The sequence below is a fragment of the Sorex fumeus genome, unplaced genomic scaffold (genome assembly GCF_029834395.1).
Source record: "Sorex fumeus unplaced genomic scaffold, SorFum_2.1 ptg000028l, whole genome shotgun sequence".
NCBI lineage: Eukaryota > Metazoa > Chordata > Mammalia > Eulipotyphla > Soricidae > Sorex > Sorex fumeus.
In genome coordinates, this window is record NW_026606085.1 from 3006285 (window position 1) to 3074371 (window position 68087).

At 42.6% G+C, this 68087-nt stretch overlaps 1 protein-coding gene and 1 pseudogene across 2 annotated transcripts; one reads left to right on the forward strand and one right to left on the reverse strand.

The window, feature by feature from the left end:
• Positions 1-23883: 23883 nt before the first annotated feature.
• ZFP3 (ZFP3 zinc finger protein) lies at positions 23884-47714 on the reverse strand. Of its 2 annotated transcripts, none has more exons than XM_056115005.1 (2): positions 47502-47714; positions 23884-25807 (listed from the first exon to the last, which is right to left on the reverse strand). In XM_056115005.1, the coding sequence occupies exon 2, from the start codon at positions 25797-25799 to the stop codon at positions 24288-24290; it is 1512 nt and encodes a 503-aa protein (XP_055970980.1). In that variant the 5' UTR covers positions 25800-25807; positions 47502-47714; the 3' UTR covers positions 23884-24287. The 2 variants fall into 2 exon arrangements, with proteins under 2 accessions (XP_055970980.1, XP_055970979.1); XM_056115004.1 differs by lacking the exon at positions 47502-47714 and adding an exon at positions 33295-33314.
• On the forward strand, positions 34889-36564 carry LOC130024147 (probable global transcription activator SNF2L2; annotated as a pseudogene).
• Positions 47715-68087: the final 20373 nt, after the last annotated feature.

A 68087-nucleotide genomic window follows, 5' to 3' on the forward strand; every position in this document is an offset into this window, starting at 1 on the left:
CATCAGCAGCCTGATGGTGCCTTCAGACTTCCAGATACCCCAAAATTGCTGTTGTGCCTTTGGCCAGAACTCAAAAACTTGGGGCAAAGTTTACCAAGAAAGTAAACGGCCAAAAGTTAGGTATGTGGGAGACACACCCACAACCACCTCCGGCTCAGCTATATAATTGGAGGCATGACCTCTCTGGTTCCAGATTGAACTGCTTAATAGTCATGATCCCAGAGACTCAGAAACAAATCTCAAAACTCAATGGCTTTTGGCAGAAATGCGTCCAGTTCCTGCAGTAAGTTACAGGTGCTGGACCACTCCAGGTGGGAATAGGTTTCATGCCTCTTCCCCCTGGCAGCCGAGAGACTGCCATCCTCCAGAGGCCACTGGACAGTCAGGTTTGGGCTCACAGTGATGAGACACATGCGGCCTCATGGGCTGGGGGTGGAGCCAGCCCTTTCCTCTCTGTCCCAACGAGACCCTGAGTCACTGCCCACGAACTGGCTCCTGATCAAGTTGCTTAACGGCCATGATCCCAGAGACTCAGAAACAAATCTTGAAACCCAGCGACTTTTGGCAGAAATGCATCCGAACCGCACAGTAGGTTACTGTCTCAGGGCCACCCCAGAGGGGAAAGGGTGCTGTCCCTCTGCCTGCTCCCCCTTGGCAGCTCGGTGGCCACCATCCTCCAGAGGCCAGTGACAGTCAGGTTTGGGCCCGCAGTGACGACATGCGGGGCCTCACCAGATGGGGGTGGAGTCGGCCCTTTCCTCCCCGTCCCAACAAGACCCCGAGTCGCAGCCCATGAAGAGCCTCGCTGGCTCCTGATCAAGCTACTTAATGACTATGATCCCAGAGACAGCTTGGTAAAACCGCAGACAAGGACTTAATGTCCGCATGGTGAGATACAACAATTTTTATAAAAAACTTTTTCTGCAGAAATAATTGTTTCATCATTCCATTAGCCATTTCATGGTAACAAGCAATATAAAATAAATAATTATGGGCCTGCTACAGGGGCAAGCTTGAAGGGTAGTTGAGAAGACGTAGACAGTGGTAGATGCGAGGTAAGAGCGGTGGTATAATTGGTGTTAGAGTACTGAATGCCTGTAACGAATCATCACAAACAACACTGTAAACCACAGTATTTAAATAAAGTTGGTGGGGTGGAGAAAGCTCTCAGAAAAAGAAACCCTTTTGCTTTGTGAGGTTTACAGTGCTCCTCCAGGACTCTCATACTGCAGAGTATCTAACAAAGTAGAAATAAAGTTCAAAGTTCAAAAGATCCAGCTCTAATATGATAAATAGGGCAAAGACAAAAAGGTTGTATATAATAATCCCATTTTTGTATCAGTAAAGAATTACAACCAAATATTAGTAGTGATGTTTATCTTTCAGTAGCAGAATCACAGGATTATGGGTGCTTATTATTTCCTTCTCTGTGATTATATTTTTATTTTTCCTATAATAAAGACATGTATTCTGTGATAAATAAGACATGATAAATAAAAGGTATTTCTCTGTAATTTTTAAAATAATACTCCTTTAAAATCATGAAAATGATTATGAAGCATTAAGGGTTTGGAGTTATCATTTTTAATTATATATTTTTACTTTAGATGGTATCTATTGATTCTCATGAAGGTAAGCTATCACAGTTCATGCTCTTATACCGGCTGGGGACTGGCCCTGGGTGACGGGTCTAAAGCAGGAGCAAAAGGAGGATTAAGAAAACAAAACAGACATAAGAAAGAAGATCACGGACCAGGAGCCTAGCACCTCAAACACTGAAGCCCTGATCCTCCATCAACAATCACCAGAAGAACAAGGGTAAACATTTACAGACATCTGCCTATCTATGACAATCTAACCAGGACAGACTTTTACATATCAAAGGGGACTAGTGGCTGTAATGCAGAAGTCTCTAAAATGAATTCATTTCAAAGGAATCTTCACTGGGAGAGGTAGAAAAAGTGGTTATATGATTCTCGCCAAAGGAGCTTTCCCCCATGCTATCTTTCCAGGCGATAAAACCCTTATCCAGCACCTCTCCTCCGGCTAACTTTTTTATCTATTTCAGGAAGTATATGCATATCTAACACATCTCCCTTTCTTTTATGTTGCTTTTCCCACTAGTAGCTTCATATGGCTGACATGGTGTTGTTGGTGACACAGGTTCTGCAGTGGATCCTCCAGATTGCACATCATGGTGAAAATATGAATGATTAAAGTTAAAAGAAAACTGCTAGTATTGCCATGAGGGATGAGAAATGTTTTAGTGGATTGAGACTGGCTTGACTATACACATGAGCCATGCTTTCAAGCAGATCACTGCCAGAAGAAATATTCAGTGTATGAGAGAAGGAATCAAAGATTTCTTGTTGCAAATGTACATCATGAGAAATATTTTCTTAAGTAAATGCTTTCTAATTAACTCCCAAGAATATTGTGTTTTAGTATATACTTGTGAATCACACAAAACAGTAAAATTCCAATCACATTTTAAATGAGCTCTAGTTTGTGGGTTTTTTATTTCATCCCCTAGCAAAAATATGGCTTGTTGTAAATCTCTTATTAGAGCAAATGGCTGCGGGGGCTCTGCTTGGGCTGCCGAGGCGGACCCGCCCCCTCTGATTTACCCTGGTCTGTTCAGCCTTCCTCAGATCCAAGATTAACTGTGACTTTTGATCTCTTTTAAGATTTATTTATAGGTCTCTGAAGCAAGGACAATAAATGAGCTTGACTAGCTGAGCCAGAGGTGGTTTGTGGGTGTAGCTCCGACATACCTAAAACATATCTAACTTGATTATTTAATTTCTCAGGAAACTTGTCCCTAGTTTTCGGGATTTGGCCAGAGGTACAATGGCAATTTTGGGAATAGGAAGCCTTGAAGGCACCTCAGGCTGCTGATGCACTTGCCCCATGGGTACAGACTGACCTGCTGGTGGCACCGCATCCCCACCATTTACTCTTTTATAACACTCTCTCAAATCTTAAATGTGCAAAATTTTAATTCATTCCCTCATTGACTGTGTCTCATTGCCCTTTGGTTCTTTTCAGAAAGGACTCAAGGTATAATTCTCCCTAAGTTTTTATATACCTGAGAATGCTTGCCTTTTACTTTTAATACGAGGGAACAATCATAATTGTCGAGTAAGCGATTATCCAATTGCACTTTGTTTCACTTCAGAACTTAAAAACAGACACTCATTATTGAATCTTGCCAAGAAGTCTAACTGTGGAGCAGTGAAATATCACCTAAAATTCTTCCTAGTACATTACTAGTTTTTCCTCCTACATATCCATTTATTTAATCATTCCTGAAATTCAGTGGTTTCATTAAGATATAAAGTGTTGGCTGGTTTGTATCAACTTTTTAAGGACTTCAGTGTACTCTTGCAATGTTTCAAGTCTTTATTTCAATATTTTCTTCTATTGATTTTTTTCTTCAGGGCTGGAGCGATAGCACAGCGGTAGGGCGTTTGCCTTGCACGCAGCCAACATGGCCGACCTGAGTTCGATTCCTCCGCCCCTCTCGGAGAGCCCGGCAAGCTACCGAGAGTATCTCGCCCCCACGGCAGAGCCTGGCAAGCTCCCCGTGACGTATTCGATATGCCAGACACAGTAACAACAAAGTCTCCAATGGGGACGTTACTGGGCCCGCTCGAGCAAATCGATGATCAACGGGAGGGCCTTTACCTTTACCTTTTTTATTTTTTCTTCATTCTTAATTATCTGCCTTTAATATCAAGTGTTCTCTATAACTGAATCATATTCAATCAATCTCTAATAATAGTCCAGCTCTATGATTCACCTGAAAGTAAATCTATGCTCTAGTAGACCACCCTGATTGTCCCACATTTATGCTGTGCTTCTCCCCATTCTATCCTTTGCGATGACTCTGCTATTTGTGTTGCCTTTGCTCTTCTCCATCTACATGTATAATCAAGAACTCAAAGAACTGGAAGAGGTCAGTTTATCAGAATTACTAACAGGAAATAAATTATGATTAGTACTTTGGTTCAGTGCCAGAGAAATAATAGATTATTGGGGAATGGAAATAAACTAATACTTTTTAGGCCACCCCCAACAGTACTCAAGAGTTGCTCTTGGCTCTGTGCTGAGGGGCTCACTCCTGGATATCGCTCCTGGGAGCCACTCCACACACGTAAAACAAATAGCTTAGCCCTGTACCATCTCTCTGGCCCCATGGTTTGGTCAGTTATGCTGAGTCCAAAGAATGGAGCTGAGGGCTGGGGGTGAAGCTCAGCATCGGAGCATTAGCTCACTTGTGTGAAGCCCTGAGCTCAATACTACCACAGACGGGAAGGAAGGAAGGAGGGAGGGAAGGAGGGAGGGAGGGAGGGAGGGAGGGAGGGAGGGAGGGAAAGAAGGGAGAAAAAATGAAGGAAAGGATAAAAAAAGGTAGAAAGGGGAGGAGAGAGATCATGCTTCAAACACCCTTCACACATGTGAACAAATCTGATTTTTCAAGAGATAGTAAAAATCTGGATTTTGTGAGTGAAAGTAAAATCAATTACCTGTTTTATAAGCAATTTTCCTGTTGTCTACAAATTCAAATTAAAACAAATAACATAAAGGTCCAGAAAATAGCTCAAGTGGTAGATCACAAAGTAGATGAAGGCCCTGAGTTCCATCCCTGTTCCACATGACTCACTCTCTCACACAATAGTAATTAGCATGGCCCTACTGGCCCCCAACATCGTAAGTATGAGCATCTCTGGCATGACTTCCAGGAGTATCCCCTATTTAAAAAAAAAAAGTCATGAGGCAAGTAAATGTTTCTCTAGTCGAATCTGATCAAGGGACCAACACTTACAACCTGACTTATATCCATTTAATTTTGCACGATTTCTACAGCCCTAATTATGATCTCTTAGTGGATTATTTTTTTATTTTCTAGGGTGAATTTTATCTTCATAGTGTTTTTTTTGTTTTCCCTCCCGTATCTTTCCAGTTCTGCCATATTACTTCTCAACTTCATATATTGTAAACTTTTTAAATATTTTGTTGTTGTTGTTATTGTTGTTGTTGTTGTTGTTGTTGTTGTTGTTTTCAGCCGTACTTGGCAGTGTTCAGGCTTACTTCCGGACTTATGGCTGAAGAATCACTCCTGGTGGTGCTGGTACATAATACCAAGGGCTGGGATCTGGAAGCTGCAAGACAAGTCCTTATGTTATCTCTATGCCTCTCTGACCCACTGTTTTATAATCTTATTATTGTTTTATAGTCTATTATCCATTTTGAAGACTTATATCTCTGAATTTCTGTATTTTTCTTTAACTTTTTGGAACACAAAGCAGTACTCAGGAGTTATTCCTGATTCTGTGCTTGGAATCACTCTCAGTAATGCTCAGAAAACCATGATCAGTGACGGTGGTGAACCTGCGTCTTCATTATGCAAAGCATGCACTAGGCCAGTTGAACTATCTCTCTCGCCCTTAAACTTGTTTTGGGGCCATACCCAGCACTATTGAGGGGACCATGCCATGCTGGGTATGGAATCCAGGGCTCCTGCATGTAATGCTTGTGTTCAAGCCCTTTGAACTATCTCCCTGGCCTCAAGTTTGTTTTTATTATTTTAATTTTAGTGAGGTAAGTAGTTTAATTTAATTTAAAGAAATTTACTTAGGGGACAGAGAGACAGTCTGTAGGTTTCATCCCTGGCATCCCTTATGGTTCACCAAGCACAGCTAGGAGTAAATGCTGAGTGCAGTCAGGAATAATCCCTGATCATCACCAAGTGTGGCCCAAACCTCTCCACTGCAAATGAAAGAAATTTATTTAGAGAAAAGTGAAAGGCAAGAAAAAAATACATGCTCAAGAGAGAACGCAGGCTTCTCCAAAGCCCCAAGTTTGTATATAGTGGTTTTGATCTATAATTTCTTTTCTTTGAAATAATGGAGAACTTGGGGGTATGGTGCCACCAGCAGGTCAATTTGTACCTGTAAGGCGAGTGCATCAGCAACCTGATGGTGCCTTCAGACTCTCAGATACCCCAAAATTGCTGCTGTGCCTTTGGCCAGAACCCAAAAACTTGGGGAAAAGTTTACCAAGAAAGTAAACGGCCAAAAGTTAGGTATGTGGGAGACACACCCACAAACCACCTCTGGCTCAGCGATATAACTGAAGGCAGGCCTCTCTGGTTCCTGATCGAACTGCTTAACAGCCATGACCCCAGAGACTCAGAAACAAATCTCAGAACCCAACAGCTTTTGGCAGAAATGGGTCCAGTTCCTGCAGTAAGTTACAGGCGCTGGACCACTCCAGGTGGGAATAGGTTTCATGCCTGCTCCCCCTGTCAGCCCAGAGACCGCAATCCTCCAGAGGCCACTGGACAGTCAGATTTGGGCCCACAGTGACGAGACACACGGGGCCTCACCAGATGAGGGTGGAGCCGGCCCTTTCCTCCTCATCCCAACGAGACCCCGAGTCGCCACCCACGAATGACCTCTCTGGCTCCTGATCAAGCTACTTAATGGCCATGATCCCAGAGACTCAGAAACGAATCTCGGAACCCAGTGGCTTTTGGCAGAAATGCGTTCGGACTGCGCAGTAGGTTACTGTTGCTGGGCAACCCCAGGGGGGAAAGGGTGTTGTCCCTCTGCCTGCTCCCCCTAGATGGCTCGGTGACGGCCATCCTCCAGAGGCCACTGGACAGTCAGGTTTGGGCTCTGAGTGATGACACATGCAAGGCCTCACCAGATGGGGGTGGAGCCAGCCCTTTCTTCCCCGTCCCAACAAGACCCCAAGTTGCCACCCATGAATGGCTTTCTGGTTCCTGATCAAGCTGCTTAACGGCCATGATCCCAGAGACAAATCTCGGGAACCCAGCAGGTTTTGGCAGAAATCCCTCCAGACTTAAGTGTTAAAATTTCAGAATTTCAAAATTGTGCAGCCACTACTGCAGCCACGCGACATCGTATGTTATTCATAACCAGCAATAGAAAATAAATTGCTTACTGTTTCCTTTTCAGCAGATCTGAGTTTTGGGGTAAAATCCTAAATAATAATGGTGGATCTGATGTCAAAATATTGAATGTAATCAAAGTAGAGAGAGAGTAATATGGAAATCATCTACCCCACAGGTAGGGGGCGGGTGTGTGATGGGGGTATACTGGGGTTTTTGGTGGTGGAAAATGGGCACTGGTGAAGATACGGGTGTTTCATTGTATGACCGAGACTTAAACCCAAAAGCTTTGTAACTGCTCTCACGGTGATTCAATAAATAAAATTATTTTTTAAAAAAATTTTTAAAAAGCAAGGTGGAGTTCATGCCCAATTCAATCAGCTAATCAGTGGCTGAATAAATAGCAGTACTCCTACATAAAAAATAAATAAATAAATTTTTAAAAATAAAATTGATGAAATCTTTATAAAAAAAAGAAAGAATGGAGAACTCTGGTGAATGCTTGCTTTTTGTGGGGGATTTGGTGGTTGATGGTAGTCAGGGTTTATTCCTGTATTCCTTGCTCTATGCCCTGGGGACCATGTGTCGGTAGGGATTGAACCCAGACCTCCTGCATAAAAAGCATGCACTCAGCCCACTGAGGTATTTCTCTGGACCTGAATGCTTCCTACTAATTATATAGCTATTACTCTTGAAAATATGCCTCTAATTCTTCTGTTGTTCATGTTCCTGTCTTTACTAAAACAACTACATCACCTATTTTCAAACACACATTCCACAAAATTATCTTACTAATTACTATTCAGTGACAAATTGAAGCAGATTTTCTATTAAAAGAGTATTCTAAGGAAAGTCAGAAGTAATTGACCTAAAGTACGTCAATGCCATCAAATGAATTTCTGCCACAAATACCCTCAGATGAAGTCTAAAGTCTTATCTCTCTTTACTCTTTAGTTACCAGAGTTCTATATGGCACAAGAAAAGGCTCTTCAGGGGCTAGAGCAATAGCACAGCAGGTAGGGCGTTTACCTTGCACGCGGCCAACCCAGGTTCGATTCCCAGCATCCCATATGGTCCCCTGAGCACCGCCAGGGGTGATTCCTGAGTGCAGAGCCAGGAGTAACCCCTGTGCGTCGCCAGGTGTGACCCAAAAAGAGAAAAAAAGGCTCTTTAGCGATGGCAGACTCTGAGAGTCTGCATATAGAACTGATAACTGAATTTGCAAAACTGGGGGTAGAGGAATGAGAGGTGAGGATGAGAGTAGACCTATGGAGGAGGGAAGTTGGTACTCAGTGACAGGTGAGGTGTAGCAACAGTCTATTTCTGAAACAACATTGGCACTCATAAATCCCAGAACATAATTTTTAACAAAAAATGTCCTTTAGGTCAAAGGCTTTTTACTAATACAATTAGTCAGTTACACTGTCTACTCCCTTCTTGACCTTGCTTAACTTATATTAGTGTTCCTTAGCTAGGAAATAACGAGACACAATAGAAATAACCTATCAGCTGGGTTTTTTTTTCTTAGAACATTTTGCCTGTCACTCTTATATGTTTAACTAGTTCACTACAGGAACAACCCCTAGTGTCTCTGAGACACTCTTCCCTGCCATACTTCCAGATCTCATCAGTCTATAGTTTAGTTGACAATTTTTGTCAGGAACATGATACTTTGGGAAATATCTGTATATGGCCCTCTTTAAAGATCTGTTCACCTAGTTATTCTTTGTTTTTAGTGGGTTCTTAGAAGTTCCTTTAAATAATCTTTTGATAATATTGAATTTTCAACAATATCACACACGCACACCAACAAAAAATCAATTTAAAAGGAAATTATGACAAATTATAACATTTAAATGAAATATAACCTGACTGTAAAGCTTTTTTCTAATGAAACATTACTTGGAGATAATTCTTAGACTTTAAAGTTATAATAAAATTATTATATAATACTAATAACATCAGCTGACATTGGTAGCATAGTGTTTTCATAGGATAGTAATTACTCTAAAAGCTCTACATATTTGATTGTTGCAACAATTCAATAAGGTGGTTATTTCCGGGGAATTAGGGGCAGAGAGAAGTCTTTGGAGCACATTCAGTGGTGCTCAGGGGCTACTCCTTGCTCTGTGCCTCTAGTAGCAACTCCTGGACTCTCTCCCCAACCTCTGAGGTAACTGTTAACTTTACTTTATAGATGAGAAAATGGAAGCACAAAGAGCTTGAATAGTGTGAGTAAAACCACAGTCAATGAGTAACTGAGTCAGGATTCAAACTCAGGTAATCTGTTCCCTAATTCTTAATCACTACGCTGTGTTGCCTTATTCATGACAAGATTAATGGTTAGAGTTCAGATCACCAGGGTAATGGTTCTCTCAGGAAACCATTCACCAAAAGTGAAATGGTTCTCTCAGGGAACTCATAAATACTTCTATCTTTTCTGTGCTTTGGCCACAAATCACATTTGAGGGACATTTATCTTGCAGAAACTATTTTTCCTTTTTAGTGCATATATGACCTCTCCTTCAGTAGCTTTCTTGGTGATTCACTTGCAGGACACCTCTCTCTTGCACAGGGGAATGCATCATGTAAGGGTCTTACCTAATATCTCAATAATCTATCCCTAATATCACACATTTTAACAAACTCACATTCCTGAGATATCTGTTTTTGGAGTCTCTGATACAGCCCTTGCTCAAAAATTTTCTTCAGAAATTTCCATTTTCTATTTCCATTTGTTCATTTTATTCCTGGTCTCAGAAACTGAAATTATAAAAAAAAAAAAAGGTTGTGCTGTAATTCCTAAAATGCAAATATTACCTTTTCCTGTACTGGCAAGTCTAATAGGGAGGAACAAAAAGCTCAGAACTCTTTTTTTTTCTGTGATGAGATTCAGACCCTTTAAAAGATATCCTGAGTGCTACAAGAACACATACCTAGGTAGAGATGAAGCCTTTCAGGTGTGGGCTAGAGCTGGTGTATGTGAGAGACCCAAAGCTGAAAAAGTTCACGTGTGGTGGAAGCCTGGAGGTATCCACAGGACACCTCCTGCGTTATGTGGGAGGAACTTGCCATATCAGAATGAGTTCATAACCATTATTGGGCTAATCTTGGTTCTGTGCCTCTGGTAGTGCAAGCAACTCCTGTACTCTCTACCCAGCCCCTAAGGCCACCTAAGGCAACTCTTAACTTTATTTTACAGATGAGAAAATGGAAGCACAAAGGGCTGGAAGAATGTGACTAAAATCAGTCAGTGGGTAGAGGGCTTGCCTTGCACAGACTGACCCAATTTCAATTCCCGGCATCACATAAGGTTCCCTGAGCCTCGCCAGGAGCACTGTTGGATGTGTCTTTCCCCCCAAAACCCCCCAAATTTAAAATTAAAAATAATTGGGGCAGAGAGATAGTATAGCAGGAAAGGCACATGCAGCTTATCTGGGTTTGATTTCCCAGTATCCCATACGGTCCCTCAAGCCCACTAGCAGTGAACCCTAAGCTAACAGAGTCGGGGTTGCTGAGTACTGCTGGGCGTAGCCCCCCCAATAAACAAACAAAAAAAACCCTTAAAATATTGAAATTTAGGAATTGAATGAAATAATGAAAATAATAAGGCAAGCCAATTAAATTAATAGCACTCAGTATCAGGAAGAAAAGTTCCATCCTTTCCCTCTGGTTTTATATTGTCTCTTTAGCATCTTCTATTGAACTGGGCCAGAAAGATAATGCAGCAAGTAAGGTGCTGGCTGTAAGCACAGCAACTTCACAGATGTGTGTGCAACACAGCCAGGAAGTGTGGCCTCTGGCAAATACTTGTGTGAGCACTGCAGTAACTACAACCATAATTTGTGTGCTTCAAATAGGAGTAAAATCCCCAGTAAAAACATGGGCAAACACTGAAGCTAAGGAGTGCAAACCCCAGTGAGCGCCACAGCCAGTGTGCAAGCATTGCAGCCTGGTAGCCAATGCCCAGCAAGTACCACAATCAAGAATGTGCTAGATCCCAGCCAGGTGTGTCTGTGACCCCCCTTGTTAGCACAACAATAACAATGAAAGGAAGCAGAGGGCAGTAAGATACCAAAAAAATTTTAAAGAATCAAACTTATTTTCCAAATAACTTACTTGCATCCTAATACACACACACACATACACACACACACACACACACACACACACGGGGGGGGGGGGGAGAGAGAGAGAGAGAGAGAGAAACATACACACACACTGGAATAAAACAAAATCACAGTGGTTCAGGGATAGCTCTGTCTTGCAGAGACAAGAATATGAATCTGATCACCAGTACTGCCTCACAGCCAAGTGTGGGCAATATCTGAAAGCAAGTCTATTGGAAGACTCTCACCCCAAACAGTATGTATTTCCAACACAACACAACCAAGTATATGCCAGTACTACAACCAAGTGTGCAACCCCTGGCAAACACTGCAACTAAAAAGAGTGTAAGAAGGGCAGGGAAGATGGTTAAAGTGTTAACCATCTAGTATGTGCAAGGTCCTGAGTTCTAGCCTTAACACAAAATGGCCCCCTTAGCACCGCTGGGTATGGTCCTCGTGACCACTATGCACTACCACACCCAGCACTTAGCAATCACGTCCAGATCTCTGGGTCAGCATTGCCATGTGTGATCTCAGCCCACCCACCAAGTAATGCTATTTTTTAAAAGTGTTTGCGCAACCTATCCCTGGCCCCAGAAGAGTCCTGATTGTCAACTGGCCTGCTTATAACTTCCCAGAGGCATCTTCAACCTTGCCAAACAGCAGGTGAGAACTTCAACAATATGGGCACCCAGCAAATGCAGCCTGGAGTCTGGGAGGATTGCCAGAATCCCAACCTGGATCTCCAGTTAACAGAGGCCCACAGGGGACCACTTAGAGCCCTAACTTCACTCTCCATTTAATACTAAACTACACGACCACATCTTCTACTCCTTTAACTTCACACTGAAGATACCAATATCCTAGCATAATCTTTACTACCTCTACGGCCTGAATCACTAACAGCACTCTTATGGGAGTGAACCATGAAAATTCACCCCAGAGAACACAATGGGGAAGCTGCTTAAAATCCCAATAAGCTCAAGGAGTAAAGATAATGTCCCAGAAGATTCTACCAGTACCAACTCTACAACCTCTCAGATAAAGAGTTTAGGACACAATGAGCATGTGTTTAACAATATCAAATAATGACACAGGTACAAGAATGTATGAGAGCAAAAAGGAGGAAACTACCATCAGAAGTGAAAGAACTGGGGGCTGGAGCAATAGTATAAAGGGTAGGCACTTGCCTTTCATGCAGCTGACCCAGGTTTGATCCCACGAACTCCTATTGGTCCCCTAAGTCCCACCAAGAATAATCCCAGAGCACAGAGCTAGGAGTAAACCCCAAATCTAGCCATAAGTGACCAAAAACAAAACAGCAAGAGACAACGAAGTGAAATAGCTGAGGGGTATGGTCACGATCACGATCACGATCATCCTGTTATTCGTTGACTGCCTCGAGCAGGCCCCAGTAACGTCTCCTTCGTCCTAGCCCTGAGATTTTAAAAACTGCCATATTCAAGGCTCTTTCAGGGTTAGAAGAATGAGACCCATCATTGTTACTGGTATTTGGCATATTGGGTATGCCACGGGGAGTTTGCCAGACTCTGTCGCGTGGGCGTGTGGGCAGGCAACATTCAGTAACCTGCCAGGTTGTCCAAAGTAACAATGAGATAATAAGATGTCGCGCATCCATGACAAGAACACTTAAATGATCAAATGTTAATGTTACCTTAAAATTTATGTAACATTAACATAAAAAAAGAAAAAAAACTTATGTGAGGAAATCACAAAAAGCATCAAAAATCAAAAATCTAAGCTTTGCTTTCTGAGACTTATGCTCTGAGACCAAAAAAAAAAAAAGGATGACTGGAGTGATATTACACTGGGTAGGCCATTCGCCTGGCATGCGGCCAACTCAGGCTTTTCCTGGGCCGAAGGAGTAGTAGTATTTTAAGCATTCCTGGATTAAGGACACCCCTCAATGCCTGCACAAGAAACTTCTTCCATAAAACTATCATTCCATTCTACCTCATGATGTCTCTCTAGCCTCATATCAAACACTTCCTCAGATCTTTCTGAGTGGATCAGATTTTACTTTTCTATTAGTGCTATAATAACACCAGGCTTCTTTCTTTCATAATATTGGTCTCTTTTTAGAATTATATAACCATAAAAGGTAAAGGCCCTCCCGTTGATCATCGATTTGCTCGAGCGGGCCCAGTAACGTCTCCATTGGAGACTTTGTTGTTACTGTGTCTGGCATATCGAATACTCTCGGTAGCTTGCCGGGCTCTCCGAGAGGGGCGGAGGAATCGAACTCGGGTCAGTCATGTTGGCTGCATGCAAGGCAAACGCCCTACCGCTGTGCTATCGCTCCAGCCCTTAAAAGTAAAGGCCCTCCCGTTGATCATCGATTTGCTCGAGCGGGCCCAGTAACGTCTCCATTGGAGACTTTGCTGTTACTGTTTTTGGCATATCGGTGTTAGTAATGTTTGATGAGATATTCAGAGAAAAAGCAAATGCAACTTTCTGCCTGAGAAAACGAGAGTACGGCCCTTCAATGTAAGATAAGAGTGTAACAAAGTGGTTAACATATAAACTACAGGAATATTTCTTAAAATTGCATTTTCCCTTCCCGCTAACATCTCACAAATTATCTTTCTTTTTCTTATCCAAGGGAGTGTTTCTATCATTAATTTTTTAGCTTTAGGTAACATGGTTACAATAGTATTATTGTTTATGGTCTTAATGTACAAGATTATGACACACCACAATCACAAGAAAAGTGCTCAGGAAAGTGTTCGCTGCTGTCCCTGCCTTAAGGAAATTGAAAGGAAGAAACTTCAACTCTATTTTTCTCACTTCAACTTCATTTTAAGTCAAAGAGGGGTGTGGTAGGTAAAATAAAATATCCAGTGTCAGACCTCAACAGCGGAGTGCAAACAGCTGAGGAAAATAATAGTGATCTCCAAGATAGGATGAAAGATAGGAACCCTCTAGAAACCCAACAGAAGATGGATGAAAGACTTAAAAGAAATGAAGAGCACACCAGAAAACTAGGGCATGAGCTCAAGATGAATAAGAATGACTGGAGTCACTTAAGAACGAGGAATAATCTGATGAATAAAATCATGGAAAAGATTTTCCCAGAGTTGAGAAGTATATGCACCCAGATTCAAGAGGTCCAAAGGTCCCAGCCAAGAGATATCCAAATACTAAAAACATCCAAGACACATTGTAATCAAAATAACAAAAGATAAAAACATATAGAATGTTACAAATAATAAGACCAAAGAAGAAACTTGCATACAAAAGAGATCCTATAAGATTCATAGCTGATTTATCAAATAAGACTCTATGGGTCAGAAAGAAACTGGGGTGGGGGGAGGGGTCCAGGTGAAGTGAAAAAAAAGCTGAATGAAATGGGAACCTCACCAAGAATAATTTGTCCAGCTAGATCATCATTCAGATATGAAGGAATGATACAAAATTTCACAGACATCCAACAGCTTAGGAATTTCAGTATTCAAAAAGGTGAGACAAACCTCACAATCACACATACCTTGTACAAAATGATGGCAATAAATCCCTTCATATCAATAATCTCACTCAGTGCCAATGAACTGAACTCACCACTCAAGAGATACAGTGGCAAAATGGGTCAGAAAACTGAACCCCACATTCTGCCTGAACATTCAGAGTAAACACAGGCTCAAAGTTAAAGGTTAGAAAACAATCTTACAAGTAAATTTTAATTTTAAAAGGTCAAAGTAGCCACACTTATCTCAGACAACTGTGGCACTGTCCTCCCGTTGTTCATCAATTTGCTCGAGTGGGCACCAATAACATCTCCATTGTGAGACTTGTTGTAACTGTTTTTGGCATATTCACGGTCATGGTCCTCCCGTTGTTCATCGATTTGCTCGAGCGGGCCCAGTACCGTCTCCATTGGAGACTTTGTTGTTACTGTTTGGCATATCGAATACGTCACGGGGAGCTTGCCAGGCTCTGCCGTGTGGGCAAGATACTCTCGGTAGCTTGCCGGGCTCTCCGAGAGGGGCAGAGGAATCGAACTCAGGTCGGCCATGTTGGCTGCATGCAAGGCAAACGCCCTACCCGCTGTGCTATCGCTCCAACCCTTTGGCATATTATATACTTAAAATTAAAAATGATCATGAGGCAACCTTGTAAGGACAGGCCAAGTTCCTGTCCTAGCAAAGCCCCAGCAGCTACAATCACAACCAAACCACTACCGCCATGCCCCTGGCCAGACTGACTGCCCAATTAAATATCCTGGATTTTCTGGAGATATCTCACAAACAATACTAACATCCCAGTAAGAGTACATAGATTCGATGGGAATGTAACATAAAGGCCAACCAATCTCAACTAATAACACCAACATCAAAGGCTTAACTAGCAACAACAGCTTAGTAATAGCTCAGGCAAGAGCTTAACGTCCCCATGGCAAGATACAATTTTTACACACTTTCTTTTACTAAACTATTTTTTTAATCATTCCATTTGCCATTTAGTGGTAACAAGCAATGTAAAATTCATTATTATTCTGAGCCTGTTATGGGAGCAGGCTTGAGGGCTGGTTGGGAAAATGGAGACAATGGTAGAGGGAAGGTGATAGTGGTGGTGGGACTGGGGCTAGAATATTGAATGCCTGTGACAAATCATCATGAACAATTTTGGTGTTTAAATAAATAAAACATGGTGTTTAAAGTGGGGGGGGGAAATTAATTAAAAAATGAATTCTAAAAAGTGACTATAAGGGACAGGGATCGATAATTAAGGGATCGGGAGCTTGAGAGATAGCACAGCGGGTAGGGCGTTTGCCTTGCACACGGCCAACCCGGGTTCAATTCCCAGCATCCCATATGGTCCCCTGAGCACCGCCAGGAGTAACTCCTGAGTGCAGAGCCAGAAGTAACCCCTGTGCATCGCCAGGTGTGACCCAAAAAGAAAAAAAAATAATAATAATAATAATAATAATTAAGGGATCAATACATCAAGAAGGACTCACACTCCCAAATATATATGCTTCCAATAATGGTCCATCAAAGTATTTAAAACAGCTGCTAATAGACATGGAAAAGAATGACAGTAGCACAATAATTTCCGGGGATTTTAACACTTTTACCTCTGGAGAGATCATTTAGGCAAAGAGTCAACAAAGAAACAATGGTCCTGAAGAAAGAAATTGAATACATGGGCCTAGTAGAAATATATAAGGCTAATCATTATAGAAAAAAGGACTCCTATAACTTCCCATAATTGAATCAAGAGGAAACAAAAAACCTGAATAGACCAATTACTATCAAGGAAATCGAAATGATAATCAAAAGTCCCCCAAACAAAAGCCGAGCACAGATTAGTCCACTAGTGAGTTTTTCTAAACTTTTAAAAACCTACTTGCAATCCTTTCAGGTTCTTTCAGAAAGCTGAAGGAACAGGAATACTCCCAAACAGTTTTTTATGAGGCAAACATTACCCAAATACTAAGGCAAAACTGCAGACGTAAAGATAATACATCATGACCAAGAAGGATTCATCCCAGGGATGCAAGAATGGTTTAATATACAAAGTCAATTAACATTAAAACATTATCAATACAAAGAAAACTTTAAATCACATAATCATATCAATGACACAGAGAAAGCATTTTACAAGATCCAACACCCATTCATCATAGAAATTCTCACGAAAATGAGGGTTGAAGAAAATTTATCCAGTATCTTTAGAGCCACTTACCAGAAGCACACAGTAAAAATAAATCAATGTTGAAAAACTGGTGGCTGGGTAGATAGTACAGCAGTTAGGGCCATTGCCTTGCAGTCAACTGGGTTCAATCCCCAGCACCCCATATGACCCCCCAAGCACTGCCAGAAGTAATTGCTAACTGCAGAGTTAGAAGTAACCCCTGAGCATGGGTCAAGTGTGACCCAAAACAAAAGCAAACAAAAAAATAAATGGTGCAAACTAAAAGCCTTCCCTCTATGATCAGGCACTAGATAAGGTTACTCACTTTCACCAATATTCATTATTTAATGTCCTTGTCATACCAATTAAAAAAGGAGATGTTAAGGCATCCAGGTTGAATAAGAAGTCACTCTTACTATCTGTAGATAATCTGATACTGCACCTGGAAACCCTAAAATCTACCCAAAAGCATCTAGAAACAACAGACTTGTAAAGTGGCAGCCTACAAAGTCAATGTACAGAACCCCACAGTTTGTACAAATTCAATGCGATCCCTATAATGATACCCATGACATTCTTCAAAGAAATGGAGCAAACACTCCAGAAATTCATATAGAATAATAAGCCCCCATGAATAGCTGAAACAATTATTAGGAAAAAGAAAATGGGAGGAATCAACCTCCCTAACTTCAAACTCTGCTACCAAGCAGTAATAATTAAAACAGCATGGCACTGGAACAAAGGCAGAGCTGCACACCAATAGAACAGGGTTGAATATACTGACATCTCGCCCCAAACATATGATCATCTAATCTTTGACAAGGGAGCAAGAAATGTGAAGTGGAGCAAAGAAAGCCTCTTTTACAAATTGTGCTGGCAAAACTGGATGGCTACATGCCAAAAAATGGGCTCAGATCTCTGCCTAACACCATGTACAAAAGCAAGATCAGGGGTTGGAGCAATAGTACAGTGGGTAGGGCGTTTGCCTTGCACGCGGCCAACCCGGGTTTGATTCCCAGCATCCCATATGATACCCCAAGCACCGCCAGGAGTAATTCCTGAGTGCAGAGCCAGAAATAATCCCTGAGCATCGCAGGGTGTGACTCAAAAAGCAAAAAAAAAAAAAAAAAAAAAAAGTAAGATCAAAATGAATTAAAGACCTCTACATCAGACCGGAATCCATAAGGTACATTGAAGAAAAAGTTGGCAAAACCCTCCATGACATTGAAGCTAATGGTATCTTCAAAGATATCACGCCACTGGCCAGGCAAATGAAAACAGAGATAGACAAATGGGACTATCTTAAACTAAGAAGCTTCTGCACCTCCAAAGAAACAGTGACCAAAATACAAAGACAGTCTACAGAATGGGAAAGGATATTCACCCAAAACCCATCCGACAAGGGATTGATATTAAGGATATACAAAGTAGGGGTTAAACTCCGTAAGAAGAAAACATACAACCCCATCAAAAAATGGAGCAATGAAATGAACAGAAACTTTGTCAAAGAAGAAATTCGAATGGCTAAAAGGCACATGAGAAAATGCTCTACATCATTAATCATCAGGGAGATGCAGATCAAAACCACAATGAGATATCATCTCACACCACAGAGACTGGCCCACATCCAAAAGAACAAAAGCAAATGCCCTACCAGCTGTGCTATCGATCCGGCCCTATGGTGTTTCACTAATAAAAATTTTAAATAAATAAATAAAGCCCTATAGCTTTTCTATATGGAAATAATGAAATAGAAGAGAGGTCTTTTAAAAATCTCACTCACAATTGTGCCCCAGAAATATCAAGTACCTGGGGGTCAACTTAACAAAAGAGTGAATGATTTATACAAATAATACTATTAAATGTGAGGAACAAGAAATTAAGATAGAGCAAGCCAGAAGAACAATAAAACTGGCAGAATCACAAGAACCTGGTGGCCAGAACCTGGATGCCTCTTGGTGTGGAAAACCTCTGAGGCAAGGATCTTGTGACTACTTGATCTTTACCTGACCTCCCCAGCATTAAAAGAAAAAAAGTCATATATCATCAATTTTTTTTAGAGAATCTATTGTGAAGGAATTTCACTTAGCCTGATAAAAAGTTTTGCCTAAGTTACACTTCAGCCTGAAGAATTTTGTTTTGGGGCTGGAGAGACAGTACAGTACCGGGTAAAGTGCTTATCTTGCATGCACCTGACCCAGGGTTCGATCCCCAGAATCCCATGTGGTTCCCCCAAGCTCCACTAAGAATAATTTCTGAGTGCAAAGCCAGGAGTAGCCCCTAAACAACACCAGGTGTAATCCAGAAACTTGAAAAAAAAAAAGTTCCTGATTTTGCTTCCTGCTTTAGACAATAAAAATCATGTTTCATTGACTCACCCACCAGCCCTGCTCAGCCAATTCATGACTAAATCTCTGAGATGCAAGCCAAGCAGCTAAAATCCATGGACACACTAGTCTCCCTAGCTGAAAGCCTACAGCACCCTCTGAAGGGGGGCAGCCTATGCACCCATCCTGCCAGAGTCTCAATAGCCAAACCCACAACCACCACTGCAGCCGCACCAAGGGCTCAACTCCACCACTCCACTAATATTTTCTGCAGAAACTAGCTGTGAAAAAAATGCAGGTATCTGCGCTAAGAATTCTGGAGTTTTCTCGAAGTGTGGTCAAGCAGCCTCCTCCCAGTCCCCATATTTCTGTAAACCAGGAAAACCACGCCCACCTTCACAGCTGTTAACTCATTGACCCAGACCATAGATCCTCAAGTCTCTGGACCCTAGGACACCTCCCAATTCCTCAATACCGGAATTTCAGTAGAAGTATACCAGATTAGATGGGAGAGTAACTAAACTCAACAAACAAAACAATAACAAAGAAGGCTCAACTAGAAACAAAAAGCTTAGTAAATCTTTAGACAAGGGCTTAACTCCACAATGAGATATAGCAATTTTCACATTTAAAAAATGATATTTTTAAACATCAATTTTAATGTTTAAGCTTTGTTTTTAATCAATTTTAGCTCTAGAATTGTACTAACAATTGTGGCTGTGTCTACATTTAAAAATAATATTTTAATTTTTAAAGGAACAATCAGGGGGCTGAAGCAATAGTACAGCGGGTAGGGCGTTTGCCTTGCACGCGGCCAACGCGGATTTGATTCCCAGCATCTTGTATGGTCCCCTGAACACTGCCAGGGGTGATTCCTGAGTGCAGAGTCAGGAGTAACCTCTATGCATCGCTGGGTGTAACCCAAAAAGCAAAAAAATAAAAAATAAAATAAAATAAAGGAACAATCAGGGCTTTAGTCCTGAAGATTACAAGACCCTTGGCCCCATGCTGTTCTCCTATTCATTCTTAAAGGTAAAGGTAAAGGTAAAGGCCCTCCCGTTGATCGTCGATTTGCTCGAGCGGGCCCAGTAACGTCTCCATTGGAGACTTTGTTGTTACTGTGTCTGGCATATCGAATACTCTCGGTAGCTTGCCGGGCTCTCCGAGAGGGGTGGAGGAATCGAACTCGGGTCGGCCATGTAGAAATAAAGAACAGGGAAAAACGGAAACATCCCATGTTCATGGATTGGAAGGATTAATATTGTCAAAATGACAATCCTGCCCAAAGCACTACACAGATTCAAAGCAGTGCTTACAAAAATACCAATGACATTTTTAAGGACATAGATTAAGTGCTGTTGAAATTTGTGTGGCATAATTTTAAAAAATAAAAAACAGATTATACAAAAAATTCCTATGGGAAGCACTTCTCCCGATTTTAAATTATACTATGAATCTATAGTAACCAAAGCAGTATGGTACTGAAATAAGGACAGATGCTTGTATGAACGGTATAGAATTTAGAGTCCAGAGGCAGATTCTCAAGTAAATGGAAATTCAACAAAAAAGGTAAGGAAAAAGCCTATTAAAGAACTTTGGGGGAAATGGTCAAATGAAAAATAAAGAAGAAAGAAAGAAAGAAAGAAAGAAAGAAAGGAAGGAAGGAAGGAAGGAAGGAAGGAAGAAAGAAAGAAAGAAAGAAAGAAAGAAAGAAAGAAAGAACACCACACATAAAAATCAATTCAAAATAGATTAAGGTTTGGAGGAAGGAGGTGGATATACTGGTGATGGATGTAGTGTGGGAATTATGTACATGAAAAATCATCATTAGCAGTATTGTAAATCACAAAATCACAATCTGTCACTGTCACTGTCCTCCCATTGTTCATCGATTTTGCTCGAGCGGGCCCAGTAACGTCTCCGTTATGACAATTGTTACTGTGTTTGGCATATCGACTACATCTCGGGTTAGCTTGCCAGGCTTTGCCGTGCGGGCGAGATACTCTTGGTAGCTTGCCAGGCTCTCCAAGAGGGGCGGAGGAATCTAACTCAGATCAGCCATGTTGGCCACTTGCAAGGCAAATGCCCTACCCGCTGTGCTATCTCTCCAGCCCAAAACTCCAGTGGGAGAAAAGTAAAAATAAAGCCCTTGATAACAGACCTGAATCCATAAATTATACTGAGGAAAACAAAGGTATAACATTTCATAAGACTGAATCTAGATGTATATTTACTAATTCAATGGCCAAGAAAACAGAAGCAAAGATAAACAAATGGGACTATTTGAAACTACGAAGCTTCCACGTGCAAAAAACTAATGATCAGAATAAAAAGACAACCTACCGACTTAAAGAGAATATCTGTCCACCACTAATCTGATACAGGGTAAATTTCTAAGATATATAAATCACAAACAGAACTTAACAAGAAAAAAAACAATCCCATCATCAAAAAATGGGTGGGAGGAATGAACAGAAAACTCCCTCAAAGAAGACATACAGATGCCCAAAAGGTACATGAAAAATGTTCTGCATCACTTATCATCAGCGAAAAGCATATCAAACCTCCAAGGATATAGTATCTCACGCCAGTAAGAGCGACATACATCACAAAGAACAAAAACAACCAGATTTGGCATGGGTGGGGTTGAGGGGCGGGGAGGAACCCTCATTCACTATTGCTGGGGATGTTGACTAGTCCAACCTTTTTTGAAAACAGTATAGACACTTCTCAAAACACTAGGAATTGAGCGTCCACATGACCCAATAATTTTACTTCTTAGCATCTACTTTAAGAGTCCAAAACTCTAATCAGAAAAGACATCTGCAACATATTAATTGCAGCAATTTTCATATTAGCCAAAATCTGGAAACAACTCGAGTCCAAGAACAGAGGATTGGATAAAGAAACTAGGGTACATATACACAATGGAATATTACTTGGCTCTGAGAAAAAGATGAAATCATGCAACTTGCTGCCACATGAATGGATGCAGAGATCATCATGCTGAAGATAGTGAGAAAGAGAGGAACAATTCAACAGAATGATATCCCTCATATGTGGAGCAAAGGAAACATAGTAAGGAATATAAAACGCTTACCATGGCAAGAGGGCTGGTGAGGAAAATCAGATAGGGTATGAAAGATGGGAGAACACACTGGGACAATGATGGAAGCAGACACTCTAGTAGAATGTTTTATGCCCAAAACTCTATCATTAATATTATTGTAAGTCGTGATGACTAGAATATTATTTTTATTTTAAAAGAAACCTGATCTAATAACCCTAGGAACCTGCCTAGTCACTTAGAAGAACAAGTAAAAATAAAATCAGAAATCAATAAGAAATATCAGTACAGTAATCTGAGATTTTAAAAAACTGTATCATCTGGATGATCCATACATCTTACAATAAGAAAAACATGTAATGTGTATTTAATTTAAATATATATAAAGCAAGCAACACTTTTCATTACAAAAGATAAAGAATCTCACGAAGAAAAGCAGGCAGTAAGGACAAAGTAAACAGATCATGCAAAATCAGAAATAGCACAGCACAGTATGTTGGGTACTTGGTTAAAAGTAAAACTTGCAGGGGGCCGGAGCCATAACACAGCAGGTAGGGCATTTGCCTTGCACATGGCCAACCCAGATTAGATTCCCAGCATCCCATATGGTCCCCAGAGCACCGCCAGGAGTAATTCCTGAGTGCAAAGCCAGGAATAACCTCTGTGCATCACCAGGTGTGACACAAAAAGAAAAAAAAAGTAAAACTTGCAGTATGATGATGAAATGAGCACAAAAGTCATAGTAAGGTCATAATAAATTCATGTACTTTAGAACAATAAACATTAGAGAGTCACCAAATTAGTAAAACTTTAAAGAAATCCTGTGAGGGTCAGAGAAAGACGTAGTCCAAGCCATCAGGAAGGATGGCTGAGCACAGAGCCAAGAGCAGCCCCTCGGTATTACTGGATGTGACCCAAAATCCCCAAATTTTAAAGGGCTAATTAACTTGAGAGCAAAAGAACAGAGATGGGATTCTTAGCAAGAAAAAAAGGAGCCATGGTGCCTAAACATTGAAAGGGAGAAGAAAAATCGAAGTCTGTCCAAGAAGAAACTGATAATAAAATTAATAGGATATGGATCCTCCACTTCTAATCTTCTAATCTTCAGTAAAGTTCAAGTTCTAATGAATGTTTGACTTCTCTTGGGGGAAATGAACCTGCTGAGTTCTGTAACAAGGTTAGCAAGAAGTCACTGTCACTGTCCTCCCGTTGTTCATCGATTTGCTCGAGTGGGCCCAGTAACGTCTCCATTGTGAGACTTGTTACTGTGTTTGGCATATTGAACACACCACAGGTAGCTTGCCAGGCCTTGCTGTGTGGGCAAGATACTCTCGGTAGCTTGCCGGGCTCTCCAAGAGGGACGGAGGAATCGAAACTGGCTCGCCCGGGCTGGCTGCGTGCAAGGTAAATGCCCTACTGCTTTGCTATCGCTCCAGCCCAAGGCAAGAAGTAAATGAGGAAATAAAATATTGGAACACAGAAATCAAAAGTTGAGGGGCCAGGTGATAGTCAGGTTTAAGATGAAAAAGATAACATGGGGACTAGGGAGAGAGCTCAAATAGCATTTGCTTTTCATGCAGGAGCCTAAGATTTCATCTCTAACACTATATATCTCCCAAAGCACCATAGACCCAAAAGGCAAAATAAGATATAAATAGTGAAAGTATTAATCAATTTGAACTTGAGCGAAAAAAAAATAAAAGCACTGAGAGCACACTGCAATTGTAATTAACACTAAGGAAAGAAGTCAAAGAACTAATGTTTGATTTCAAGAAACAGAGTTATCGGGAAGGATATATACAAATATAGTCAATGGTTTATTTGCACAGCCTTTTTCTTAAGCCAAGGGTATAAGCCTGGGGGAAATACATATTGTGGTACAGAATAAACCAAATTTGTGGGTTTGGGTTGTCACCAATTTAAGCCAGGTAGCTAGTACAAACCTTGAATATGTGATCCACAATAGAAGGTACATAGGTAAAGGAAAAAGGGACAGGAAAAGAAAGGACTGAGACAACTTTTATGATTTAACTCAGCATGTTGAAGCATCTCAATGAATAGTTCATAACAGTACCTAACCCCTTTTTACTGTTTGAAAATCAGTAGAACAGAGGTCTGTTCATTCATTTGATCTGAAAACTTGAGGCACAAATTATGAACAATTGGTAAGTATGACCATCTCTGTCATAGAAATCTTCCTATTTGGCTGATTATTCTATACAATGAACACTCTGATGTCTGAGGAGGTGAGAGCTCCGACTAAAAGTCTTCTGACATTCTTGGCATTCATAAGGTTTCTCTCCAGTGTGAATTCTTTGATGTATGATAAGTTGGGAATGCTGGCTGAATGTTTTCTCACATTCATTACATTCATAAGGTTTCTCTCCAACATGAATTTTCTGGTGGAGAAGCAGCTCAGAATTATCCCAAAATGTTCTTGCGCATTCATTACACTGGTGAGGCTTCTCTCCAGTGTGAATTCTTTGATGAACAATAAGGTGGGAGGTCCGCCGAAAACCCTTTCCACACTCAAAGCATTCGTAAGGTTTCTCTCCAGTGTGGATTCTCTCATGCCTAAGAAGTTCTGAGTTCCCTCTAAAGGCCTTCCCACACTCCTTACATACATATGGTTTCTCACCAGTATGAATTCTAATATGCCTAATGATCTCACAGTTCTGGCCAAATGTTTTCCCACATTCATTACATTCATAGGGTTTGTCCCCTGTATGTATTCTTTGATGCCGAATAAGCTCAGAACTCTGACCGAAACCTTTCCCACAATCACTACACAGATAAGGTTTTTCTCCAGTGTGGATTTTCTGGTGTCTGATAAGGCCTGAGCTATGCCTGAAGGCTTTGCCACACTCATTGCATTCATGATATCTTTCTTCAGTGTGAGTTCTCTGATGCTGAATAAGTTGTGAGCTAACCCTAAATGTTTTCCCACATTCATTACATTCATATGGTTTTTCTCCAGTGTGTATTCTCTGGTGTAGAATAAGGGCTGAATTCTGACTAAAAGCTTTACCACATTCTTCACATTTATAAGGTCTCTCCCCAGTATGAATTCTATGATGGTGAATAAGATGTGAACTTTGAATGAAAGCCTTTCCACACTCATTACAAGCAAAGGGTTTCTCCCCAGCATGAATTCTCAGATGCCGTCGAAGGCTTGAGTTAGTTCCAAATGTTTTGCCACATTCCTTGCATTCAAAGGGTTTCTCTCCACTATGAACTCGCATATGCTGGATAAGATGTGAGTTCTGATTGAAGGCTTTCCCACATTCTTTACAAGTGTGAGGCTTTTCTCCCATTGAACATCTCTGTGTTTTGTTAGGTTCTGAATTCTCTATGAAATTTTGACCAGAAGTAGCAAACATATTAATCGCCTTCACTGTGGTCTCTCCCTCAAATGTGACCAGATCTTGTCTGAGACTGCAGGCTCTCTCAGTTTCATTATTCTCCCCATCTTTTTCACTTAAAGGTGATTTCTTAAAGACAATCAATCCTGATACAAAGTCTCTCTTCTGAGAAGACATGTGTTCTATAATCTCTTCTGTGGACTCTCTCAAATGTCCCTCCATCATGTCTTTTTCACACGTTGCTCCAAAATCATGACACTGGTAAACAATCTTTGGATTTTTTCCTAGTGTTGTATCACATGGCTCAAATTCTTCAGAAATTTCTTTCTTGGGAATTACTCCCTTGTTCTCAGTCGCCATCTCACAATCTGAAATGGAAAAGGATACATATGTAAAGATGCCAAATCACATTTAAATAAAGCTAATGCTAGAGGAGTATGAAACTTTGACATGGTTCTGACAGTGCTCAAAAATAGTCTTGAAGAAGCCAGAATGATAGTACAGTGGGTAGGGCTTTTGCTTTGCATGTGGCCAATCCAGATTCAATACCCAGTACCACCACAAGTAATTCCTGAGTGCAGAACTAGGAGTAATCCATGGGCATTGCTGGGTGTGGCCCAAAGACAAAATCTTTCGCAAAAAAGTCTTTAATGGACCAGAAAAATAATACAGCACATAAGACACTTGATTTGCACAATCAACCCAGATTTGGTCTCCTGCACTGCATGTGATCCCCTGAGCACCACCAAAAGTGATTCCAGATCACAAAGCCAGGAGTGAGCACAGCTGGGTGTGATCCAAAAACAAAACAAAAAAATACCCTTGACATCTAGTGAAATATAAGACACTGTTGACGATATGACATTTAAGATTATGATGGACATGCTAAATAGCAGATGTTGGCTGAAAAGAGTAAGAGAAAATATCAGAGAAAAAGATTTAAGGAAAGTAACAGAAAACAGATGGTAAAGAAATGCTGAAAAAATTCCAATAACTGTTGAAATTAGAGAGGAAGTAACTACAAAGTGAGTAGCAAGAGAAGTCCAATCCTGTGATGTTCATCAATTCCAAAGATTACAATATATGTGAGGGCTACCCATCAAAAGTTTAATAAGTGAGGGGCCAGAAAGACAGAATTGGTGTTAAAGTACTTGTCTTGCATGTGTCCAACCATGGTTGAGTCCTGTCACAACATATAGTCTCCTGAACACCACCAAGAGTGACCCCTAAGCACAGAGTTAGGAGTAAGCCCTGAGCACAGCCAGGTCTGGCAAAAAAAATGGTGAAAAAAAAGCTTAACATGAGCTATTTAGCTATAATTATCAAAGCTTTAATTATCAAAAAAATACAATTCTACTTTAATTTTCTCATGTCTGTAAATTGTTTCAATGCCCACTTTTCTTCCCGCACTTATTCTGAAATAGCACTTATATCAAAGTCCAAATTTCTACAGATACATAGCCAATTTTCATACTCCATTCAGTTCTATATTATTTCTCCAATCCCAACTGTTCAAATTATTATACCACTATTAAAAGTTATATAGACCAGAAAGATAGTATGGAAGGTAAGATACTTGCCTTGCATATGGTCAAACCAGAATCAAATCCCCATCACTATATATGATCTCCTAAGCACCACAGGGCTCACTCCAGAGCATTAGGGAAAGGAGTAAGCCTGAGCAGCGGGGGAACCCAAACCTACACCTTCAAAAAAAGTTCTAACATGTTAGAAAAAGTTCTATCTCAATCTCTCTTTTCAAATATATTCTCTCATATTTTTCTAAATATAGTTTAACTTTGTAATATTTCCAGACTTATCCTGATGATTATGTCCTTAATAACTTTTTCTTTTATTTTCTAACTGGCTGTTAAATAGATATTGAGGAAAGATGGTGGTTTTTAAACTAATTTTATAATCAGTCCTTTACACAATTTTAATACTTTTATAAACTATATGGCCATTTTTTGTGATCCCTGAACACAAAGCCAGGAGAGGCCCTGAACAGTTCTAGGTATGTTTAAAAAAACTGAAATTTCCTTGAACATTCTATATCAGTATCTTCTCTAACTTCCCCCTGGAATATATACAGGTACTTGGAGGCTAAATTTCTCCATTTTGCTGTAATTTCTGAAAAATACAGATAAGTTGTATCTATATAATAGTATAAGAGTAAGCATCCAGTATAAGGAATTTAGCTATCTTAATCATCAGGGAGATGCAAATCAAAACGAGATATCATCTTATACCACAGAGACTGACACACTTCCTAAGGAACAAAAATGAACAATGCTGACATGGATTCGGGGAGAAAAGGACTCTCATTCATTGTTGGTGGGACTACCGACTAGTCCAGCCTTTTTGGAAAACAATATGGACATTCCTCAAATAGAAACTGAGCTTCCATGTGACCCAGTAATACCACTTCTGGGGATATATCCCAGGTGTGCAAAAAAAGCACAGTAGAAACAATATCTGCACTTGTATGTTTATTGCAGCACTTTTCACAATAGCCAGAATCTGGAAACAACCCAAGCGCCCAACACAGACAACTGAAACTATGACACATCTACACAATGAAATACTATGCAGGTGTTAGGAAAGATAAAAGCACGAAATTTGCTTATAAGTGGATGGGCATGGATAGTATCATGCTAAGTGAAAGGAGTCAGAAAGAGAAGGACAGACATAGAATGACTGCACTCACTTGTGGAATATAAAATAAGACTAATACCCGAGGACAGTGGAGACATGGGCCAGGACTGCTTCACAGTTTGGAAGCCTGCTTCATGTGCTGAGGGAGAAGGCAGCTGGAATAGAGAAGGGACCACTAAATCAATAATGGTTGGACAGATAGCGCAGAATGGGAGATGTATGCTGAAAGTAGACATAGGACCAAATATGATGGCCTCTCAGTATCTGTATTGCAAACCATAATGCCCAAAAGTAGAGAGAGAGGAAGAAGTGCCTGCTACAGAGGCAGTTGGTCGGGTGGGATGGTGGTGGCAGGAGGGATACTGGAGATATTGGTGGTGGAAAATGCACACTGGTGGAAGGATGGGTGTTTGATCACTGCATAACTGAAATTCAATCATGAAAGCTTTGTAACTGTATCTCATGGTGATTCCATTTTTTGATTTTTTTTAAAAAGAATTTAGCTATCTTCTTCATCCATGGTATCATTTGATTTGAGAAATACTGTCATTTGTTATGTTTTGCTTTGTTTTGCTTTGGGGCTACACTCAGGGGTGTTATGATGTACTATTGGCTCTGCATTAAGGGACAACTCCTGGTAGGGCTCAGGGAACCATAAGCAGTGCCAGGGTTGAACCCGAGACAGACAAATGTGAGGCAAAACCCCCCTGTACTATCACTCTGTCACTCTGAGAAATACTGTATTAAATAAATTTCTAACATTCATCCAAGAAGCAACTCCGTAAGCCCGTCTTTCAGTCCCTGTCTACTCCCAAACCTGCTCTGATCCTTTCTTTCACCTTCATTTCTCTTATTGTTACTTCTTTTCCATCATTTAGCTCTTTACAAAGGTAGTAGCCACAGACTCTACACCACACCACAGAAAAGATCACTTGTTCACAGTAAAACAAGATACAGGAGCTGGAAGTCAGGTATGTACTATCCTCAACTTCAAGATCTGGTTTAAAATTAAAATCCAGGAGGGGCAGTAAGATAGATAGTACAGTGGGTAAGGTGATTGCCTTGATTACACAGTATTTCATATGTTTCCCCGAGCACAGCTTGGATTAATTCCTGAGTCTAGGGCCAGGAGTAATCCACCCCTGAGCATTGACAGGAGTGGCCAAAAAAAAAACAAATTAAAATCCAAAAATCTTCCTCAACCAAATATGACCTCTCTGACCATCCTTCTACTATGAAATCTGCCAGTGGCAGAGCAATAATGTCATTAGTTAAAGATTAACTTGTAAGGGCCTTCCCACATACAATTCAAAGCCCACCTTCACTTGGTTGATTTCCCAAAATTATGACCAAATTTTTTTAATTTTTTAATTTTTATAAAGTTGTTCACAATAATTTGTGAACAACATCAACATTTAATATTCAAACACCAATCCCACCACCATTGTACCTTCCCAACACATTTTGAATTGTTTCCACCCCAAATCCCAAATCCCAAATTGTACCCCCAAAGCTTGGTACATCAGTGATGTAGAGTATGAGGGGTCACATGTCCCAGGAATTCCAAAATTTAGAATACGATTATACAGCAGATTTACTCATGGTGAGGCTATGTTGCTCTCTTCCAGGAGCTTTATTTCTCAGTTTCTGAATCAAGACCATTGATGAGATTACATGTTGCCAGAGGCAATTTGGGGATGTGACTGCCAAACCACTGGAAAACTTGGGAGATGGGAGGAAGAGGCCCATTCCAGCTCTGAGTAAGTGTAGCGATTTCAGCCAGGGGTCCCGCATACCTGGGTTTTTCTGCATGTTCCCTCATGGGTGAGGCTGGTCCGAGCCTGTGGGAGCGGTCATGAGCATGGCAGCGGATGGGTTCTGAAGATTTTCGGCTGCCAGGGCTCTGCTGGGGGTGAAGAATGGTGGGGGGGAGGGGGAACAAAACTCAACCCACCCCTCTCCAAGTTGCCCCAGTGAAAACAGCCTGGCATGGGGTCTGGACGTTCTATGTTAATCATGGTCGTATTTTAGGCCTCGTCTTCATATAAAAAACATTGTACTATTCAGCCTCATGCTATGTTCATGCGGGCCTGGCTGCTCCTGACATTCAGAGAAGGTGAATGTGGCCAGAGTTGCTATGGTGACAATGAGACCTTTGACATGTATTTTTTAAAAAAAAACTATTTATACCTTAAACTTGAATTTCCAAACCTAATTGTCTATATTCTTGTTTCTCATCTCTTGAATTTTCTAAATCCACAGTGAGCTGTTTCTGATGATAGAGGACGTTACCTGTGGAAAAGGTAGACCTGTCTTGATCCTCATGAGGTCTTGGAGACAACATTCAGACCGCTATTGGTCGCCACTGTTCAGAACAGGGTCTTGAACTCTGCAACCTGGTGTTTGTTTTTATCAATACACTCTAAGAGAGTAAATCATACTTCAAAAGGTACTTATGCTTAAACAAATGCCCATCTATTAATGTTGGATATCAACCCTAAGTGTTTTAGGCTTCATCAGTGAATTTTCCCTTTTATTCCTCCTAAAGAAGCTTAACAAGCTCTTGCTATCATCCTAATTTAAAGTTTATCTTCAGCGAGCGGCTCTCCAGCACAGCCACGGCCCCAGAAGCACAAGGACTTAATGCAGAACCCGGCAGCTTGGAGCAGAAAAGTGAACGGACTATGCGTTAATCCAGGCCATCATGTCTGTCCGGAGGGGAAAGGGTGTTGCCCCAGTCGCCTTCTCCTCTCTGGAAAGAAAGATGGCGGCCGCATGGGAGCCTTGTGGACAGCAGGTATGAGCCGGGGGAGTGGGGGCGACTAAAACCTCATGGGAAGGGGGCGTTTCGGTCCGCCCTTCACGCCCTACCGAGGCCACCAGTTGCCCCCCACTAGCGGCTCTCCAGCACGGCCACGATTCCAGAGTACAGAAACCAATTTCTTAACTATCTGACTTTCAGTAGAAATACTTCCAGGGTCAATAAGTAAAATAGCAGAAATCCAAAACCAATATTTAATTCTTGAACCCAGCTGTAGAAAGCAAATCACTTCACAATGCTTTTTCAGCATGTCTGATTTGGGGGGGGTAAACTCTAAATAATAGTGGTGAATCTTTTATTGAAACAATGAATCTAATCAAAGCAGATAGAGTGTTAACTAGAATTCATCTGCCCCACAGGGACTGGGAGGGGTGGGGGTGGGGTTTTATTGGGGTTCTTCATGGTAAAAAATAAGTATTGGTAAAGGGAAATGTGTTTGATATTTGCATGACTGAGACCTAAACCTGAAAGCTTTGTAACCTTTCCCACAGTGATTCAATAAATAAATAAATAAAATAAAAAAATAATAATAAAGTGTATTTTCAACCTTTCCTTTGTATTTTATCTCTCATTGTCACAGTTCCCCAAGTCAGTCTTGATTACTTATAAGTCAAAACTTTCTGGTAATTTTGAACTTTGTATTTGTACTTCTTTGTATTTGAAGTGCTATATATTTGTACCTGCTTTTCTATTTCCCCTGTAGCTTTTTTATATTTTACTATAGAGCAATGTTCTTTGGTTAAACACAGAAAGACCATTAATCTTATGCTTCTAATATTTGGGCATTGGTTGACTATGAACTATATCCACTCCTGGGCATAATTACTTGGTCATAAGTACTTGACTCAGGCTTCAGTTGCTGTAGTTCTAACATCCCAAAAGGGAGGTCCCACCATGGAACTGGGATGTACCTGGGGCCAGTGGCAAAGCTACCTGACATCAAAATGGGACATTCTAGAAAGCATGAATGCATGATCTTGACGTAAGCTGTTACAATTTAAGAGACAGGACCCCCATGGGGAAGAACAAACTTAGCTGGCCTAAGGGCTTGGTCTGGAATAAAAGCCTTGCTTGCTCTCAGAGCCCAGAGAATTAAGTGTTAAAAGCCTTGTTTGCTCTCAAAGCCCAGAGAACTAGGTATTGGGATCTTTGTCTCTTACTGTGTTTATACAAACAACTGTAAGTACTGATAACTTATAAAACTATAGGAAAAGATAAAAGCAATGTAGATGTCCCTAGGAAACAGAGTGTCTCCTTGAGTTAATCTCCCCAAGAGAATTTCCTCCACCAAATATTTATTTATGTAAATGATCAGTCACATCTATGTCCTTACCTCAACACCCCTTCAGATGTTCTATAAGTATGCTAGAAGCTCTGCATTAAATGGGCCATTTTCACCATCAGACTGTGGTCCCCCATCTCACTGTCTCTCTGTCTCTGTTGGGGAGGCCTGGGGAGGTGGGGAGGCAGTTCTGGGCCACTGATGCACACATGTCGCAGCAGCAGGCCCCACATTTTATTTTGTGAATTCATAATTATTGTCTAATAAATGAAACCAAAAGAAGTGTGCTGCCTAAATGAAATTCCACATAGAAAGCTACATAAAGCCCTGAAAATTACTTAGAAAAGAAACTGTAGTATATGTACACAATGGAATATTACTTAACTATAACAAAAGAAGGAATCATGCAATTTTCTGCTACATGGATAAAACCAAAGGGTCTCATATTGAGAGTAGTCAGAAGAGAAAGGAAAGATACGGAATGATCTATCTCATACATGGGATATAAAGGGAAAACATTAAGGGAATTACTATGGCCAAAGTCAACAGAACCTGAGAACTTCTCCATAGAACTGAGTTTTCCAAGAGCAGGGAGTAAGGGTCGGGGTGGAGAGTGGACAGAATGGGACCTGGGACAATGCTGGAAGGAAGCGGTCACTGGTAGAGGATGTGGTGTTGGAATGTTGTTATGTTTAAAATCCTATCATGAATAGTATTACAAATCATGTCCCTGTCCCTGTCCTCCCGTTGATCATCGATTTGCTCAAGCGGGCCCAGTAATGTCTCCATCGTGAGACTTTGTTGTTACTGTGTCTGGCATATCGAGTACGTCACGGGGAGCTTGCCAGGCTCTGCCGTGCGGGCGAGATGCTCTCGGTAGCTTGCCGGGCTCTCCGAGAGGGGCGGAGGAATCGAACTCGGGTCGGCCATGTTGGCTGCGTGCAAGGCAAACGCCTTACCCGCTGTGCTATCGCTCCTCAAATTTTATTTAAAAAATCACTTGGTAGATCTAACAAGCATAAAAAATTATGTATCATTATGTATCATTTAAAATTTTTACTTGGTGGTGGTGGTAGAGGTCAAACACAGATACTTACACATGGGAAGGAATGTGATAGATGAATGATTCTTTTCTGGTGCATTGGGTGGGGCCTGGAGTCACACCCAGAGGATGATACTCAGGTTCTGGCAGTGCTTGGGGGACAATGTGCAGTGCTGAGGATCAAACGGCGATAGGTTGCACACAAAGCAAATACTTTACCTCCTGTACTATACCTTGGACCCTAGATGATTTTTAAAATTTTTGTATTGATTAAGGGTCTGTGATTTACAATACTGCTAATGGCATGATGGTTTCCCATGTGCAGAATCCCAATACAACACCTATTACTAGTGTATTCACCCTACCCCTAGGACCTCGTTGTCTCTCCCTTTCAACCAGCCCCCTCCCCCAACTCAGTTGTTTGGATCAATTCTCCTATTGTGTTCCCTTTGGCCCTTTGATGCTACCTTACTGTGTATCTTTAAATGCCACACATGAGATATCATTCTGTGTCTATTCCTTTCCTTCTAACTGACTTCACTTAGATGATTTTTTTTTCTGGGCCACACCTGGCAGTGTTCAGGGGTCACTCCTGATAGGGCTCAGGGGGACCATGTGGAGTGCTGAGATAAAACTCATGTCAGCTGTGTGCAAAGCAAGCTCCTTACCTGCTGTACTATCACTCCACTCCCAGATATATGATTCTTAAATAATGGTCTTAACATGTTTTGTTTTCCTTTTGCTACTAAATACACAGTTTTATCTGGGCGGCATGTATGGGTATAGATTGTGAAGACCATTTATATAAGAATATGAAGAGCCAGAAACGAGAATAAGAAATTTTAAGCAAAGGCAGATATATTAATCTCAAGGGATATTAGCAGGTACACGGATGGATCTTTATAGGATAAAAAGTTAAATAAACTTTAATATATATTTAATAAAAGTTAAATGTGCTTTGATTTAGCAAACTATAATCTGTCACTGTCCCTGTCCTCCCATTGTTCATCAATTTGCTTGAGCGGGCCCAGTAATGTCTCCATTGTGACACTTGTTACTGTGCTTGGCATATCAAATACGTCACAGGTAGCTTGCCCGGCTTTGCCATGTGGGCGAGATACTCTCGGTAGCTTGCTGGGCTCTCCCAGAGGGGCAGAGGAATCGAACCCGGCTCGGCCAGGCCAGCCACGCGCAAGGCAAATGCCCTACCTCTGTGCTATCGCTCCAGCCCAGCGAACTGTAATAAACGTTTTAAATTTTTTAGATGGCATGGTCATCTATAAAATTAAAAAATAAAATTAGGGGAAAAGATACCACAAAAGAACCAGTGGAAAAAGTTGAGAAGAAGCTGTCCTCCCAGGGCTGGAACGACAGTACAGCAGGTAGGGCGTTTCCCTTGCACGAGGCCGACCTGGGTTCTGTCCCCGGCATCCCATATACCAGCATCCCATCCCCCAAGCAAGGCCAGGAGAAATTCCTGAGTGCAGAGCCAGGAGTAACCCCTGAGCATCACTGGATATGACCCAAAAAGAAAAAAAAATCCATCCCCCAGCTGAGAAACTGGATATCTCAGTTTCCCCAAATATCACCAAATCTCCCCTAAACTGAAAAAGCAGATGACATCATCAATACTGTGATAAACTACAGAGATGAATGTAACAAGGAGAAGAAATTCTCAGTTGGAAATAGAAGAAAACTGTTGGCAGCATCAGCTCAGTGATGTCTTCATTCAGTTATCTTCAAGAAAAGAATTACCAGAATACTATGAATTAATCAGGAAGTCAGTGGATTTCAAAAAAAATAAAGAAAAGAATCCGTAATCACAATTACCAGAGCTTGGCTTACTTGGAAAGACCTCATACTCTTTTGTCACAAAGCCCAGACGTTTAATTTGGAGGGATCCCAGATCGATGAAGACTGCATTGTCCTATGCGACAATATGAATGTTTAAGAGTGCGCAGCAGGAGGGGAGTAGAACCAGACCATGGCACCGAGGATGAGGAGGATGAGGATGAAGAGGAGAAGCATTTAGTTCTTGTGGAATTATCAGGAATTACTGATTTAGATTTTCTTTCAAAATGTGAAAATAAATGCAAGATTCTGGTGAGTCTTCTATTTGGAGATGGGCACAGAACTTAATGTAAGAGTGAGCAGGGCATCTTTGGCGTCATGTAAGCTCTTTCACAGGCCATGATCCAGAAACTCAGAAATAAATCTCGAAAGAGATCTACAAGTGGTAGAATACTTCCAGATCCTGAACAAGGTTCCTCCTGGGGCAACCCGGAGGGGGTGAGGGTGAGCCCTTGCGCCCGCACAAACAGAGCCCTAGCAGCCAAAAACCTACACACTCCACAACTGCCAACATACTCCTGGACAGACCTGCTTGGACAAGCCTCATCCAGAAATTAATTTGTTGAAACAACACAGATATGCGGTTTTTGTGACTGAAATCTCCAGCTCTCACGGGGTCAGGAATGGGCTACCTTCTCCCTTCCCCCTTGTACCTCCAGAAGCCCAGCAGTCATGCACATGCCTCAAAACCATCAGTCAGTTAAACTGTATCACCCTGTTAGAAATTTTGAATATCCTGGAGTGTGCTGCATGATTTCAGCCATGCAACAACTCAAACTCTACAACACTGAAAAACCAGGAGTAGCATACCAGATTGGATAGGAGGCAATGCAATGTAATGTAGAAGGCAACCAATCTTGATTAACATAATGTAAACACAGAAGGCTTAACTCGTAATGTATTATGAGTCTCTTATACAAGTGCCTAAGGGCTCCATAGTGAGATACAACAATCTTCACTGACTTTCTTCTAAGAAAATATTTTTGTCAATAAAATTAAATAAAAATAAATAAAATTTTTAAAAAGGGAAAAAAGAAAACATTTTTGATCATCCTTTTAGCAATATAAAATAAATTATTGAGGGCCTGCTATGGGGACAGGCTCAAGGGTATTTGGGAAAATTGGAAATAATGGTGGTGGAAGCCGCAATACTGGTATTGGAATATTGAATATAACTAATGACTTAATAAAGTTATTTAAAAAAAAGAGTGCACAGCAGAAAATTGCCAAAGACATGAGGATAAAAACAATGAAGAGGAGGAACAGGAAAATGAAGAGTCAGATTTGGAGGCAACATTTGTTAAGGTGAAAATCAAGCTCATTAAGACAGAGAAGACAGGCAGGAACAAAGAAAAAGGACTCGTAAAGGCCAAATTGAGAAAAAGCAAAACGTATAGTTAGCAATTTTGGCAATGATGCAGAGCAGAATGAAAATGAACAAACAGAATTATGTGGAAGTGACACTCATAAATAAATCTAGGAAGAGAACAACATGCTGCAGAGATGTCTCCTCACCCAGCACCACGCTGACTTCATATGTATATCTCAAGTGTGTACACTGGGGCAAGTGGGAGAGGGGGGTCCCCCCACCTGCCCCAACAGATCCCTGGTGGTCGCAAACTTCCAGAACCCAATGGCCACCATGCTCATGGCCAATCTTCACAGGCTCGGGACGAGCCCCCTACACTTGAGAATGTATCAGCTGAAAAACCCAGATATACAGGTTCTGTGACTGAAATCTCCAGGCTCACACAGTCAGGAATGAGTGCCCTCCCCCATCTCCCTGTGCTTCCAGGTCCCTGGATGTCAAACACACAAACTGTCTCTGGGTGCCATATAAGCTCATTATCGGCCATGATCCAAAGACTCACAAATAAGCCTCAGAAGAGAGCAACGCCCTGCAGAGATGCCTCCAAACCACAAAATTCTAGTTAAAAATCTAACTCCAGCTCTAGCATCCTGCTTAAAATTTTAGAATTCCAGGAGCACATGGCTGCTTTTGCGGCCACCACTGATATACCAAGGTAACATACCACATTTGATGGAGTGTAAGATAGATATCAATGGATCTTGATCTATATACACACACACAAACACACACGCGCGCGCACACACACACACTCAAGGCTCAACCTGTAACAACATGTTAGTGATCTCTTATACCAGGGCTTAATGGCCCCTGGTGAGATACAACAATTTTCACACACTTTCCTCTAAGGAAACATTTTTGGATCATTTTCAATCATTATTCATAACAAGCAATACAAAGTAAATTATTTAGCATCTACCTCTGGGGTGGGCTTGGGTAGTGGTGGGAAAATTCGAAATAATGGTGGTGGGAAGTTGTAATGGTTGGGGGATTGGTGTTGAAATATTGAATGTAATAAATTATTATGAAACTTAATTAATTCAAAAGAAATATATGGAACTGATGATCAGTGATTAATATAGACCTATTTTCCTTAAGAGAACTGAATTCCTTCCTGCCCTCCCTCATTTTCATTCAGTAGGTTCTTTTATCATAGATAGGGACACTGGGTTGCTTCTTTTATCATCACGTACCAACTAGCTTTAGAATAATGCTAGACAAACATATAACATGGAGTAAAATGCATACACACAAATATTTGTAACATTTATTTATTACAAATTTGTCTCAAAGATGAAAATAAGAAATAAAAAAGCTTTTGATGGAAAACAGGTAGTATATTTCTATGGGTTGATCTTATTTGGTAATAATTTGATTGTGCCTGGTTCTATCATTTGTTCAAATGAAAAGATTTTGAGTTTTCTTTTTTGTAGCACTGATAACCAGAAGAAGCCATTAAAAGTCACTGGTTATTTTTCATTAGGCAATTTTCAAGTTTCTATTTGATCAGTATTGGTTTTTCAATACTGTGGTACACAGAAATTATTTTAATAGGTGACAAATATACAGCAGTTAGACTTCAATTGCATATACATTTTTCCATTTTAAGTACTACCATCTGAAAAACTTTTTTTTGGGGGGGGGGGGGGTCACACCCGGCAATGCACACAGGTTACTCCTGGCTCTGCACTCAGAATTACTCCTGGCGGTGCTCAGGGGACCATATGGGATGCTGGGAATCGAACCCGGGTTGGCCGCGTGCAAGGCAAACACGCTACCCGCTGTGCTATCGCTCCAGCCCCTGAAAAACTTTTTGAACTGTATAAGACTTATGTCTATTGTAAATACTGCTCAGCTTTTTTGCTCTTGATTTTATTTGGTGGGGGGATCACACCCCGCGATGCTCAGGGGTTATTCCTGGTTCTGCACTCAGGAATCACTCCTGGCGGTGCTTGGGGGACCATATAGGATGCCAGAGATCGAACCCAGGTCAGCCGCGTGCAAGGCAACCGCCCTACCCGCTGTGCTATCGCTCTGGCCCCTTGTTCTTGATTTTAAAAACACTTGTTAAAAATGCTACTGAATATTGCAATCTATGGTAGCATGATAGCACGGTCCTCCCGTTGTTCATTGATTTGCTCCAGCGGGCCCAGTAACATCTCCATCCTGAGACCTGCTGTTACTGTGTTTGGCATATTGAATACGTGGCCTGCCAGGCTTTGCCCTGCAGGCGAGATACTCTCGGTAGCTTGCCGGGCTCTCCGAGAAGGGTGGAGGAATCCAACCCGACTCAGCCACACCTGCTGCACACAAAGCAAACGCCCTACCACTGTGCTATCGCTCCAGCCCCATTGCAATCTATATAGTGTATTAAATAGCTTTTGTTGTCTACCTGATCTCCTATGTTACAATGTGTGCTGTCTTCTCCTCCCTACTTAATTTTGCTTTCTTTGCACAATGTTTATGGTAGCAAGTCATAAACTGAAAGCAAATAAAATTTTAGTTAAAAATTTAAAATAGGGGCTGGAGCAATAGCATAGTGGGTAGGGTGTTTGCCTTGCACGCGACTAACCCGGGTTTGATTCCCAGCATCCCATATGGTCCCCCGAGCACCGCCAGGGGTAATTCCTGAGTGCAGAGCCAGGAGTAATCCCTGTGCATCGCTCAGTATGACCCAAAAAGCAAAATAAATAAATAAAATTTAAAAACATAAAAATTTAAAATAAAAAAATAAAAATAATTCTGGCCTAGAGCTGGTTAATTTATTTAAATAAAATACTCAATTCCAGGTCCCATATCAGCCTCCCAGAATAAGTAGAATCAGAATCTCGCAGGATAGAGCAAGTGATCTAGTTTGGGGTGTTTTTCTATTTTGTTTTAGGATCACCAGTGGTGCTTGGGGAAGTCAATCCCACTGTGCTTGGGGAACCATGTGGTGCCAGAGATTGAAACTCAGCCTCCATTATGCATAGTATGTATTCAGCCCATTGAGTGATCTGTTTGTCCTTTGATCTAGGTTGTTTTATGCGGGGGAGGGAAGAAGAATGGGGCTCAATAGTGCTCAGGGACCCGGGAGGTTATACGTGATATAAGGATACAACCCAGAGTTGTGGCAGTAGTCACAAGTTAAGAGACTTAACCTTTGTGGAGCACCAAATAAAGGGTGTTTGGAGGATCCTCCCAGGAGGGGAGATGCATGTCGAACGTGTTTGCCACTCAATGCCTCTTTTGCAGACCACAACACCCAAAAGAAGAGAGAGAACACAAGGGATTTCCCTGCCACAGAGGCAGGGTGGGATGGGGGAGATGGGGGTGGGGGGGATATTATCCATGGTGGTGGAAAATGGGCACTGGTGGAGGGATGGGTATTTGGTCATTGTATAATAGAAACCCAAGCACAAAAAATTGTAAATCTACAACTGTACCTTATGGTGTTTCACTAATTAAAAAAATGGAAAAAAATTAGTCAAAAAGAGAGAGACAGACATAGAAGGACTGCATTCATTTGTGGAATATAAAGTAACATAATATGAGACTAACACCTAAGGACAGTAGAGATAAGGGCCAGGAGGATCGCTGCATGGTTTGGAAGGCAGCCTCACGTGCTGGGGGAAAAGCAGTTGGGATGGAGAAGGGACAATGATGGTTGGAGGAATCTCTCGGGATGGGAGATACATGCTGAAAGTAGACTAAGGACCAAACATGATGGCCTCTTAGTATCTGTATTGCAAACCATAATGCCTGCAAGTAGAGAGAAAGTAAGAAGGGATGTACCTGCCCCAGAGGCAGGGGGCGAGTTGGGCTGGGGGTGGCGGAAGGGATACTGGGAACACTGTGATAGAAAATGTGCCCTCGTGGAAGGATAGGTGCTCGATCGTCGTAGGACTGAAATTTTTATTTATTTGATTTTATTTTACTGCTTTGGGGTTGCACTCAGCAATACTAAGGGGTTACTCCTGGCTCTGAGCTCATAAGGTTACTGCTGGCTCTGCACTCATGAATTACTCCTGGAGGTGCTTGGGGGACCATAAAGGATGGCAGTGATTGAACCCAAGTCGGCCTCATGCAAGGAAAACACTCACTACCAGCTGTACTATCGTTCCAGCCCCATATGACTGAAACTTAATTATGAAATTTTGTAACTGTATCTTATGGTGATTCAACTAAAACATAAATAAAAAGAATTAACTGAAAAAAAAAAAGAAAGACTTAACCTTCTTAACCCTTTTACTATCTCTCCAGCCCTTGGGATCTGATTTTTTGAGGGGGGGGAGGCAGGAGGAGGAAAGAGCACACCCGGAGGTACTAAAGATTTACTCCTGGCTCTGCACTGAAGGATCACTCCTGGCAGGGTTCAGGGCACTATGTGGGTGCTGGGGATCAAAGCAAAGCCAGCAGTATACAAGGCAAGCACCCTACCTGCTGAACTATTGCTCGGGTCCAGAGATCTGTATTTTTAATGAGTAGCCAGGTGATAGTGACACCCTTTTCGAAAACCATTGTATTAAACAATCCTAATGTCTTTGACTATCGCCCTCTTAAGCTGGTGTATACATCTCCACCAAGGTCTGATCTACCATGTAGATTAACAGACATATGAAGCCGCAGAATAATAGATACACTGTCAGGGGCTGAAGCACAGCACAGCAGGTCGGGCGTTTGCCTTGCACACGGCCGGCCTGGGTTCAATTCCTCGACATCCCATATGGTCCTCCAGCACCGCCAAGGTTGATTCCGGAGTGCAGAGCCAGGAGTAACCCCTGAGCAATGCTGGGTGCGAACCCCCCAAAAAAACAGATACACTGTCAGTTCTTGCCGATTTCTTTTTTTTTCTACTTTCCATCTGGACTGTCCTTTACCTGCCCTAAACTTCCAAGAGCAGAAAGGCAGATATAAACCAGCAGATGCCCTTTCCTAATTAAAAAGTACATTTATTTCCATTACACTTTCACACTGACTGCAGATACTGTGATAAGACCTGAGTTTGCCCAAATTGCTTAAAACAATAATCCCTGTGATAGCATTTATCATCTATTCCTTTAAACTCATCTGGCAAAAATCATTGTGTCGGGGGAGGGAAGCTACGACAATGGAGGAGGGATGTGGACCCTCTGGAGAAGGAGGGGGAAGACGGTAAATGTCATGCATGAAACTATACGAGTAACAGTATTATGAAACAGTGCCTAAAAGGGGAAAAAAGTGCATGCCATGAGGCAAGATTCGACGTAGGAGGGAAACTGGGGACACTTTAAGAGGACAGTGGACACTGGTGAAGGGACTGATGCTGGAACACTATATGTACAAAACTCAATCATGAAGAACTTTGTAAATCACAATTCATCAATAAAAATAATTAAAACGTTTAAAAAACAAGAATTTCAGAGGGCTGCAGCGATACTTCAGCAGATAAGGCACTGGCCTTTCACACAGCTGATCCAGGTTGATTCCTGGCACCCCATATGATCCTTGAGCCAGGAGTAAGCTCTAAGCAGCACCAGGTGTAGTCCCAAACCAATAAACCAATGTATAAATAGTCTCCAAGAGTGCCAGGAAAATAGTTAAAGCAGCAGAATACACACTTCACATGTACAAGGCTCAGAGTTCAATATTTCACACCACGTGCCCTACACCCCATCCTTGTACCACCAGATATAACCCCATTATTATAAAAATAAAATAAAAATAGATAGATAAAAAGTTTCCAGTAATTACTTATTTCTTCAAAAATTTCTCCCTTTGTGTGTGGTATCAAGGCTTTTCTACTCCAGAATAATGCTTTCACAATACAATTAAGGCATGGAAAAAACTATTTTATAACTATTTTATAAAAGAGGAAAAAAGCATATGTGAAAAAGGAAATGTGAAAAGGGAAGCAGATAATGAACACAAGAATACAAAATAAAGTCAAGGCTCTAGAAACTGATTTTAATTCAACAATCTATTTTGTCCACAGATAATATACAAAGTGTGCATCCCCTCTATATATTTGTAGGCATTATCTTATTAAACCCTCACAACTTCCTTAAGAGACAAGCATACAAGAAAGCATCAGTGAAGAGGAATCAGAGCTTCTCAACTTGACTTTTCCAACCCAGTACGCGAGACCCATGCCTGAGAGTCCCAAACTTGCTCAGAAGCTCAGAGCAGGACTGAGCTTCCTCCCCACAGCTCCCTAGTCTTCCAGTAGCCGGCAGTCACACCCACAGACTGCCCCCAGCGCCATCTAATCTCATCAAGGGCCAAGATCCAGGGACCCTGAAATAAAGCTCCCGAAGAGAGTTCCATAGAACGTCTTGGAGCAAGAGGCCGAGACCTCTTTCTTACACTCTAGCCCACCGATGTGCCAAAAGTAGCACACTTTTGTTTGGGTTTACATGCATGTTTGTAATCCCTTATACAAGGGCTCAACTAGCTCCAGGACGAAACACAACAATCTTCGCGCACTTTCTTCTTATGGTGGTGGGAAGTTGCATGGTGGTGAGATTGGTGTTCGAATATTAAATGTAATGACTACTGTGAACAACTTTTTAAAAATAAAAAATAAGGGGAAAAAAAGGAAAAAAACTTAATTTTTTTCCAGTTGCAACACTGACAGCCCCGGAGCAGGCTGGGGATGTGAAAACAAGTGTAGTGGAAGACTGAGTGTATTAAGTACTTGATCATATTAGCCAGGAGACAGTTGAGATGACTGAGATAGAAAAAGTACAAGAAGTAGAGGAAGAGAAAGGAATGAAATGATAATCACAGAAAGGATTAAGAATGTGGTAAGGGGAAAAAAGAATATGAGGAACACACAAAATCCAGGGAATCCTTGAAATTAGGATAGTTTTATTTTGGTTTTGTTTTTTTTTAGAATAGTTTTATTTTTAAATAAAATTTAAAATACACCAACAATATCCTTCACAACTACTAAAATTTATAATAAAAAATCTGGGGCATGTCAATTTACAAATGTGTAGGATGATACAAAGATTTTTTTAAATTATAGTAATGCGGAGTTCATGTCTGTTTCAATCAGCTTAATCAGGACACACAGACAAATCTCAGACCCAAGCAACTTGCCGCAGAAATGGCTCTGGACCTTGCGATAGGCCTTTTTCGCCAGGCCGCTCTAGTTGGGGGCAGGTGCAGTCCGTCCCTCCACCTGCCCTCTAGGACATCCAGCGGCCACCATCTTCTAGAACTGAGCGGAAAGATCCAGGTACGGGTAGCCCAAGCCTCATGGAACAGGGGAGGAGTGGACCCTTCTCCTTCCCCCACCACAATGGGACTGAGTAACACCCACACGGCCACCATCTACTTAAGCTCCCACACGGCCATAATCCAGAGACACACAAACCAATCTCGGACACGAGCAACTTGCAGCAATTTCTCCAGACCCTAATTATTAAAATTTTAGAATTCCTAGAGCATCAGTAGCTCTTGTGGCTGCACAACTTTATATTGTATCCATAATAAGCAATACAAAACACATTGTCTAGCATTGCATTTTCGCAGGTATGAGTGGTGGTGGGATTGGGCTCAAATATCGAACGAAGGTAACCAAAGCAGAGTATGGTGCAAACTGTCTACCACACAGGCAGGGATCAGTGTGGAATGGGAGGGTGGGGGGAGGGGGGATACTGGAGACTTTGGTGGTGGAAAACGTGCACTGGTGAAGGGATGGGTGTTTGATGATTGTATGATCGAAGTTCAAATATGAAAGCTCTGTTACTGTCTGTACCTCACGGTGAATCAATAAAAAGGGGGGGAAGGAGAGAAAAAAAATTTAAATCAGCTTAATCAGTGGCTGAATAAACAGCAGTACTCCTACATAAATATGAATAAATAAATAAAGTTATAGGTTATTTGAGCAAAAGATTTGCAGTGGTCTTGCTCTCTTTGCAGGAAATTTGACCTCATCTAAAAAGGCTCCAAGGGAAAAAACCTAATTGAGTTACACATTTAAAGTAAACCATTCTCCAGGGCCTGAGAGTTACACAGAGGGCAGGGCTCTTACCTTGCATGTGGCCAACCCCAATTCAATCCCTAGCAACCCATTAGGTCTCCCGATCTCTGCCAGGAGTATTCCCTACGCACAGAGCCAGGAGAACTGAGAACTGCCAGGTGTTGTCTAAAATAAATAAACATATAAAAATGCCATTCCCTTTAAAATCAGTTCAGAGCCAGGGAGATGACTCAAAGGGCTGGAGCACATACTTTACATGCAGAAGATCTAGGTTCAATCCATGAAGGTGAACAGGGTTTAGCACTAGGAGTGTGGCCCAAACACCAAAAAGGGAGGAAAAAAAAACCTGGGGGAGGAGGGGCCTCCAAAGCAGTGCCCAGAAGAATGAGGAGCCTGATTCTCAGGTCAACAGTCCAATCAAGGACTCAAGGATGCAATGCTGCTCAAGAAACTATATGATGCTGGTACAGCTAGCAGCATACAAGGTAAGCATTTTATCTCTGTACTATCTCTCTAGCTGGTTCAATGATATTTTAAGAAAATTTGGTGGAATCTTCTGGGAATAGATTTTGCCATTGTGTAAAAACCTCAGGAATATTTTACACACACACACACACACACACACACACATACACACACACACACACACGCACATACACTGTTACCTATAGCTACTGAAGTTACTATTAATGAGAATTAACTGCTTGTGGATAAAGGCAGATACAGCTAAGAAAATCAAGGGAAATAGAGTCAAGGGTCAACAGATTAAGTCAATGTTGAAATCACCTTATCTCCTGACTAACACATATCTCTTATGAGCTCACACATTCACATAATAAGGCAGCTTGAATTGGATTGCTACAGGGGGGAGGAAGGGGAAACTGATACAAACATTATTTTAACCTCTGAAAGGCTAGAATCTATGAATATGTAAGTTTATTACAAGGCCCACCCCCTCTCCAAAGCCTTCACTGATATCAGGAGCAAGAATTCTCTCCCTTAGTAATTTGAACCATCATCTCACTTCTCTTACTACAGTTACCAAGCTATCCTTGGACCATGCAGCAACATAATACATCTCTCTTCCTATTCACTGCTCCCAGGGCTACAGACTAAAAATATTTTATGTGTATAGTATCATTGGGAATTAAACCCAGGGCCTCACATGTGGAAAGCATGCACTCCACTGCAGAGCCACATCCCAGCCAGTGAAAACGTTCCATAGCCCTCCAGACTAGGATCTGTCTCCTTTCTCATCTCCTGTCCCACACTCTTCAGTGACTGCTGGAAACTATGGTGGCCCTAGCCCACCACTGAAAAACCTTCTATTCTTTAAAGTTTCACTGTCCTTGATGAGAATAGGATACTGGGGCTGGAGCGATAGTACAGCAGGTAGGGTGTTTGCCTTGCACATAGCCGACCCAGGTTCAGTCCCGGGAATCTCATATGGTCCTCCAAGCACTGCCAGGAGTGTGACCCAAAAAGTCAAAAAAAGTATGAGGGGCTGGAGCGATAGCACAGCGGGTAGGGCGTTGGCCTTGCGCGCAGCCAACATGGCCGATACAGGTTCGATTCCCAGCACCCCATATGGTCCCCGAGCACTGCCAGGAGTGATTCCTGAGTGCATGAGCCAGGAGTAACCCCTGAGCATCGCCGGGTGTGACCCAAAAAGAAAAAAAAAAAGAATGATATTTATACTCCTTGGAATACCACTGCCCACATCATATACTTAACATCGACAAGACTCAATGAAAGCATATACTACACTATCACTATCACCCCATTGTTCATCCATCTGCTCGAGCAGGTGCCAGTAACGTCTCCATTCATCCCTTTCACTTGCTAGTGTAGCCCAATGGCATATAGGGGGCTCTTTCAGGGTCAGGGGAATGAGGACCATCACTGTTACTATTTTTGGCATATCAAGTACACCACAGGTAGCTTGCCAGGCTCTGCCGAGTGGGTGGGATACTCTTGGTAGCTTGCCAGGCTCTCCATATAAAAAAGCACATACATATATACATATATGTATATATACATATAAAAGTGCATATACAGTCCCCAACAATTCTTCTCACTGATTCTTTTAGTCCTTTTTTGATATTTGCTTTCTTTTCTGTGTTTGTTATGGGGTCCACACCAGGTGATGCTCAAGGGTCATTTGAGGCTCTGCACTCAAGAATCACTTCTAGCAGTGCTTGGGATGCTGGGGATTGAATTCCATCGGCTGCTTGCAAGCCAAGTGCCACACCCACTGTACTATCCCTCCAGCCCTACTTTCTCCTTTAGACCTTAAATAAGACTGATGCTCTATTTATTTTTTTCTATGATATGTAATATATTTTAAGGGTCACGTTGCTTTTAGGCAGCTGTATTTATTTTGGAAGTTCCCGTGCCCAGCACATTTTAAATGCCTGGTCGATACTTGTTAAATGATTTTGTGTAAACGTCTTATCCTCACTTAAAAAAAAAAATCTGATTCCTTTAATAAGTAACTGGATATGGGTATTTAATTCATTTATTTATATCTAAAAAGAACTTAGATGCTATCTCACGGAGTTTTATGTCAATTATCGTTTGTAATCAGAGGTTCTTTCTTCCAATCTGAATGGCATTTTATTCAAGGCATGGTTACCCTCCATCTCTCTCTGGTTCCCACAAAGAAGGCTCTATTAATTCTGCTCAATCCTTAACCAATCCTCAGTAGTCAGTATGCTGCCTGCCGGCACAGGGCGCGACTTGCCACGAGGGCTTTTGGACACGGACTGTGGTCAACGCAGGCACGGAATGCAGGAGAAGAATCACAGCTCCCTGCGGCCCCATGTCGGGACAGCAGAAAGGGGGACCTTGTTTCTCCTGCCGCCCCGGCGGACAGGCGCAGAACCAGAGTCGAACGGGTCCCGGCAATGTCCAGGTCCTCACCCTCAACGTGCAGGGGAGAAACGGCGGCCCCGAGGGGCCACAGAGTCCAAGGTCACACCGCGAACCTGGTCAGCGACAGGCCTGCACGGCGGGTTTTCCGCTCGGCTCTGGAGCTGCGAAGTCGGGAGCCCGGGCGCCCGCCTCCCACCAGCCGGGACGGAACGAGGCTCACCCGGGCCGCCGCCGCCCACGCTCGCTCCGCTCGGGCTCCCGCGCCGCTCCGCCCGCTCGCACGGAACCCGCGGCTGCCGCCTGGGCTTCGCCGGCGAGAGGCACCGGCCGCTTCCGGTACCCGGGCAGCGTCCGACCAATGAGTGCGCGCCGCACTCCGCGGCAACAGGTGGTCAGCGCGCTCGTCCCTCCGGGCCCTGCGTCTTTCGGCTTTGTTGGTTTTTCTTTTCTTTTGTCTTTTCGTCGCTTCAATTTGTGTACTGATCCTAGCGTCAAAGCTCCGCCGCTGGTAAAGAGCTCCCTGATGAGACCCCGTGCACCGGGCGATGCCCACTGCAGTCCGAAGATCACTAACGAGCTGGGTCCTCCGGGTTTCCTAGAAAGGCTCCAGGGATGCACTTCCGCCCTGTGACCAGCCGCTCTGCGCAGTGGTATCGCTCTCCGCGCACTGACCTGAGTTGAACAGACGGGAATTTAAATTTGCCCTCTTGCCACCGCTGGCGTTGAGCGACTGTCAACGCCCCTGCCCCATCCTCTAGCTTGACACTCTTCTCTTCGGGCTCCTTAAGTCTGATAAATACAGACTACTGGATCCCATGCAGAGACGTCAAGTACGGGAATAAAGAGAGGGATCGAGCTCAAAAGGATCCATGTTTGGGCGGAAATATGAAGAACGAGCGAAAACTTCCACAAATTAGAAGATAAATCGACTCAGCCCCTTTTAAAATATTTATTTTGGTCAACGCGGTTTACAAAAATGCCATTGGTTGGGCTTCATACATAAAACGTTGCCCCACCACACCTCCACCAGTGTCCACCTCCCCAAGTATTGTCCCAGTGTTTTCCACCACGCCTACCCCCAAACTCCTACTAAGGACCAGGTCTCAGTTTCTGTTTTCTTCAGGCATTTGTTCCTCATTGTTTTGGATTGGGTTGTTTTTGTTTTGGGGGGTGGAAGTAGGGGGAAGACCCCATGATGATCGGGGGTTACTCCTGTCTCTGTATTCAGAAGTCACTCCTGGCAGTACCAGGGACCAAAGGGAATGCTGGTCATGGAACCCAGGTCAGGTGCATGCAAGGCACGCAACCCTACCCACTGTGCTATCTCTCTGGCTTCACCATGGTTCTTTATATGAGAGAGATCATTCTGTGTCTGTCCCTCTCCTAACTTCACTCAGCATGACACACTCCAGATACATCCATGTAGCAGAAAATTGCATAATTCCGTCTTTTCTCAGAGCCAAGCAGTATTCCACTGTGTATATGTGTCGTAGTTTCTTTATCTTGTCATCTACCGCAGGACTTTTGGGTTGTTTCCGGGTTTTGGCTATTGTGAATAGTGCTGTAATGAACATAGGAGTGCAAATGTCTTTTCTAAATAGAATTTGAGGGTCCTTAAGATATATGTTGAATCATATGAAAGCTCAATTCCTAGTTTTTTGAGAAGTGTCCGTGTTGTTTTCAAAACAGGCTGGACACGACAACAGTGAATGAAGGGTACTTTTACCCACATACACACCAGTTCTGGTTGTTTTTGTTCTTTGAGATGCCAGTTTCACAACTGGTGGTCAACACACTAGTCCCTCCAGGTCCTGCATCTTCGGCTTTGTTGGTTTTTTCTTTTCTTTTCTTTTGTTGTTTCAATTCTGTGTGCTCATCCTAGCATCAAAACCAGTTTCACAGGTGTGAGATGATATCTCTTTGTAGTTTTGATTTGCATTTTCCTGAAGATAAATGATGCAGAGCATTTTTCATATACCTTTTGGACATCTATATATGAGGTAATTTCTGTTCATCTCTTCTCCCCATTTTTTGATGGTGTTTTTTTTTCTTGTTAAGTTCTGTCAGTGCTCTTGGAAAATAACCTTTTATTAATGGGTGGGCAAATATTCTCTCGCAGTCTGTGGGATGTCTTTTTAAATCTCATCTTCATTTCTTTTGACATGCAGAAGCTTCTTAGTTTGATGTAGTCCCATTTGTTTATCTTTGCTTCCATTTACTTGGTCAATGGCATTGAATCAGTGAAGATACTCTATATCCAGTGTCAGGAAGTAGGTTATCTATGTTTTCCTCAATGTAATTTATGGACTCAGATCTTATATATAAAAGTCTTTCATCTATCTTGATTTGACTTTTATGCATGATGTTAGAAAGGAGTCTGAGTTCACTTTCTGCTTATGGCTGACCAGTTTTGTTGAAGAGGCTTTCTTGCTTCACTTCATATTTTTCACTATTTTATCAAAGATTAACTGAACATATACCTGTCTCTGAACTCTCAATTCTATTCCATTATCTGAGTATCTATTCTTATTTCACTATCAGATGGTTTTTTGAAATTATTATTATTATTGAATCACCGTGAGATGTAGAGTTACGAAGTTGTTCATGATTGAGTCTCAGTCATAAAACGTTCCAACACCCATCCCTTTACCAGTGCACATTTCCCGTTACCAATGACTCCAGTTTCCCCACCCGCCCACCTTTTCTCCCCCTACTTCCCCGCAGCCTGCCTCTATGACAGACACTTTTCTTCTCTGTCTCTCAGTCTCTGTCTTGTCTCTGTCTCTCTGTCGCTCTCAGTCTCTCAGTCTCTCTGTCTCTGTCTCTGTCTCTCTCTGTTTCTCTCTCTCATATTTCTTTTAGGCACTATGGTTTGCAATACTGTTAATGAAAGGGTATGATGTATATCACTTTATCTCTACTTTCAGCACACATCTCCCATCCCAAATGATCTCTCCAACCATCATTGACTTAGTGATCCCTTCTCTATTCCAGTCTCCTTCTCCCCAGCTCATGAGACAGGCTTCCAACCATGGAGCAATATTCCTAGCCCTTCTCTCTACTGTCCTTAGATGTCAGTCTCATATTATGTCATTTTACATTCCAAAAATAAGTGCAGTTATTCTATGTCTGTCCTTCTCTTTCTGACTCATTTTACTTAGCATGATACTCTCCATGACCATCCACTTATAAGAAAGTTTCATGACTTCATCTTTCCTAACAGCTGCATAGTATTCTACTGTGTAAATGTACCAAAGTTTCTTTAACCAGTCATCTGTTCTCAGGCATTTGGGTTGTTTCCAGATTCTGGCTATTGTGAACAGTGCTGCAATGAACATACAGGTGCAGATGTCATTTCTATTGTGCTTTTTTGCACCCTCGGAATATATTCCCAGAAGTGGTATTGTGAAATCATATGGAAGCTCAATTTCTAGTTTTTGAAGGAAAGCCCATATTGTTTTCCAAAAAGGTTGGGCCAGTCATCATTCCCATCAACAATGAAAGAGTCCCTTTCTCCCCGAATCCATGTCAGCACTGATTGTTCTTGTTCTTTTTGATGTGTACCAGTCTCTATGGTGTGAAATGATATCTCATTGTTGTTTTGATTTGCATCTCCCTGATGATTAGTGATGTGGAGCATTTTTTCATGTGACTTTTGGCCATTTGTATTTCTTTTTTGAGAAAATTTCTGTTCATTTATTCTCCCTATTTTTTGATGGGGTTGGAGGTTTTATTTCTGGTACAATTCTACTAGTGTCTTGTGTATCCTGGATATTAACCCTTTATCAGATGGGTATTTGGTAAATATTATTTAGCATTCCATAGGCTCTCTCTGTATTTTGATCACTGTTTCCTTTGAGGTGCAGAAGCTTCTTAGTTTACTGTAGTCCCATTTGTATATTTCTGTTTCTATTTTCTTGGTCAGTGGTGTTTCATCCTTAATAATAATTTAACTTTAATGTCATGGAGGGTTTTGCCTACATTTTTGGAGGGGGTTTTTTAAAGCTTTTCAAATAATTCTAATATACAGTCAACAAGTCTGAAAACAGTCACCTAAGCCAGTGATTCTCAGAGTGTGCTGATTCATATCCGCAGCAGCAATAGCACCGAGGATGGTCACGGTCATGGTCCTCCCATTGTTCATCGATTTGCTCCAGTGGGCCCAGTAACGACTCCATCGTGAGACTTGTTGTTACTGTGTTTGGCATATTGAATACGTCACGGGTAGCTTGCCAGGCTCTGCCGTGCGGGCGAGATACTCTCGGTAGCTTGCCGGGCTCTCCGAGAGTGGCAGAGGAATCGAACTCGGCTTGGTCATGTTGGCCGCTTGTAAGGCAAATGCCCTACCGCTGTGCTATCGCTCCAGCCCTAGCACCGAGGATGGTTGTTAAAAATGCAAGTTCTTTTTTTTTTTCTTTTTGGGTCACACCCGGCAATGCACAGAGGTTCCTCCTGGCTCTGCACTCAGGAATTACCCCCTGGCGGTGCTCAGGGGACCATATGGGATGCTGGGAATCGAAACCTGGTTGGCCGCATGCAAGGCAAACACCCTACCCGCTGTGCTATTGCTCCAGTCCTGAAAAAAAATGCAAGTTCTTGAACCCTACCTTGAGATCTTTGAATGAGAAACTCTGAGTTAAGAATCAGAAATTTTTCTTATTCTATATTATCTTATTTTTGGTGCTGGGTATTGAACCCAAGGCAGTAATCTGCTTTAAAGTCCTTCAGGACACCAGAGAGATAGTACAGGGGTCAAGAAGCCTGCCTTGGGCCAGAGCAATAGTACAGTGAGTAGGGCATTTGCCTTGCATGCCGCTAATCCATATTCAATCCCCGGCACCCCATAGGTCCCTTGATCTTACTCTCAAAGGAATGACCTCTGAGTGCAGAGCCAGGAGTAAGCCCTGAGCACTATTGGATATGGCAAAATAAAAGTGGGCTGTCTTGCTTTTGACCAACCCCTTTCAATTCCTGTCACTGCATGGTCCACAGAGCACTGCCAAGAACAGCCTCCATCGGAAAATCTTTCAGGTTAGAGAAAAAATACAGGAGCAAGGCACTCGATTTGCAAGCACAGGGCTCTCATTTGATTCTTGGCACTTCATATCATCCCCTAACAGCACTGAGAGTGACTACTGAACTCATAGTTGGAAATAACTCCTGAGCACCATAGGGTGTGGCCCCAACCCTCTCCAATAAAAGAAAATATTGGGTATGACTCAGCAGTAGACAGCAGTAGAGCAGTTGCTTTATATGTGTGAGGCTCTGGAATATATATATATATGTATATAGCAAATTGTGTGTGTGTGTATATATATATATATAGGTAAAGACCCTCCCGTTGATCGTCGATTTGCTCGAGCGGGCCCAGTAACGTCTCCATTGGAGACTTTGTTGTTACTGTGTCTGGCATATCGAATACTCTCGGTAGCTTGCCGGGCTCTCCGAGAGGGGCGGAGGAATCGAACTCGGGTCGGCCATGTTGGCCGCTTGTAAGGCGAACGCCCTACCCGCTGTGGATTCAATTATTCAGCCTTTCAACAAGAGCTCTTTTCTAGGCAGCTGGGATAGAGAAGGGATCACTAAGTCAATAATGGTTTGAGGAATCCTCAGGATGGGAGATGTGTGTTGAAAACAGATAAAGTACAAAGCATGATGGCCGCTCAGTATCTGTATTGCAAACCATAATGCCCAAAAGTAGAGAGAGAGTAAGAAGTAAATTGTCTGCTATAGAGATAGGGGGTGGAATGGGGCGGGGGGCGGAGGGGAGTGGGAGAGACACTGGGAATATCATCACATCATCACATCACGGTCCTCCCGTTGTTCATCGATTTGCTCGAGCGGGCCCAGTAACGTCTCCTTCATGAGACTTGTTGTTACTGTGTCTGGCATATCGAATACGTCACGGGGAGCTTGCCAGGCTCTGCCGTGGGGGCGAGATACTCTCGGCAGCTTGCCGGGCTCTCCGAGAGGGGCAGAGGAATCGAACTCGGGTCGGCCATGTTGGCTGCATGCAAGGCAAACGCCCTACCGCTGTGCTATCGCTCCAGCCCTATTTAAACAATGAAAAAAATTTCACACTGTTCAGTATTCATAAACTGGGAACATCGGTGGTAGAAAATGTACACCAGTGGAGGGAGGGGTGTTTGATCATTGTATGACTGAAACTCAATCATGAAAGCTTTGAAACTATATCTTACAGTGATTCATTTAAGAAATAAAATAAAAAGCTCTTGTTTATGACCTAACCTCCTTCCTCCTTAAATTAACATGATCATTTTGCTATCACCCATACTCTGTTTAGCTGCTTAATATACTGTATTTTCCTTTGTTCCACATGCCTGCTACAATATTATCTTTGTCTCCAATGACACTGATATCCATAACTATGATGGCACCCTCAGAGTCCCTCTCAAAGAAAAAAATTCCTTTTGTTTCTGGGGATTAATGCTTCTATCAGTACACACACATTTCTTTCCAAATGCATTTTGGATATTTTTTCAAACTCAGTCTGCCTTTGTAGCAGTAAGTCATTCAAACAATCTACATTAATGCCATGTAAGGAATCATGATGTATTGTTCTTAACCAGGAAAGTATGGTCTCAAAGAACAATAACCGGGGGCCAGAGTAATAATACAGTGTATAGGATATTTGCTTGTACAGGGCCAATCCAGGTTCACTCCCAGCATTCCATATGATCACCCATGCACTGTCAGGAGTAATTCCTGAGTGAAGAGCCAGGAGTAACCACTGAGAGTTACCAGGTATGGCCCAATTAAAAAAAAAAAATCAAAACCTTACAAATACCTAATGATTTAAAAAAAAAAATCTCTCACACATAATAGGTCAGAATCTCTTATCATATTTTACCACATAATTATCACAAGTATCAGGGTGCACTACTGGGCCCTAGCATTGAAACATCAAGCCCACCGATCCTGGCTGACTACCACTATTGACCCCAGGACCCTCTGAGCACTGCTTGGGAGCTCTCCACTCCCAGGAAAGATAACCCATGTCAGAAGAGGAAAAAACAAAACTAGCACCCACATCTTTAGACTCCCCAGACTCTTCTCACCACAATCTCATTTAAAACACTGCCCTGCCCTTTAATGAGACCCTGAAGCATATTTAGAACTGTTTTGCCACTGTTTAACATCAGATGGTTCTAGAGAAGAAATTTCAAATTTAACATTCATAAATTCCACATTTGCTTTAAAAGTTCTGCGCACCCAGCAAGTCAGACAGGCAACCAATAACTGCTTATGCATGATAAAGAATCTCCCTTCTGGGACTGGGGAGATGGTTCAAAAGGCTGGAGTTCATTTTTGCATGCAGAAGCCCTGGATTTGATCCACAGTACCTCGTGAGTTGATTCCCACACACCTAGCCAGGAGTAGCCAGTAAACACTACTAGGTGTAGCCCAGAAATAAACAAAGAAAAAGAATCTCCCTTCTGTTGGAGTAAAACCCTGCACAATGATAGGATTAGGTTTACCTGTCTGGCTTCTTACTGCAAGTCACGGTTCAAAAAATAGCATCCTTGGGGCTGGAGGATAGCACAGTGGGTAAGGCATTTGCCTTGCACACGGCCGACCCGGGTTTGATTCCCAGCATCCTATATGGTCCCCTGAACACCGCCAGGAGTAATTCCTGAGTGCATGAGCCAGGAGTAACCCCTGTGCAATGCCAGGTGTGACCCAAAAAGCAAAATAAATATAAAATAAAATAAAATGTGCCAAAAGCAGACTTGGTGCTGAAAAAAAAATAGCATCCTTGGGACCAGAGCAGTAGCAATGCAGGTAGGGTCCTAGACTTGAATGTTGCCAATCCAGGTTCAAACCCTGGTATCACATATCCTGGGACCACATATCCTGGGGCCCTATCAAGAGTGATGTCTGATCACAGAACAAGAAGTAAACCCCTGAGCACCACTGGATGTGTCCTTCCACCTAAATATTTGCATACATAAAGCCCTTTCTAATTTTTCTCTTCTCATACTGCTACACCTCCATTGTCTTTATTTATCTTTTGTAACTCATGAGTTATTCTAAGAACATATTTTTGTCTTTCTACCCAGTGTTAAGAGTCTACTCTGTCCCCTGTAACTTCATTGATAGCATAACATCAACCAGATAGTTGATGTTATGTTTTTTTTGGTTTTGGGTTTTTTTTTTTTTTAGTTTTTGGGTCACACCCGGCAATGCTCAGGGGTTACTCCTGGCTCATGCACTCAGGAATCACTCCTGGCAGTGCTCGGGGGACCATATGGAATGATGGGAATCGAACCTGTATCGGCCATGTTGGCTACGTGCAAGGCAAACGGCCTACCCGCTGTGCTATCGCTCCAGCCCCAATGTTATGTTATATTGACTCCACAATTCAGTCTGTTTTGCTGAGAAGTGTTCACATGGAAAAGTCTTCTGTGACTAACTTGAATTTTGGTCTTTGAGAAACAGTATCTGAAACCTGAAGTCTAAAAGAAATAGCAGGGCCGGATCAATAGTACAGTGGGTAGGGCATTTGCCTTGCATGCGGCTGACCTGGGTTCAATCCCCGGCATCCCACATGGTCTTCCAAGAACCACCAGGAGTGATTTCTGAGTGCAGAGCCAGGAGTAACCACTGAGCATTGCTGGGTGTGACCCAAAAAGCAAAAATAATAATAATAATAATAATAATAATAATAATGTAAAAAATAAAAAAATAGCAAGAACTTTAGGCAAAGGGTAAAATTGATAAAAGGAGCAAATGTAGTCAACAGACTTCTTCAAAAAAATAATCTTTGACTTTATTAATTCAAAACAATTTCTTTTTTTTAAATTTCTCACTCTGTGCTTGTGCCTTCAACAGTTCCACAATTTCCTGCTCCTCAATAAAGCAATCATGCTTAAACCTGTCAAAGACAGGCTTAAGCACGCATAGAAACTCAATAGGCCATGCTGGCACTTTTAAAATTTTAGAGAGACTCATAAGAGTTTTATGTCTCGTACTAGGGAGATTAAGGGTTAAGTTCCTTGCCTTGCATGTGGCACTACATGCAGCCTGCCAGGACTGACCCCTGAGCAGAGAGCCAGAACTAAGCCCTGTACACTGTGGGATATAACCCCAAAAAAAAAAAAATTTCATCATCCTGTTATTCGTCGATTGCCTCGAGCAGGCCCCAGTAACGTCTCTTTCATCCTAGCCCTGAGATTATATTCAAGGCTATTTAGGAGAATGAGACCCATCATTGTTACTGGTATTTGGCCACAGGGAGTTTGCCAGACTCTGCCCTGTGGGCAGGCTACATTCGATAGCCTGCAAGTTTGTCCAAAGTAGGAATGAGACAATAAGATGTCATAAAAAAAGTTTTGATAAGATGTAGCGCGGCCGCAAATGCGGCCGCGCGGTTCCGGGATCTGGATTTTATAGTCTCTGAGTCTTGGCCGCTGATGGGATTACACGGCGCCAGGGGGCCAGGTGGTGGGTGACGAGAACAGTGCAGTCTTCTGCCCCCGCGCCTGGGTGTTCCTTCCTGGAGCCCCTTGGAGGGGAGCGGGTTGAGCTTTCCTCCCCGCCCCGACCAGGGCTCCGGCAGCCGAAGACCTCCAGGACCAGCCACCACCATGCTGAGACCACTCTCCGCACACATGAAGGTACTGGCAGAGGGACAAAAGCCACGCGGGTTCCGGGGCCGAGACCTCCCAGCCTACTCGAATTGGAGTCGAGCATCTTCCACCCAATCCTCCAAATTCCAGTAGGCGGGGGTCACACCCACCACCTGGCCCCCTGGCGCCGTGTAACCCAAAACAAAAAGAGAAGAAAAAAAAAAGGACCAGAGAGATAGTACAACAGATTAGGGCACTTGCCTTGCACGTGGCTAACCCAGATTTTATATCCAGCACCATATATGGTTCTCTGAGCATGCCAGGAGTGATCCCAGAAAACAGGGCCAGGAGTAAACCCTGAACAAAGTCGGGTGTGACCCAAACTTTCTCTCTTGCTCCCCCAAGATAAATAATTCAGGTCTTATGGATGAATTCTTTAGAGTCTCCTCGGAACACACTATATGCAGATTTTGGTGCCTTCCCAACATTTTTGGTACAAAAGCAAACAATTCTATTTTCAGGGCTTTGGAAATCCTAGTTTTGTTAGAGACTGTATTGTAAGAGAGCCAATGATGGTATGTCAAACACTGAATGTTCTGAATCCCTCTACACTGTGTTCTGGAAGAGTTAAAAAGAAACCAATTGGCTTTGAGAGTCCTTCACATCCAATTAGATTGGTAATTTTCCTAAGGATGAAGAACTATCAGCCAACATTACTTTATTTCTTAGAGTCAGTGAACTAAAACCTAACAACCAGATGATTAGTTAATAAGATTGGTTAATTTTTTTAACTTTAACTTTATTTAAACACTATGGTTTATAAAACTGTTATAGATATTTAGTATTCCAACACCAACCCCACCACCAGTGTGACTTTTCCTCCACCAGTGTCCCCATTTTTCCAACTGCCCTCCAGGGTTACCCCCTTAGCAGACACAAGATAATTTTTTCTTATTGCTTGTTAGTTACTAAATGGCTAATGGAATTATCAAAAAATGCTTCAGTAAAAGAAAATTTGGAAAATTGTTATATCTCACCATGGAGTCATTAAGTCCTTGTCTGAAGGTTCACAAAGATTTTGTTGCTACTTGAGCCTTCTATGTTATTGTTTATTTTTATAGAGCTTAATTGGATACTATTTTACTTTCTCATCTAATTTGGTGTGCTCCTATCGAGATGACATCCTAGGATTCAGTATTGTGGAATTTGGAGATGTTGCGTGGCTGTATATATGGCCACATGCCCCAGAAACTCCAGGATCTGTATACTAGGGCCCATGAATGAGTTTAGGTGGTGGAGGCTGTGGGATGTAGGTATAGCTGCCAGGGCTTCCGGGCATAAGGAGGCTAGAGGGAGGGTGTCCAGGGTTTTCAAGAAGGCCCCAGAGTGGGGCTGGAGCGATAGCACAGTGGGTAGGGCATTTGCCTTGCACGCAGCCAACCCGAGTTCGATTCCCAGCATCCCATATGGTCCCCTGAGCACCGCCAGGAATAATTCCTGAGTGAAGATCCAGGAGTAACCCCTGTGCATCGCCAGGTGTGACCCCAAAATTTTAAAAAAAAGACCCCAGAGTTTGAAAATCGGTGTTCCGGGAATTTTCATCAGTTTGGTCCTCTCCACAGAGATTAGTCCTGATGCAGAGCAGTAGGGTTGGGTCATTGGCATGGTGGTAGTTGTGGAGTGTGAGTGAGACTAACAGAACTTCAGCAAGACAGAACAATATATATTATATATTTATCTTTATATTATATAAATACTCTTATGTGTAAATTTGTTATGGCTACCAAAACAAAGCACCATGGGATAGGTAGATTAAACAACATGAATTGATCTTTTCTTACTCTGAAAACTGGAAGTCCAAGATTAAAATGCCATTAGGGTTGGTTTCTCCTTTAACCCCTCCTTGTCTTACAGATAGTCATCCTCTTGGCCATCCACCTTTGCTCAGGGCTTTCTCCTAGCCCTGTTTTCGCAGATCACTCGTGGCATGCTCAGGGGACCATATATGGTGCTGGATATAAAACCTGGGTCAGCTATGTGAAAGGCAGGTGCCCTCACAACCTCATTTATCTTTTATTACCGCCTTAAACACCCTATCTCCCCATGCAGTCACATTGAGGCTAGTATGTAAATAATGAATTTGAGTGAGACACAATTCCGTTCCTTTTGCCATGTTTCATCCAAGATCAATGAAATCAAAATAGTAGAAGAGATGGGGGAAGAGTGAGGAGAGCATGGTAATTTTTTTTTTTTTTTTTTTTTTTTTTTTTTTTTTTTATTGAATCACTGTGGGAAAGGTTACAAAGCTTTCAGGTTTATATCTCAGTCATGCAAATATCAAACACATTTCCCTTTACCAATACTTATTTTTTCCCATGAAGAACCCCAATAAAACCCCACCCCCCACCCCTCCCCGTCCCTGTGAGGCAGATGAATTCTAGTTAACACTCTATCCGCTTTGATTAGATTGTTTCAATAAAAGATTCACCACTATTATTTAGAGTTTACCCCCCCCCCCCCAAATCAGACATGCTGAAAAAGCATTGTGAAGTGATTTGCTTTCTCCAGCTGGGTTCAAGAATTAAATGTTGGTTTTGGATTTCTGCTATTTTACTTATTGACCCTGGAAGTATTTCTACTGAAAGTCAGATAGTTAAGAAATTGGTTTCTGTGTTCTGGAGTCGTGGCCGTGCTGGAGAGCCGCTCGTGGGGGGCAACTGGTGGCCTCGGTAGGGCGTGAAGGGCGGAGCGAAACGCCCCCCTTCCCATGAGGTTTTAGTCGCCCCCACACTCCCGGCTCATACCTGCTGTCCACAAGGCTCCCATGTGGCCGCCATCTTTCTTTCCAGAGAGGAGAGGGCGAATGGGGCAACACCCTTTCCCCTCCGGCAGACTTGATGGGCTGGATCAATGCATAGTCCATTCACTTTTCTGCTCCAAGCTGCTGGGTTCTGCATTAAGTCCTTGTGCTTCTGGGGCCATGGCCGTGCTGGAGAGCCGCTCGTGGGGGGCAACTGGTGACCTCGGTAGGGCGTGAAGGACGGACCGGAACGCCCCCCGACCCATGAGGTTTTAGTCGCCCCCACTCCCCCGGCTCATACCTGCTGTCCACAAGGCTCCCATGTGGCCGCCATCTTTCTTTCCAGAGAGGAGAGGGCGAATGGGGCAACACCCTTTCCCCTCCGGCAGACTTGATGGCCTGGATCAATACATAGTCCGTTCACTTTTCTGCTCCAAGCTGCTGGGTTCTGCATTAAGTCCTTGTGCTTCTGGGGCCATGGCTGTGCTGGAGAGCCGCTCGTGGGGGGCAACTGGTGACCATGAAGTTTTAGTCGCCCCCACACCCCCGGCTCATACCTGCTGTCCACAAGGCTCCCATGTGGCCGCCATCTTTCTTTCCAGAGGGAGGAGGGCGGAAGGGAGCAACACCCTTTCCCCTCTGGGCAGAAATGATTGCCTGGATTAACGCATAGTCCTTTCACTTTTCTGCTCCAAGCTGCTGGGTTCTGCATTAAGCCCTTGTGCTTCTGGGGCTGTGGCCGTGCTGGAGAGCCGCTCGTGGGGGGCAACTGGTGACCTCGGTAGGGCGTGAAGGACGGACCGGAACGCCCCCCTTCCCATGAGGTTTTAGTCGCCCCCACACCCCCGGCTCATACCTGCTGTCCACAAGGCTCCCATGTGGCCGCCATCTTTCTTTCCAGAGAGGAGAGGGCGAATGGGGCAACACCCTTTCCCCTCCGGCAGACTTGATGGCCTGGGTCAATGCATAGTCCGTTCACTTTTCTGCTCCAAGCTGCTGGGTTCTGCATTAAGTCCTTGTGCTTCTGGGGCCGTGGCTGTGCTGGAGAGCCGCTCGTGGGGGGTGACTGGTGACCTCGGTAGGGCGTGAAGGACGGACCGGAACGCCCCCCTTCCCATGAGGTTTTTGTCGCCCCCACACCCCCGGCTCATACCTGCTGTCCACAAGGCTCCCATGTGGCCGCCATCTTTCTTTCCAGAGGGAGGAGGGCGGAAGGGAGCAACACCCTTTCCCCTCTGGGCAGAAATGATTGCCTGGATTAACGCATAGTCCTTTCACTTTTCTGCTCCAAGCTGCTGGGTTCTGCATTAAGCCCTTGTGCTTCTGGGGCTGTGGCCGTGCTGGAGAGCCGCTCGTGGGGGGCAACTGGTGACCTCGGTAGGGCGTGAAGGACGGACCGGAACGCCCCCCTTCCCATGAGGTTTTAGTCGCCCCCACACCCCCGGCTCATACCTGCTGTCCACACGGCTCCCATGCGGCCGCCATCCTTCTTTCCAGAGAAGAGAGGGCGAATGGGGCAACACCCTTTCCCCTCCGGCAGACTTGATGGCCTGGATTAACGCATAGTCCTTTCACTTTTCTGCTCTAAGCTGCTGGGTTCTGCATTAAGTCCTTGTGTTTCTGGGGCTGTGGCCGTGCTCCAAACTTAACTCTGACTTTCAGGGAGAAAGATTGGGTGGTTTACTTCTCATTGATCACTTTGTATATAGAGAGATGTCGCGCGGCCGCGTAAGCGGCCGCGCGGTTTTGAGAAAAAGTCCTCGTTCCCGCATACTCGAGCTGTGTTTGTAGAGGCTTCTGGTCACCGGGATTCCATCTGGGGAAGGCGAGATGCGGCGCCTACTCCATCTGGAACTTGCGGGTGAACTTGGCTCTTTTTGGAAACTGTTTTTTCTTTTTTTTTTTTTTTTTTCCCTCCGGGATCCCGCACGCTCCATGTGTTCTTTCTCTTATGCTTAAGGCTTCAAAGATGGCGCTGGGGGGCGGGCTGTGGGCATGACTTCCGGAATCAGAGGTTACCTGGGAGGTGTAGTTCGGCAGATTTGAGAAAAAGTCCTCGTTCCCGCATACTCGAGCTGTGTTTGTAGAGGCTTCTGGTCACCGGGATTCCATCTGGGGAAGGCGAGATGCGGCGCCTACTCCATCTGGAACTTGCGGGTGAACTTGGCTCTTTTTGGAAACTGTTTTTTCTTTTTTTTTTTTTTTTTTTCCCTCCGGGATCCCGCACGCTCCATGTGTTCTTTCTCTTATGCTTAAGGCTTCAAAGATGGCGCTGGGGGGCGGGCTGTGGGCATGACTTCCGGAATCAGAGGTTACCTGGGAGGTGTAGTTCGGCAGATTTGAGAAAAAGTCCTCGTTCCCGCATACTCGAGCTGTGTTTGTAGAGGCTTCTGGTCACCGGGATTCCATCTGGGGAAGGCGAGATGCGGCGCCTACTCCATCTGGAACTTGCGGGTGAACTTGGCTCTTTTTGGAAACTGTTTTTTCTTTTTTTTTTTTTTTTTTTCCCTCCGGGATCCCGCACGCTCCATGTGTTCTTTCTCTTATGCTTAAGGCTTCCGAGCATGGTAATTTTAAAGAGCTCCCCAAAGTTGAGAAACACTGGGCTTTGGGCATAGTCTTGCAAGCCACTTGGGCTTCTACCAATTACTTTATCTTGTCAGTGACCTTTACTTTGGACCTAAGTAACCTATAAAATGGAATTTATAGTATTACATAGGGTTCCTGTGGCCATTTAATGAGACAATGCACTGCATTTAGCACCTCTAGGGCATTTGAATGTATGCAAAGGCAATTACCGCTTCCAATACTGCTGACTCAAAAAGAGAAAAGATTTTCTTCAGGTAACAGACAATAATTGTAAGAAAGAGGTAAAAGGAAACCATGTCTGTAAAGGATTTTAATTAGATTATAATTAAGGGCTGGAGTGATAGCACAGCGGTAGGGCGCTTGCCTTGCACGCAGCCAACATGGCCGACCCGAGTTCGACTCCTCCGCCCCTCTCGGAGAGCCCGGCAAGCTACCGAGAGTATTTGATATGCCAGACACAGTAACAACAAAGTCTCCAATGGAGACGTTACTGGGCCTGCTCGAGCAAATCGACGATCAACGGGAGGGCCTTTACCTTACCTTACCTTATAATTAAGTAGACTGGGAATCTTGACCCACACCCAGTATCAGAGAGAGGTCTCCCAGTCGCAAGCCAATGGAGAGACAGTACCCCTACTGGACTTCAGGTGGCGCCATGAATCTACAAACTAGAATCCCACTATGAGCGGGAAAATGGATGAGCATGGAGGAAAAAGTTGAATCTCAGAGCTCCTGCTAATCTACCATAGTTACTCCTTTGTATAGATGGGATATCTTAAGTAAAATGTCTAGTTTTCGGGGAACCCATAAAATTTAATATATATATCAACCCCCCTTCCTTATATGTTTTCCTTATTATTTCTATATCAAAGAGCATGTTAAAATATGCACCTGGAGTCAGAGAGACATTACAGAGGTTAAGGTTGTCTTCCATACAAGCTGTGGCAGTGGTAACGGTTCAAATTCCAGCACCTCATATGGTTCTCTGCACACTTCCAGGTGTGGTTCCTGAGCACAGATTCAGATATGGCCCCTGACTATAGAGTCGGGTGTGACTCCAGATGTGGACCTATAAATATATATATACATATATAGAAATGTTAGATATATATCCATAATTGACATCCCAATGCAGATAGACTTGTTTGACAATCTGTTGGCAAATGGGGCAATAAAATCAAAGACCCAAGTGGAGATAGAAAAATGTGAAGAACATTCATGAGATAAAATGAGATAATGATTGCCTATCCCAAATACCCACTTAATACCCACTTATCACAGAATCCCAGAGATAAATGATTGCGTAACCCAAATACCCACTCAGAATCCCAGAGATTTAACTGAGCACATGGTTGCTTACAATAAAGATGTATATACAATTCCCAGTCTCTCTTTAACTTACATGGCCATGTGCTAAGTCTTGGCCTGTGATACATGAATGGAAGTGACAGCTGGTAGGAATTTTCCTCAGGAGATAGATGAAAAGAAACTTCTGTTCCTTGCCAGGAACATGGTTTCAATGATAGCAGAACCATCCTGTGCCCTACGAATGACAGAACAAAAATCTAAAAGCAGCTTGGATTCCAGGTGACAATGAGGCAACTACAGATTGTCTATCTCTGACAATTTTGAAGAAAAAAATAACTGAAATCATGCAGAAGTCCTTGTTATTTTGGGTGTCTGTTACTCATAATCAAACACAGTTAAACTAAAATTGAAATATTCAGATTCCAGGTGGTGTTGTTTTTAAGTCACGGTCACAGTCCTCCCGTTGTTCATCGACTTGCTCGAGCTGGCCCAGTAACGTCTCCATCGTGAGACTTGTTACTGTGTTTGGCATATCGAGTACGTCACGGGTAGCTTGCCAGGCTCTGCCGTGTAACAAAATTAAATTTTTAAGAAATAACTTTTTAGATAGCACAGCGGGTAGGGCATTTGCCTTGCACCCAGCCGACCTGGCCGATCCAGGTTCGATTCCTCTGCCCCTCTCGGAGAGCCTGGCAAGCTACTGAGAGTATCTCACCCGCACGGTAAAGCCTGGCAAGCTACCCATGACGTATTTGATATGCCAAACACTAAGTAACAAGTGTCACAATGAAGACGTTACTGGGCCCACTCAAGCAAATCAATGAAAAACGGGAGGACAGTGACAGTGACAGTGAACTTTTTTAGAAAAAAAATTGTGAAAAGAATGAAGGATGAGCAGAAAAGATGAATGACAAAGATGATGATAAGTACAAAAAAGACAACTGTCAAGATTTTTACCCTGGGGCATCTGCTCTTCACTGAGCCACATTCCAATTCAATCTCCAACTTTGATGAGGATCTTTTTTTTGGTGCCAGGGATCAAGTGCTCTATTGCTGAACTACTCCTCTGGTGTGCAATGCCCCACCTTTTAAGTCTTAGTAATGATAAGCAGATTAAGAATAATAATGGGCTAGAGTTGTAGCACAGCGGGTAGGGCGTTTGCCTTGCATGTGTCCGAGAGCGGGGTTCATTCCTCGGTCCCTCTTGGAGAGCCACGCAAGCTACTGAGAGTATCCCGCCCACACAGCAGAGCCTGGCAAGCATGGCAAGCTCCCCATGAAGTATTCGATATGCCAAAAACAAAATGGAGACATTACTGGTGCTCGCTCGGGCAAATTGATGAACAATGGGAGGACAGCGCTACAGTGCAGAAGGATAATAATAAGAGCAATAATTTGTAGACATGTGAGCAGGAAGTCCCCATGACTGGTTGGCTTTTGTTCCTCTGCCCAGAAAGAATCATATGGCAAGACTGAGGCACAAGAAAGCCAAGAGAAGACCCTGAGTGGAAGAACCCAGACTTCAGATTGACAAAACAGAGACACTATGGAGAGAGTTCTGATTCCAGAGTAGGAGACTGGGCTGTGATGTAGGTCCCAGTTTGGTGCCTTATAAGGTAAACTGGGGAAGCTGGAAATTCAGGATGTAGATTCTTTGTTTGGTTTCCGACTTGTGGGGGGTGAGGAAAAAACAGAATTTGAAAAGCCTTTGTTACCTTTTCCACCCTGCAATCACTGCCTGGTCAATGTAATCTGGCACTGATCCTACCCAGAAAAGGACTTTTGCACAGATACCAGATAAATGGCAAAGGGGTATTTAAAAAACATAACAACAACAATAATAGCAACTTTAAAGAGACATTATTAATTTACGTCTTCCTTCAGTTCTGTCTGAAAAGACAAGGGAAAAATCGGGGTGATGTTCCCAAATTGAAGATCTGTAAGCTCCTGCTTTTGGAAAAAGCTGAGCTCTTTTCCGAGCCCATTTTGAATGAATCACCAGGCTAGTGATCAGGACAGCTTAGTCAAGGTCTTATGTTTCGAGACGGGAGAGTAAAAATGGGAGGTGACATTTAGGGCATGAATCACTCATCATTATTGAGTGGCCAAGACAGGCACTAATCTAATACATAGTTCACTTTTATATCGATCAAAACTTTCTGGGATGTCAATAAGGAATGTCAGTCATACACTACACTCATCTGTTCTTCTTGTTGTTGTTGTTGTTGTTTGTTTTGGTTTTGGAGCCACACGTAGTGACATAGTTCACTTATATCCACATAACTTACTCCTGGCTCTGTGCTCAGAAATCACTCTTGGTAGGCTCAGGGGACCATATGGGCTGCTGGGGATTAACCCAGGTTGGCTGCATGCAAGGCAAATACCCTGCCCAGTGTACTATCTCTCTAGCACCAATACTCATGTGTTTAGTGCCAGTATTTTCCTCAAGGAAAGTGTTGCTTTGATACTTCAGACCAGAGGCTCATTAAATGGAAAAGTCATAGAGAAGTTTCTCCAAAATAGACAAGAAACAATGCCCTTTGCTCTGTCCAGAGACAGCCTTTTTAGACCTTTGGTGGAACTCCTAGACTGCTACAATTAACTATATAAACATACTTAGAGCTGTTTGTGTTCTCTTCTTGCTTTGTATTTTGAACTTTTATCTTTAAGAACTTAAATTGATTTAAAAATAGTCTGTGACAGAAAATGACCAAAATAAAAAGTCCTTTGAACTTCTATGTGCCCGAAAATCTCCTGAAGTCTGCAAGTTCAGCAATTCTGGGGTTACCTTACACTTGTATCAATGTTAGGGGCTTCCCAGACCACTCAAAGGTTTGGTAATTCCTAGAAGGACTCATATGTAACTGTAAATTCCAGTTATACCTTGTTACAGTGAAAAGATAATGATTAAGATCAGCAAAGAGAAAAGGTGCATAGGATAAAGTCCAGGGGAAACCAGGAGCAAAAGTGCAGTTGTCATTGCCCAGAGAAATCACATGAACAGAGCTTAATTCTCCTAGCAAGTATGACAACACAAAGTATTACTATTCAGGGAAGCTCACATGAGTCTCAGTAATGGTGCTCAGGGCTTACTACTTCTGGTGGTGCTCAGGGGATCATATGTGGTGCCAGAAAACAAACCAGGTCAGCAGCAAACAAGGCAAGCACCTTTAAGGAAGATAATTATTTAATGAAAATAATGTCACCTTAAATATTTGTCCTTTGCCTAATTTTCCTTCCCTAAATCCTAACCCTAGACAGAATCAGAACTCATCCGCCCTATAGCCCATACAGGCTTGGAGGGAACTGAAGATCTTGGAGTGATTGGAGCAGAGAGAAAGGTATGGAAGAAAAAATGACTCTACTCTCTCTACCCTCTACTGTCTCTCAAGCCCTGGAGTTGTGTTTATGGGGGTCAGCCATGAAGGCACGAGAGCTCACCCGTCTGACCATGGCGACTGATCTCCAGTACAGTCATCAAACTGATAACACCATGACCAAAAGGATCCAAGAATTAAAGATGTTTCCCTCATATCACATGGTAGCATTAACTATACAAAGGTATGCAGACACTCTTATCACACAGATTACCCCAAGGACTGAGAGATTGGTTCTTAGGACTTGGTCAGCTCTGATCTTTGCAGTGTAGAGGGTTTTGGCAGCTCAGACTTTCTAAGTAATCCCTTTATCTTTTAAATAAAGTTATAAAATATTAAACAAATAAACAAATTTCCATATTAAAAACTCTGACTTCTACAATAAAGCACTATAATTGAACTAGCTTCTGACCTTCACTCCTTACCTGGAAAGAGTCCAAACCAAAGTCTGCTTGTAATAACAACATGTCTAGCTGTGGACACTTAATAAAAGAGTGGATGAGGGGGAAGATGGAAAAACGTCCAGTACTGATGCTCCCGAAGATAGAAGATCTGTCTGTCGTATTTGCCCCACTTTACAGCTGTGGCCTCTTCCTCCTAAGTGAATCCTTCATTTTTCCTTCCATACCTTTTTCTCTGCTCCAATCGTCAGTCCAAGATCTTCAGTCCCCTCCAAGACTGCAAGGGGTACAGGGCGAATGAGTTCTAATTCTGTCCAGGGTTAGGACTTAGGGAAGGCAAATGAGGCAAAGGACAAATATTTAAGGTGACATTATTTTCAGGCTCCTGTCAGAGTGCTTTCTGAACTCTGCACCCTAGATACCGCCTCTCCTTCTGGCCCCGAACTCTGTATGAAAGAGTCCCTGCTCCATTCCCTTAGCTTTGTGTGTGTTAAGGGGGAATGAGTTGTATGAAAAGAAGCACAGGAGGGGCTGAAGAAATAGTTCATCTTTACATGCAGTCAACCTGGGTTCAATCCCTGGCACCCATATGGCTCCCCCAGCCCCACCGGAAGTAATCTCTGAGGACAGAGCCAGGAGTAAGCGCTGAGCACAGGCAAATGTGACTCAAAAACTTAAAAAAAAAAAAGTCCAGGAACACATTAATCCAACTGGACTCAAAGTTGTCTATAACTCTTCCTC